This window comes from Xenopus tropicalis, chromosome 7, assembly GCF_000004195.4.
Source record: "Xenopus tropicalis strain Nigerian chromosome 7, UCB_Xtro_10.0, whole genome shotgun sequence".
Taxonomy (NCBI): Eukaryota; Metazoa; Chordata; class Amphibia; order Anura; family Pipidae; genus Xenopus; species Xenopus tropicalis.
In genome coordinates this window covers 123,399,946-123,472,034 of record NC_030683.2, presented here as the reverse complement: position 1 = coordinate 123,472,034, position 72,089 = coordinate 123,399,946, and the positions used below count along the sequence as shown (strand labels likewise).

The window sequence follows — 72,089 nt, the reverse complement described above, 5'->3', positions numbered from 1 at the left end:
ATTTCAGGTATGTGCAAAAATGTAATGGTGTAATTTCTCTTTCTCTCTATCTCTCTATCTATCTATCCATCTATCCATTTATCTATCTATACATCTATCTCTATCTATCTATCTATCTATATATCTATATATATAGCATAAAAAAGACCAGCAGCTCCGGGATTTCTTGTGAAAAATCAAAACATATATTCAAAGTAGCATAAACAGCCGTCGTAACGTTTCCTGAGAAAGGTCCCGATGGGGACCGAAATGTTACGTCGGCTGATTATGCTACTTTGAATATATGTTTTGATTTTTCACAAGAAATCCCGGAGTTGCTGGTCTTTTTTATGCTATTGGAACCCTTTACCGAGCACCCGAGGTATGTTATGTAGCAGTGTGCCATCCTTTGTGTGTGCGTATATATATATATATATATATATATATATATATATATATAATATATATATATATATATAATATTGTAAACTGGACAGCAGTAAGGTGTGTGCTGACAATGGAAGCCCAGTGACATTTCTCTCCTACAAACAGAAGGGCTTCCACTGAAAAATGTACATTATATATGAATACACTAAGGCTGATGCCACACGTGGCGTTTTTACGCGGCGTTTTTTCTCAGCCTAAAAACGCTGCACAAGCCACACATGGCGTTTTTCAGCCTAGAACTGGTGACGTAAGCAAATCCCGTTGCCGTGGTGCTAATAGTGCGAAATAGCAAAAAACGCCGCGTATTTCCGCTAGGTCTGGCAGCTGCCTTTGCGTATCCATAGGAATAGCTTGCTTTGCAAGTACTGGCGTATTTCAGCCAATGCTTGAAAAATCCGTGCTTAGGGGTTTTCTAGCGTATTTCCGCTTTGTGTGGTTTGCTGCGCGTCTTTTCAAGCTATTTCTATGGATGATGATATCAGGCGTTTTTCAGCCTCCGAGAGAATTAGAAAATACGCAGCGTAAAAACACCACGTGTGGCATCAGCCTAAAGCAGTCGGTGTCTACTTGGAGAACTTAAGGCTCCATAAATCCTCATTATTCTCCACCTGAGGTGCCCACATTAAGGTTTGCAGGGTTCAAATGATACCTGTGAATTGCTACTCTGAGACTTGTCACTAATCTCTACTGTCATTGTTAGTCACCCGTGACAAATCTCCCTGTTCGCAGGCGGCTAGTCTCCCCGAGTTGCCATCAGTTGCCATCCCACCGGCGAACATGTAAGTCGCCGGTGGGATGGCACACGCGGCGGCATGATTTCGGCAAATCGGCGAAAATGTCTCGCGAGGCAACTTTGGTGATTTGCCGAAATCACTTGCGCAGCGTGTGCCATCCCACCGGTGACTTACATTGTCGCCGGTGGGATGGCAATTTGGGGAGATTAGTCGCCCGCAAATAGGGAGATTTGTCGCGGGCGACTAATCTCCCCGTGTGCCAGAGCCCTTAGAGTGAAGACACACAGAGCTACTAGTAGCAGCTACTTGTCGTGGCTACTAAAATAGACAACGCTGATCATTTACTGATAATTGTCTCTACGTGTGTTTTAGCAGAGGCAATGCCCAATATTGTCTATGGCAGGGGGTTTTCTGGAATTTAGTAGCCATGAAAAAGTAGCTGCTACTAGTGTGTCTTCACCCTTACATGTTCCATCCACAATACCTACCTTTGGCTCGGTGTAAAGATCTTCTAACTCAATCTCACCCATCTGGGTCCCTGCTGTGCCGTTCCTGTGACACAGACAATGTAAGAGTGGTATTGAGGTAAGACAAGCAGATAGCATATTATAAAGCTTTATTTCCATCAGACTTCATATCCGATATATGTGGACAATTCTACAGACAATACTGTTCTAAGCAGGGATGGTTAAGCTGATTAAATATGTACTTTTACACTCGGGGGAGGAAACTAAGAGGCAGGTTTACTAAAGGTTGTGGTTTTTATCATATTTTTCATTTATTTTTGTATCAGGGCTACTTTGACGTCACATAACTGCATGACATGGGATTTATGCAACAGAAGAGTAATATCTATGAAATGCCGAGAATCAAAGCCTCTTTTACAACTTTATGCAGTAGATGACGTTTCCCATTCTATCTAACAAGTGATGCCACTTTCTCCTGGTTAAGGCACAGGGGTAGGCATCTTAAAGGGGCATTTCACCTTTAAATAAATTCACCTTAAGTATAAAAAATGTGTCTTGAACCATAATTGTACGTATATGAATTAAATATTTTCACCAATTTGCACTAAACTTAGTGATTCTGTCATACCAAGGTCCCAGCATCTGCTGCTCAGGTAGGTGGCCACTGACCCCTTCCAGGTAGGTGGCTCAGGTAGGTGGCCACTGACCCCTTCCAACCCCTTTTAGCGTGAACATTCAAAAGCTGGAGGCAGTGCAACACGAGGGCATTGAAAATAATTTATATATAAATGTATAATTTGATATTGCAAGATGTAGTTACGTCAATGTGCACCCATGTGACTGGTGTAAAACATGCTCCTCCCTCTGATGATTTTCTTGAGCGGCCTTGCTACAATTGGACTAAAATTATAATGAAAACTAACCATTTTCATATAAATATACTTGTTTAGTAGTATGTGCCATTGGGTAATCCTAAATAGGAAACTGCCATTTTAAGTACTAAGGGCCACCCCCTGGGATCATAGGAGTCACAGTGCACACAAACAAGCCAAGGCACACATACATGCTAGGCCCCATCAGCCAATCAGCGTTCTGCCTTTTGCTCCCACACTACTTCCTGTTACAGTTAGAGCTGCATCACTTCCTGTCAGCTGATCTCTGAGGGAGCACACAGCCCATCACTAAATGGCGGCTCAAGGGCAAGTTGCAAAAGGGCAATATTTACTGATATTCCAGGATGTTGAGAGTTCATTGTATCTGCCTGTGGGGGAGTGCAAGGGTCCCAAGCTATGGTCAGTACCTCTAATACAGTACTGCTGGAATGATTTGGACTAATTTGGTTAATATCAGAACTATAACATTACAGCTGCTTGACGTTACTTTTTAACTGTAACAAAGTGATATCTACAAAGTGTATTAAATAAACAGCAAATTGTGAATTTCTCCAGTACGCCCATAATTACCTTGAGGAACCAGCAATGGCTGAGATGTTGCAGTAATAGTTCTCTGGTTCTTCGTTTGATACGTGTCCCTGTTGGTTTGTTGGATACAAGAAATAATCAAAAATTTATTGAATTGGAAGGCCATCTCCCATAAACTCCATTATAATCATATAATACTCATTTTTAAAGATGCCTTCCTTTTCTCTGTAATAACTAAACAGTACCTGTACTTGATCCCAGCTAAGATATAATTACCCCTTATTGGGGGCAGAACAGCCCTATTGGGTTTATTTAATGGTTAAATGATTCCCTTTCCTCTGTAATAATAAAACAGTACCTGTACTTGATCCCAACTAAGATATAATTACCCCTTATTGGGGGCAGAACAGCCCTATTGGGTTTATTTAATGGTTAAATGATTCCCTTTTCTCTTTAATAATAAAACAGTACCTGTACTTGATCCCAACTAAGATATAATTACCCCTTATTGGGGCAGAACAGCCCTATTGGGTTTATTTAATGGTTAAATGATTCCCTTTTCTCTTTAATAATAAAACAGTACCTGTACTTGATCCCAACTAAGATATAATTACCCCTTATTGGGGGCAGAACAGCCCTATTGGGTTTATTTCATGGTTAAATGATTCCCTTTTCTCTGTAATAATAAAACAGTACCTGTACTTGATCCCAACTAAGATATAATTAATCCTTATTGGGGCAGAACAGCCCTATTGGGTTTATTTCATGGTTAAATGATTCCCTTTTCTCTGTAATAATAAAACAGTACCTGTACTTGATCCCAACTAAGATATAATTACCCCTTATTGGGGCAGAACAGCCCTATTGGGTTTATTTAATGGTTAAATGATTCCCTTTTCTCTGTAATAATAAAACAGTACCTGTACTTGATCCCAACTAAGATATAATTACCCCTTATTGGGGCAGAACAGCCCTATTGGGTTTATTTAATGGTTAAATGATTCCCCTTTTCTCTGTAATAATAAAACAGTACCTGTACTTGATCCCAACTAAGATATAATTACCCCTTATTGGGGGCAGAACAGCCCTATTGGGTTTATTTCATGGTTAAAAGATTCCCTTTTCTCTGTAATAAGAAAACAGTCCCTTGTATTTGATGGTAACAAAGCAGCATGAAAAGCAAATTTGAATTCACAAGCTTGAAAATTGATAAATAAACCCATTATTGTTTAAATGATTTTTTTTGACAAGGTATATGGATGCAAATTATGGAAAGACCCCTTATCCACAATACTGGAGTTTTCTGGATAACAGGTCCCATCTTAACAAGTTTTTATGAAATGCCAATATATTCTGCAGCTCTGTAAAGTAGATGTGCAGTAAAAGAACATCAAGTGTTAATATCAAATATTAGACTTGCACTGAAAATTGTATTGTATCCCCCAGTGATCCTGATACCTTTATACTGTCAGTTCTATTGCACTAAAATATTGCTTTATAGTGGTTATAAGGGAACCTGTCCCATTTAGCTGTGCCAAACAACATTTTGATTTAGGAGACTTTTTTTGTCTCAGCGTTTTTTTTTTCCGCTGTAAATTTTTGCGGCAGTTTTGTAAAAGAAATTTCCAATGGTAAAATGCAGAATTCTGATCAAATCCATGCCTGGGGAAAAATGAGACCACTCCTGTGTGTGGTCCCTGCTACATAACCCAACTTAGGCAGGTAAAACATACAACGGTGCCTTGGCTGGAATTGAACATAGGACCACAGCAGGGCCCTGTCTTTGTTTTTAAATCTGTGTTTAAAGGGTAACTAAACCCTGCTGCACAGCACTGCTCACTGTTTTGCTGTTTCTGCAAAATCTACAAATCTACTACAAATCCCAGAATGATAAAAAAAACATATAATGAAGGTTGAGGCAAGCTTTCCCCCAAATCCCCATTAAAATGCAAGAAATCCCCCAATGAGAATCCCAGCTGATGTGAGTAAATCCGGCTCCCTGTTCTCTGTTCCTGCAATTGGAGTTGGGAGCAATAAGCACAGTTTCCCAGCACTGAACAAGTCTGTCCCTTTATCCCCATGTCTGATTCCTGTGCCATATAATGACGGGAAAAATGCCATCATTATCTCTATATGTAAGGTACCAGCAAGGGGCCTGACACAGTGCTGGGAATCAGCATTCTCATTGGTCACTTCTCTTGCACTTACAGTCACATTGTTGCTCAGTAGAATTCTCATTGGGGAATTTCCTTGCATCTATAATTGTTGTTTGACAACTTCTATAGCAACACTAGGGGGCGCAGTGGGTCACGTTGCCACATCACGGAAGACTAATACTTATCACAGTACAAGTGGGGAGGTTATAGGCACATGTAACTGTTATGGACTTACCTGAATGTTGGTCTCCACTCTTCTGCTTCCTGAAGCCTCTAGTTTCTTTGACTTTCTAGATGTTTTTGGTGGAAAAATGTTAGTGTAACGTCAAGACAATGAACACCATAGTGAGTCTTAAAATAAACATACTGTAAACCACAGTTCATGTAAGTAAACATCACGGTATAATGAAGACATTAAAAAAAAAAAAACTAGAAAAAGTGTAAATATGATCTTCTGTTGGCCCACCCATGTTATCCAGAAATATATATATATGGGCATGCAGATAAGTGAAACTGATTTCCTATGCCCTACAGTATATCCTATAACCCCACACCAGTTACACATGCGCAACCCGCAAAGGAGAGCTATTATAATTACTACTGGGTGGCAACGTGGAGGTCTCTAAGTTTATTGGGGTTGGATTTGGACATATGGACTTTTGAAATAGCGACTATATGGGCGATAAGCCCAATGTTACTCACTAATAACTTACACTGGTACCCTGCTGAGTGACTAATTCATTTGCAGATGGGGCACTCAGTTTTGTTTGATGTTTATGGATTATATTCATACAGATCACACCATGATAAGACACAACTATCACTTATTTTTTACATCTTTTTTTTTTTTTCAATCATGCAAGAAAGAGACTATTCTCTTGAAGTCTGTCAATAGAGTGAATAGGAGTTATACCACTGAGGATTACATACACACTTATCCTTGGTGAAGGAGGTTCTATATAGGATATAGCTGAGGAGTTTTAATATCTAACATTGGAAATTCAGAGTGAGGGGCCCCTCCTACAGTATGTTGCTGCTGATGTTTTTATGGGCTAGGGTCTGTTTTTAACCAAATTAAAATGTATTTGTCATTTTAGATGTTGTGATTAATAGCAACATGTCAAACAGGCGGTTAGTTATATAAATCCAGCATTGTTTGTGTATACATTTCTGTATTATCTCTCACAAAAGTGTCTCTTCACGTACCTATGATATAAATACAGAGCCAGAACCAATAGTATGACCAATACACCAACTCCACCCCCGAGTATAATCCTCATGGGCAGTCCCTCCCCTGTCTGTGTGGCTGCAATAGAAGAAAAGAACAATTTATACAAGTGTGTGACTAATTCTAGAAATCTACAAATGTATGTACCAATTATGCATTCATTATTTTGTCCATTGGTAAGTGAAACCTGCATTAAAATGACAAATTATTTTCATTATTCCATCATTTCAGAAGCCAGAAATGAACTCAAGTGTACAAATCTTCATTGGCCCCGGCTATCCATGCCTATTAGCCATACTGATAGCCAAATCCCATTGTTGATAATGAGAGGAGACCATGGATAATCCTCTGTATTTTCATGCTGAGAGAAGCCAAGTCAATGCTGTGAGAAAATATTATTTTATGGTTTATCATGTGAAAACTCAAAGGTGAGACTCAATTTGAAGAGAACATTCTCCTAATTTAGTCTTTTCCCATAGGTTTTTCATGTGAGAAACAGTAAAGTAAGTTTTCCTCATTGAATTGCATCTGCCCCAATGGGATAGTCTGGAATTAAATTAGGAGATCAGCTTTTCACATCAAATTGCAGTGTGGGCAAGACATAACATTGCAGTATCCTTAATTCTAGGATTAAGACTATCCACAGCCTTAATGTATCACTTACATTATTTATTTCAGTTTCAGAGCTACTTTAAATTACAGAAGTGCTTAGAGAAGCACCCTGAACAATTTTTTGTTTTTTTGGGCTTACTTATCCTTTAATGTTCACACACACTGTAATACTTACACATGACTGTGACAGCAAAGCCTGGGGAAGAGGAAGGTCCCGCTCGGTTCTGCACATTGCAGCTGTAGTTGCCAGAATGGGACTCTGTAATGTTATTTATCTGTAATATTCTGCCAGTCTCCCCATTCACAGGATTCCCATTTAGATACCAGCTGTAGCTGTACTGAGTTGTTGGTGGGTTATAGTCTGAGAAATGGCATTCAAGCTCCAGGGCTGCTCCTTCCTTCACTTCATCTTTTCCTTCTATTGTGACATTTATGGCTTTATCTGAAGAAACATTGGTAAATACAGTTACATCAACTTTCTGTTATTGGTACGGTCCGACTTCTCAATATACATAGATTTGTAAGTCACTCTTGAAAACACTATATTAATATGGGTCTTATTTATAAAGGTGAAAATCACCAAGGTGCATTAGTATTAACACTATGGCACAAAGGGCCAGATTAAATCAAAGAGAATGTGAAAATTCATGGACAAAATTCAATTCAAGGAGAAAAAACTTTTCTCCAAATTCAGTTCCAGTTTTTTCCCATAGACTTTGATCAAGTTTCCATGTGATTAACTGTGAGATACAGTGGCTTGCAAAAGTATTCGGCCCCCTTGAACTTTTCCACATTTTGTCACATTAGAGCCACAAACATGAATCAATTTTATTGGAATTCCACATGAAAGACCAATACAAAGTGGGGTACACGTGAGAAGTGGAACAAAAATCATACATGATTCCAAACATTTTTTACAAATAAATAACTGCAAAGTGGGGTGTGCGTAATTATTCAGCCCCCTTTGGTCTGAGTGCAGTCAGTTGCCCATAGACATTGCCTGATGAGTGCTAATGACTAAATAGAGTGCCCCTGTGTGTAATCTAATGTCAGTACAAATACAGCTGCTCTGTGACGGCCTCAGAGGGTGTCTAAGAGAATATTTGGAGCAACAACACCATGAAGTCCAAAGAACATACCAGACAGGTCAGGGATAAAGTTATTGAGAAATTTAAAGCAGGCTTAGGCTACAAAAAGATTTCCAAAGCCTTGAACATCCCACGGAGCACTGTTCCACCGATCATTCAGAAATGGAAGGAGTATGGCACAACTGTAAATCTACCAAGGCACGGCCGTCCCCCTAAACTCACAGGCCGAACAAGGAGAGGGCTGATCAGAAATGCAGCCAAGAGGCCCATGGTGACTCTGGACGAGCTGCAGAGATCTACAGCTCAAGTGGGGGAATCTGTCCGACAACTATTAGTCGGGCACTGCACAAAGTTGGCCTTTATGGAAGAGTGACAAGAAGAAAGCCATTATTAACAGAAAACCATAAGAAGTCCCATTTGCAGTTTGCCACAAGCCATGTGGGGGACACAGCAAACATGTGGAAGAAGGGGCTCTGGTCAGATGAGACCAAAATGGAACTTTTTGGCCAAAATGCAAAACGCTATGTGTGGCGGAAAACTAACACTGCACATCACTCTGAACACACCATCCCCACTGTCACATATGGGGGGGCAGCATCATGCTCTGGGGGGGGCTTCTCTTCAGCAGGGACAGGGAAGCTGCTCAGAGTTGATGGGAAGATGGATGGAGCCAAATACAGGGCAATCTTGGAAGAAAACCTCTTGGAGTCTGCAAAAGACTTGAGACTGGGGCGGAGGTTCACCTTCCAGCAGGACAACGACCCTAAACATAAAGCCAGGGCAACAATGGAATGGTTTAAAACAAAACATATCCATGTGTTAGAATGGCCCAGTCACAGTCCAGATCTAAATCCAATGGAGAATCTGTGGCAAGATCTGAAAACTGCTGTTCCCAAACGCTGTCCATCTAATCTGACTGAGCTGGAGCTGTTTTGCAAAGAAGAATGGGCAAGGATTTCAGTCTGTAGATGTGCAAAGCTGGTAGAGACATACCCTAAAGACTGGCAGCTGGAATTGCAGCAAAAGGGGGTTCTACAAAGTATTGACTCAGGGGGCTGAATAATTACGCACACACCACTTTGCAGTTATTTATTTGTAAAAAATGTTTGGAATCATGTATGATTTTCCTTCCACTTCTCATGTGTACACCACTTTGTATTGGTCTTTCACGTGGAATTCCAATAAAATTGATTCATGTTTGTGGCTGTAATGTGACAAAATGTGGAAAAATTCAAGGGGGCCGAACACTTTTGCAAGCCACTGTAAGTGTAGGGGATCAGAGACCACTTTCCCTTGTTTTTTTGTCTGTGCCAGCCTGGTTACCAACTGGAGAGAAACCCGATTGGCTGGGAGCCCCAGTGCACTTCTGGGAGAAAGCAAGGGCCTGACTTTGGAGCCAAAAATCAGGGGAGGGACTAGCAGGTAATAAATGATCCCCTGTTGTTTTTGCCAGTCATTGATAGAGACCTGGTTGTGAGTGAGTAATAATCACTGTATTCTGCCTTGCATTGAGTTTCAGACTATAAAGAGTAGGGATGCACCAAATTCACTTTTTTGGATTTGGCCAAACCCCTGAACCCTTTGTAAAAGATTTGGCCGAATACTGAACCAAATCCTAAATGATAGGGTGTAGAAAATACGGTAGATAGTAGGTATTACAATTTCTTGTGCTTGGTAATAACTATGTATAAACAAGTATCTCCCCTTATATTAGGATGTAGGGAACTCCAACCTGAAAGCCCTCGTTATTAAAATTGTGAATCCAGATGAGTAGGTAGAAAAAGCAGCATGGTAATACCAGCCTACCCGCGGGTGCTTTACGGTCAAGGTTTTGCCAAGCTGGATATGTGCTAATTAAAATGATATTGGCCTACTTTTTAAAGTAGTCAAGGACTTGATTGTGTTTTAGGCTTTGTACTTTCCAACTAATAAGCGTGCACATTTGTGTTATGAAAATGATATAAACCCCGTTATGTAGAGGGGAAAAAGGAGGGATAATAAGCAAGTTATCTGGTAAATCATCTCAGTTCAGTGATCCCCAACCAGTGGCTCAGGGGTAACATGTTGCTCCCCAACCCCTTGGATGTTGCTCTCAGTGCCCCCAAACCAGGGAGTTATTTTGAATTCCTGACTTGGGGGCAAGTTTTGGTTGAATAAAAACAAGATTTCCTACCAAATAAAGCCCCCTGTAAGCTGATAGGGTGCATAGAGGCCCCTAATAGCCAATCGTAGTCCTTATTTGGCTCCTCCATGAACTTTTATGGTGCTTGTGTTGCTCTCCAAGTCTTTTTACTTTTGACTGTGTCTCATGAGTAAGAAAGGTTGGGGATCCCCTGGTTCAGTTCATCTGCAAAGTAGCAACGCTTTAGCCAAAACTTACACAAAACCTGCAGCTCAGAGAGAGTGGAATTTCCAGTTCCCAGTGGGTTCCTTGCAGTGCAGGAGAATGTCTCTCTGCCCCACCCCACAGTCACAGTTATGCTCCGCCCCTGCTCCTCCCTCAGCTCTACAGTTCCATCTCTCTTATTGTTGTACCAGGTAAAGGCATTGGCAGCAGGGTTGGCATCACTGGCACAGGTTAAACTCACAGCATCACCTTCTTTCCTTTCCTTCTTCCCATCAGATATAACAACTGTTACATTTTTAGGTGAATCTGGTAAAAGAGAAATGATATTTAGCAGCAGGCCTTCCATTGGGATGGGATCCATTATCCAGAAAACCATTATCCAGAAAGCTCTAAATTATTGGAAGCCCAACTACCATAGACTCTATTTTAATCAAATAATTACAATTGTGTAAAATGATTCCTTTTTCTCTGTAATAATAAAACAGTACCTGTACTTGATCCCAACTAAGATATAATTACCCCTTATTGGGGGCAGAACAGCCCTATTGGGTTTATTTAATGGTTAAATGATTCCCTTTTCTCTGTAATAATAAAACAGTACCTGTACTTGATCCCAACTAAGATATAATTACCCCTTATTGGGGGCAGAACAGCCCTATTGGGTTTATTTAATGGTTAAATGATTCCCTTTTCTCTGTAATAATAAAACAGTACCTGTACTTGATCCCAACTAAGATATAATTACCCCTTATTGGGGGCAGAACAGCCCTATTGGGTTTATTTCATGGTTAAATGATTCCCTTTTCTCTGTAATAATAAAACAGTATGACTATGAAGATTTTCATTCATCCAGGTCAGTGAATTATGCCAAGGCATTTGTGGGGATATTCTTGCTTAACAGAAGCTGCTGTCTCCTCCCAAAAGCCTAGGAAGACATTTACATATGTGGGAGCACATGCCTTGGTAATTCAGTGGGTTCGCAGGTAAAATTCATTATCAAATGTAAAATTATTATGGTATAGTACAAGTCTCAGAAGGTCATAAACAAATGAATTGTCCCCTTGTGTTTCTCAAGAAACTATTTTACAAATGATCTATGCCACACTTGGTCTACGTATAAGCACAGGGCAAGAAACAGCCCCTTCACTCACATCCACTCACCTTTGCTGTCTGCACCTGGAGGCACTGAGTAGGCCTGGGTGCCGACACATGGAGCAGATTTTTCCCATCAAAATTGGCTCCATGTGTCTGCGCCTAGGTTGATGCAGTGCCCAGAAACAGCCCAGTGTGTAATTACCCACAGCAGAGACTAGCGCTCTATTTGCTTTTACCAGGGGGTAATCTTAATCACTTTTAGCACTTCCCACATTCCAGAAAAAAAGAACATAAAGATAAGGCAGGAGAAGCCTGGTGTCAAAGTGGACCCCCTACTGTGCATGTTCACGTTACTTTCCAGGCACCACCTGCTGTCTGAAAACAGAATTACAGCCTAAGAAGGTTTTTTTTTCCCCTGACACAGCAGGGAGATGGCACGAGATAACCCAGGCTATCCTGTTTGTAACTAGTTACGTTTTGGGATAGCTGGTGCTTCAGCTGTAGTTAATGTGCCCATAATCTATTTTTGCAGTGATTGTACTGGCATGTCTAGGGTTAGTGATACTGGCATGTCTGGGGTTAACATGCTCATTATCAATTGCTGCACTGATCTTGCTGGCATGTCCCAGTTAAAGGAACAGTAACTCCAAAAAATGAAATAGCTTTAAAGTAATAAAAATATAATGCGCTGTTGCCCTGCACTGGTAAAACTGGTGTGTTTGCTACAGTAACACTACTATAATTTATATAATAAGCTGCTGTGTAGCCACGGGGGCAGCCATTCAAGCTGGAAAAAAGGAGAAAAGGCACAGGTTACATTGCAGATAACAGATATGTTCTATAGAGTACAATAGTGTTTTATCTGTTATCTGCTATGTGCCTGTGCCTTTTCTCCTTTGAATGGCTGCCCCCATGGCTACACAGCAGCTTATTTATATAAATTATAGTAGACTTTCTGAAGTAAACACACAACTTTTACCAGTGCAGGGCAGCAGCACATTACATTTTAGTTACTTTTATACACTTTCATTTTTTGGTGTTACTGTTCCTTTAATGTGCTTATAGTCCATTTTTTTGCAATGATCTTACTGGTATGTCTGATGTTAATGTGCTTGTTTTTTCTGGAGTTAATGTATTTATTGTCCATTTTCTGCAGTGATCTTACTGACATGTATGAGTGATTATGGTGCATTATTGTGCAGTAAGTGTGGGTCATGATCATTTGTGGCCGCTGCACCAAGAGAACCAAGCAAATCCCAGTCTGACTTCTCTGTCTCTTATGTTTGGGTGCAGTCTTCTAACTGGTTGGCAGCTCTGTTCCTGTTTGCCAGTCCTGCCTCTAAACTATCCCAATATGACTGTCAATATACACATTTATAAACAATAAACATTATATATATATACTGTATATTCTATGTTAACTCTCTCATATAACCCATATAATAGATTTTTTGACCTTTATCAGTCCCAGTTAGGATAGCAACATAAGTGTGTGTTTGCTTTTGGCCAAATGTTTTTCAAATAGATATTTACCTATTATTGTACAGTGCAACACATTCTAATGATTTATACTCTATACTTACACAGCGCCCCATAGATACACAATCATGTAAGTAGTGAGCGATGAATTGATATGCTACAAACGTGGCACCTACAGTAGTTATTATATGCAAGCTTAGTCTAGAAAAATAGGTTGTTTTAGATGACTTTGCTGCCCCAAGAAAATTTTCTGTGGATGCCCCTGGCTGCATTCATAGAAAAATAACTGGGGTAATTTACTTAACTTGGGGGGCACAAGTGCTAGAGCACTTAGGGGAGCATTTGGTAAGGACAGGGCCCTGATGTGGGCTGTCCCTCCAGATGCTCCCTAACTTGCATGTTTAAGCAAGTGGGTAAGCAGACACCTACTTGTCTAACCCTTCCCACCCTACTTGGATCAAGGGCTGCAGCTAGTTACATGATGCAGGATGCAATGTGCATTGTGGTCAAAAATGACCAACTGTGGGCTTGTTCACACTTTTCACTGTGTCCTACACTGTAAAGACCCCTAACCTGCGACAATGTGTTTTTTGAGCAATAAAATTGCTGGCCAAACATTCAGTCAGATGTCCTATTACACCCCGTTCTCTATAAATGATAATTCACCAACTGAATTTAATTTCTTATTATTGAGGAAACATTTATACACCTCAGTCTGCAGCTGGGCACCCTTCCAGCCATGATCTGGTTATCATTATAATTGCTTCTGCATCTTCCATTAAATATGGTATGATAATTATGAACTTCTTGTAATCAGTACTTACATGTTATGTATAAAGTGACCCGGCGTTGGGATTTGAGCCCATTTGGATACGTAGCTTCACATTCAAGTTCAGCCCCATGATCCCGGTAGGAGGGGAGATATTCCATTACAGACTCAGCTTTCCATACTCCATCCTTAAGGCTCTGCTGCCTGTCAGTGAGTTTATACCCAGCTGTGTTCCACTGTAGAGTAGGGGGCCTGGGGGGGCACGTGTGTTCTACAGAGCAGGAGATGGGGGTACGTTTCCCCTCAGTTAGAGCTGTGGGTATCTGTATTGCTGGCTCATTGGGAACATCTAAAAGAAATTATCCGATTAGTTACTCCTGACAGAGTTAATATGGGCTCCTGTACCTGACTATGGCATTGCCAGCCTTCCCTCATATCTGCCACCCAATCCCTTTGTCCCTCATCCATGGAACATCACTTGCTGCATCTAAACTTCAGATGTGTTTAATATCTTCAATAAATGGAGATTCCATTGATTTGTTCTGCATATTATTTCAATTCAAAATTTTTAAACTGCAGAAAAGTTTCATTTGCACGTAACTCCAAAGTATTGGCGCAATCGTAGCTGCAGAAGATAAACCAGTTATACCCCATGTGTCATGGAGTGCCCCTTCCCTTTTGTGCTTTATATAAGTTAGGGGGCATTAGGAATTATCAAAACCATCATCTATTTCCCTTTTGATCTAAAAACAAACAAAACAAATTGTTAATGTTTGTTAATGTAATGGCCAGTTGTTTTTAATCTATATGTAAATGTAATTGCTATTGAAAACTGTATGTTTTACCTTTCTATTCCTGGTTCTGACTAGTGATGGGCCAGGCATGGATTCGCGGCGAATTTCCGCGTTTCGCCATTGGCGGATTGTTTCGCGAAATGGATGAAAAATTTCGCCGCAGAAAAATTTGCCGCATGTCCAACGAAATAATAGCTGCGTGCGACGAAATAATCGCCGCGTATGACAAAACAATAGCCGCGGGCGACGAAACAATAGCCGCGGGCGACAATTTTTTTTTGTCGCATGACATTTTCGCTGTTTCGCAAATTTTTCGCCATTTCGCGGATCTTTTGAAAGATTTGCGAATTTTTCGGCGAAGCGAAACGGAACAGATTCGCTCATCACTAGTTCTGACTTTTGTAGAAATCAGTTCTATTCCAGAAACTGGTCTGCTAAACAATTACTATTACATTGTTTCAGAAGTCAGAACAAAGGATAAAAATGCGCAGACAGACACTGCTTTCATATACTGTAATTTTAAAACTGTACATAATGTGTAATGGATGTATATCAAGAAATTCATTAGAATTACATTTTCTTTCTTTTTCTGTTCAAAATGTACATTTTATGGGGGGAGTGACTGTCATGGGCTTGTCACCATTTATCTTGTACTTATAACTTGATTTAATGTGGGTGTTTCAGTGCAATGTGTTATAGCAGGGATCCCCAAACTTACTTACTCGTGAGCCACAGTCAAATGTAAAAAGACTTGGGGAGCAACACAAGCTCCATAAAAGTTCATGGAGGAGCCAAATAAGGGCTGTGATTGGCTATTAGGGGACTCTATGCACCCTATCAGCTTACAGGGGATTTATTTGGTAGGAAATCTTGTTTTTATTCAACCAAAACTTGCCCCCAAGTCAGTAGTTCAAAAATAACTCCCTGGTTTGGGGGCACTGAGAGCAACATCCAAGGGGTTGGGGAGCAACATGTTGCCCCTGAGCCACTGGTTGGGAATCACTGTGTTATAGGATATACAAGTTAATCTGTAAAGTGGATAGTAATCTTGTGCTAGCCCTAGAGGCACTGGTGCCATTGTGTCTGCTAGCTCTAGCACCTTTCAATATAGGAGCTCCGTCCCCTGTTGTGTTTCCTGCCCATACCTTGTCTGTTGCTTCCTCCATAGAGCCCAGAATGGGTCCTATTTCAGAGAAAAGGGCCTGAGAAATATATTGGATAAGTTAGGGAGTAAGTACTAAGAAGGGGTGGTTGGCAGAGATAACTGGGACGCAAGTAGAGCAATGGCTCCTGTTCCACATTATTGGAATGGTAAACCAACATAAAGAAAAGGAACAATCTTTGACTATGGGAGGCCTTAGGGAGGCCCGAAAACCAACATTCCTTCCAGCAATGCAATTTAGACTCTTACAGAAGCATCAGCCCCACTGGATCTGTTACAGTGACATCTCCAGATAATTGATGATTTGCCTACACAAAGTACATATTATACATTTACATTCTGAAATGCGCTCCATGTAGCACTTCATAGGCCAAATTATCAGGCAGAAAATGAGACTGGCCTGCCAAATAAGCTAATGCTATGGGTGGATTATTAAATTCCAATGCTAATTGCACTGGATTCAGAGCTGCCATGTACTAATAATCTACTGGGGCATCTTTGGGGGCACAGACCTTCCCTGCTAAAGGGCTGGGGGTGCCTTGGGCTGGTACAGAAGCACAAAACATTATGTACAACAGTTCTAGCCTACTTCTTTAGTTAGGCTTTAGTTCTCCTTTAAAGTATGGGGATCCAGATTACAAAAAAACCCTTATCCTGAAAAGTCCAGGTCCCAAGCATTCCACATAACAGGTCCCATATAGTACCTGTATTCATTCTTCAAATATATATGCCAGCTATGCTCTTACTTAAAATTATACATATCCCTCTACTACAACACATGTTCCATCTCACAGTTCATATACCATCTTCTTCAGTTTGTGCACCTCCTCTTCTTCTTGAGGTATCTATTAAACTATATAGATTGTAAGCTCTACGGGGCAGGGACCTCCATCCTTTTGTGTCTTTGACTCTTCACTTATTGTAACTGTATCTTGTATTTCTTTATATTTATTGTTATACTTTGTATTTATCTATTATTATTTTAATAACCCCCTGTTTGTATTAATCTATTCTACTGTACAGCGCTGCGTACATAAGTAGCACTTTATAAATAAAGATATACATACATACATACATACATATGTACACCCTTCTCCAAAATATATGTAGTTTGTGAAGATACCAGGCAGTTCATTCTGACATTTCTTTGAAACATGGATGCCTTACTGTATCTACCCTTGGTGTAAAAAAAAAAAAAAAAGCAATTTATTTGTTCCATGCCTGCTTCTCCAGCCCTGGAATCCTATTCCCACCATAAAGGGACAGACTTGTTCAGTGCTGGGAAACTGTGCTTATTGCTCCCAACTCCAATTGCAGGAACAGAGAACAGGGAGCCGGATTTACTCACATCAGCTGGGATTCTCATTGGGGGATTTCTTGCATTTTAATGGGGGAAAGTTTTATTGGGCAATATTGCTTTAAGAATACAGCCCTGATGTTGCTGGACTACAGCTCCCTGCATGCCTCACCCTTCATTATATGTTACATTATTCTGGGATTTGTAGTCCAGCAGCAGCTGAGTAACGTTTGGTTGAGCTGCGCTGTACAGCAGGGATTCGTAGCCCTTTAATTGCTCATGTCCCTTAGCTTTTTCTGCTTGTATTCTTTCTGGTATCATATACTGCAGTTACAGAGAGCCACTGTAAATATTTAAATGTGTATGCTGGAGATTTTAGTGGCTCAGACCTCCCAACAAAAATGTTTTCACATAATCAAGTCACTGTGCGCAGGGGCCCACTCACCCTAGGGTGCAGCCAGCCCTGGTTTTTTTTCCCATGGAGACATTTACCTGAGACTGTAACCTGCACTTTCTGACACTCTCTGATGACATCACAGTTCCCATGTATATAGGGATAATAAGTCTCACTTTCTCGCACATCATTAATCCTCAGGGAGCAGCTGTTTGGCTCATTGCCGACCAGGGAAGTGCGGCCTCTGTAACCCTCACTCACATCAGAGGGATTCCATTGGCTGAATATTATATTGTCAAAGAGAAGTTTTTCCTTGTACCAAACCAGATTGAAGCCCTTGTTGCCCCCGGGGAGGGTGAATGTGCAGGGAATCACCACACAGGATCCTCTCAATGCTCTGATGGATTCAGGGAGGGTAATGGCCCGATCCTTACTGTACGAACCTGGGAACCCCCCTGAGAAACAGACACATTAGTGCAACACAAACAGCACATAGAGACTGTAGCACAAGCCTATAACTAATGATGAGCGAATCTGTCCCATTTCACTTCTCCAAAAAATTTGCAAAACTGCTGACAAATTAACAAAATGTTAAAAACTTTTTTGGTGCACACAACTTTTTTGATGCAATGGTGACTTTTTTGTCACAACTGCGGCTGCAACTTTTTTGATGCAACCATAACTTTTTGTGCCAAGGACTGGAAATGACTCCATTCAAATTTAGATAGTGTTGCTGCATCACAATATAATTAGGGCTGCCATCAGAGGTGCCGGGGGGTCAGTTGAGTACAGCACAGCTGGGCCTCCCTTACAACTCAAAACCCACTTACTGGGACTTTGATAAGATAAAATGAAAGAGCAGTACTGAGAGCTGTGAAAAGAAATGGGCACACTCTGAACCCTTTTTTTTTTTTTTTTTGGAGTATTTCAAGAAAAAAAAAATCCGCAATATGTACATTTTATGCACTTTGCTCCACTTTCACAAAAGAGCCCTACATGGAATGAATCCACTAATGTATAGACTAATTCTTTCAAAAGTCCCTAGTTGATTTTGGCAATTAAATACATTTCTGGGTTTAGTACCTATAACATGCATATGGAACTCAGAAAAATTCCTTGACCATATTACATACAGGATACATAAGACACTCAACAGAAAAGCTTCCCCAGCTTAATTAAAGTGTCATAATTAAATAACTCTATTGCCAGGGACATTCACATATTTACTAATAGCCTGAGCAGTCTATATTTTAGTGTGCCAAGCTCAGGCTGCTCATACAAAAATGGATTGTCCCCAAACACTTGTGATGAAGCTGCCATATATAGCTGCTAAAGTGATAGTGTGCCAATTTTGATTTGCATGGTCCCCTCTCTACATAACCCTTTTATAGGACTGAGATTCATTCAAGTTATTGGAAAAAAGGATATAGGTTATGCGGATATATGCTATGCTTCATCAGGTTTGCAGCATTGTGTGACCTAATAGACATGGTTCAGTTATAACTCAGTTTATATTAATACAATATAACTGCTCCATTGAATAGAAAACTTGCTATTCAGTTCCTTTCTGGCAGATTCATAAACCACCATTTTTATCCTAGCAGCCTTGGCAAGCATTCTAGCGACATTTCACTTTAACTTAAATGCATATTGGGAATTAATTTTGTTAAAGGGACAAATATAAATAAAGTTGCAATTATGTTGCTCATTAGGGCTTATTCCAGCACTGCCGGGCCCCTTTTATGACCCAATAGAGTAGCAAAACAGGGGCAGAGACTGGGAGACTTTGGAGAGAATGATGTGGCACTGGGGACTAAGTGGTACAGGTGTAGGAAGGAGAGAGAAAACCAGTTTCCTGCCCCCCAAGTAGAAACGGGCAGTGTTACAGGAGTAGCAGTAAGAGAGAGACAGGCACTACTTGCCACCCATACAGCCAGCAACTACCCCACCAAAATGGCACAAATTGTGCTTTCAATTTGATAGGGGTCATTTATGACTGCAAGTGCCGTTCCATTTACGCAAATCAGTTGTGCATAAAACCCCCTTCATTACAAATAATTGCATAAAAATGCACTCCTTGCACTGCACTTGTGCCTAAAGGATCAGATGGCATATCACTTCCACGCCACATACCGGAAATGGCTCCAAGCAGATTTTCAGCAAAACTGTGCTCATTTTGAAGCATTGGCCATAATTGAGCCAACTCCCCCTGGTGAGTGTAATGACACTGGAATTCTGGGGGGGGGGGGGGAGAAATCCTGTGTTAAGGGAAAAAAATTGCCAATTGCACTTGAAATTCTACTTTATTCCATACACTTGTGCTTGTAAATGACCCTGATATGACTAGCTGGCATTGGCAGCACGAGTGTCACTTTGAAACCATCCGTTATGTCACTGATTGGTTCCTAGGATGTGAATTTGACAGGCCTGTGTGAATGTATATTAGGGTTCCCATGTGTGCTTTTATTACTATTAGAGCCCCTGCCCACCCTGCCAACTGTGGTGATTTGTGTCCAAAATTGAACAGTGTGCTTGTGTTCATAAATTATTGTTATGGTGTCCTCCATTAAAATAATGTACTTATATCTCAATATGTCAGTAAAGAAAATGGCCCTTGTGCCATCAGCTAGTGCCTCTGTTTTACTCAATAAGAAAAGATATGCAGTTCAAATCACATGCTTTCTAACCCTGGATTATGTGTAGGTTATGGGGAGGGTTGGATTTACCTTGCAGAACAACCATGAGAATGATCCTGTGTAAGTGCCTGTAGCGCTCCATCATGTAACAGTATTGGGCTTCTTCCTGCATTAGAAAAGAAACAAATTCATCTACTTATATACAAATAAAGAATTGTGCATGAATGTATAAAATCCCCCACCTCCCCTGTTTCAATAATTCCCCCCAGACCTGTTTCCCACCAGGGACTCCATATTTTGTGGAATTTAGTCAAAGCTCCTCAAGCCTTGTTGGTGGGGTGCAGAAGGTTTAAAAGTATATTGTGTGTCTGGTTGGCATTAGTTATATGAATTTTAGGCAGATGTGTTGCCTATCACTGGGCCCTTCGTCTCAGTGTTAAATATAAATATTGGGAACTGAATATAACGTAAAGCTTTACAGAGTATAACTAATTCGATCAGTCCCTGCCCCAACTGAACTCTAGTCTAATTGCCGCATCACACATACTATTTAATTATTAGTTATTAAACCTACCACTTTATACATCGTAGCTGGATTCTTTTTTTTTTTATTAAGTTATGGAAATAGGTAGCATATTTTTAACTGTAGACTGTAAAAGTAGGAAGGCTAAGAAATAAAACAGTTCATTTATAACTCCGGTTCAGTGTACAAAATGTAATTTTAAATGCAATTCACCATGTTTTTACCCACAATGCAGAGTTTTTCCATTGTTCCTACTTAATTGTGGTTGCGAGGGGGAGTTGTCTGATGTAATTGTGGATGTCAGAATGCACAGCAAATGGCAGCTTCTGCATCAAGGGCCTCATACTACTTTATTGGCAGGACTCGTCCTCCAATAATTTTCCCACTGGTTATCTGAGTCCCACGGGGGGTGGGCCCTGCTAATAAGTAAAATGCCCCACATATGCACAGTTACAGCCCCGATCTGCCCCAGCCACTTCTCATTTATACCAAACACCATTCTGCTCTTCCCCAACCACACCCCAGTTATACCATAATGATCCTTCCAAACCCCACTCACCATTGGCTCCCTCCCTTTTGCGACCTGTGAGCCAAGATCTCCATCTTAGGGCTCAACTCAACCATAGGGGCCCTGACTATAGCGCCCCCTGTGCCCCCCGATTGTGTGTAAGTCTATTGTGAGTACTGAGAGCTCATCCTGTATAGATAACAGATCTGGCACAAGTCACACTTTGGTCAAATTATCCTGCTGAGCAGAGTATAGATATTGTACTTGTATGTGTTCTTGCCCAAACCGGAGTTAGTGGGGGCTAAAAGTGACACAGCAGTGGGGGCTAACAGTCCCCTGCTCTGAATGTTTTAAACATGTGAAAAAAAAATAACCTGCAACTGGTTTGAGAACAAACACCAACTATACATAACAAAATGTACTGGATTAGAAGCCTCACAGACCTGGTGCTGAAAAATTAGTTCTACACTCTAAAATATTTAAAAATATATATATAAAATAAGATTGTTACCTGCACTAGAGGGATACATTGATTCAGAAGCTGCAGATATGTCAGCCCTCCCATATTTTTCATGAGTGACCCATACACAAGTTCAAAACCACATTGAAATAATAAAATATTTTGGCAAAAGTATCCAGGCACAGATTTGGCCAAATGTATCTAGATGTTCCGTCTCAAATGACATATGGATGAACGATTGCCCCAAAGCCTATAATCACCATTGCCGTGCCCCGGTGTAATTGTTACTGTCACTTTCCTCTGGGGCAGTGGTAACACGTTCTGTGGGGCAGTGAATGGCCCTCCTCCAGCTGGCAGTTTGTGTCTGGTTTGGGCAGATACCAGGAGAGCACTCCCTGCCTGTATAAATACTGGGGCAATGGTCCCTGGTTTAGAATAAGGAAATCTTAACTTACAGAATAGAATGGCATCGCCTGCCCCATTCCCAATCAGGGCTCAGTGATATATAATGAAATGTAATATTCTGTCCCTTTTTGAATGTGTTTCCCTAAACAGACCCCCCCCCCCCCCCCCCCCCCCCCCCCCGCTGCACAAGGGGAAGTTTCCTTTCCTGTTACTGCTAATGTTTCTTCAGTTTTGTCTTATTTGCATATTGTAACTAATAAACCCAAACTGTTTGTATGAAAACATCACTATGTCATGTAAACAGACTTTCCCCTAAGTTTGCTCATAGCCTGTACAGAGAGATACCATAAAACTATGGCACATAGGGATTCCCCTGTACTAAGCACAATTCAGCAGGAACAGCCCCCTAAGTTTGCTCATAGCCTGTACAGAGAGATACCATAAAACTATGGCACATAGGGATTCCCCTGTACTAAGCACAATTCAGCAGGAACAGCCCCCTAAGTTTGCTCATAGCCTGTACAGAGAGATACCATAAAACTATGGCACATAGGGATTCCCCTGTACTAAGCACAATTCAGCAGGAACAGCCCCCTAAGTTTGCTCATAGCCTGTACAGAGAGATACCATAAAACTATGGCACATAGGGATTCCCCTGTACTAAGCACAATTCAGCAGGAACAGCCCCCTAAGTTTGCTCATAGCCTGTACAGAGAGATACCATAAAACTATGGCACATAGGGATTCCCCTGTACTAAGCACAATTCAGCAGGAACAGCCCCCTAAGTTTGCTCATAGCCTGTACAGAGAGATACCATAAAACTATGGCAGCATAGGGATTCCCCTGTACTAAGCACAATTCAGCAGGAACAGCCCCCTAAGTTTGCTCATAGCCTGTACAGAGAGATACCATAAAACTATGGCACATAGGGATTCCCCTGTACTAAGCACAATTCAGCAGGAACAGCCCCATAAGTTTGCTCATAGCCTGTACAGAGAGATACCATAAAACTATGGCACATAGGGATTCCCCTGTACTAAGCACAATTCAGCAGGAAAATGTTAGGATATAATGGGTTTCAAGGACAAGCAAAGTTTTCATTCCACAATCATTTACACTAGAGAATACCAGAGTTTAATTATAAACCTGGGTAGTTAGTAGCCAATTTTCATTATTTTTGTTTGTGTCTAATCTTTCTGTTAGTATAATAACTATGGTACATACCAGTGTGCATCTCATGCCCAGCCTGGGTGAGTGACGGAGGGTATAAGAGCGCGGGCGCCTCGGTATCTCTCACATAAAGTTCATTATAGGGTAGTGGCTCATTACGTGACTTCCTTCTTCTCACATATTCAGATACTGCTGATAACATAGACAGCACTTTAACTCTTTGTAGCGTCACACAGAGCAGATCAAAGAGGGCTCATGAATGAAAAATACAAATATAAAGTAGACAGGTATATTTAAAGGAAAAAGAAAGCCAAAGTCACTTGGGGGTGCCAAAATGTTAGGCACCCCCAAGTGACTTTGACCACCTACCTTTTACCCCGGGCTGGTGCCCCTGTGAGGAGGGAACAGCACCAGCCCGGGGTAGCTGCCGGCGCTTCCTTCCTTCTGTTTCGCTGCGCGCGCATGCGCAGTAGAGTGAAAAGCCGAACTTAAACATTAAAGTCGGCTTTTCACTCTACTGCGCATGCGCCCACCGCTGGCATTCCGGAAAAGGAAGCCAGGAAGAAGGAAGCGATCCGCTCCAGGTGCCCCGGGCTGGTGCTGTTTTCTCCCAACAGGGGCACCAGCCCGGGGTACGAGGTAAGCGGTTAAAGTCACTTGGGGGTGCCTAACATTTTGGCACCCCCAAGTGACTTTACCTTTCGTTTCCCTTTAAAGATATAAGGACATTTTCTCACTCAAGAGTAGATAATGGACATGGCATGTATTGTTATTACTGCACAATGTAATACAGGTATAGGATCCATTATCCAGAATGCTCGGGACCAAGGGTATTCCGGATAAGGGGTCTTTCTGTAATTTGGATCTCCATACCTTAAGTCTACTAAAAAATGAATAAAACGTTAAATAAACCCAATAGGATTGTTTTGCATCCAATAAGGATTATTTATATCTTGGGATCAAGTACAGGTACTGTTTTATTATTACAGAGAAAAGGGAATCATTTAACCATTAAATAAACCCAATAGGGCTGTTCTGCCCCCAATAAGGGGTAATTATATCTTAGTTGGGATCAAGTACAGGTACTGTTTTATTATTACAGAGAAAAGGGAATCATTTAACCATGAAATAAACCCAATAGGGCTGTTCTGCCCCCAATAAGGGGTAATTATATCTTAGTTGGGATCAAGTACAGGTACTGTTTTATTATTACAGAGAAAAGGGAATCATTTAACCATTAAATAAACCCAATAGGGCTGTTCTGCCCCAATAAGGGGTAATTATATCTTAGTTGGGATCAAGTACAGGTACTGTTTTATTATTACAGAGAAAAGGGAATCATTTAACCATTAAATAAACCCAATAGGGCTGTTCTGCCCCAATAAGGGGTAATTATATCTTAGTTGGGATCAAGTACAGGTACTGTTTTATTATTACAGAGAAAAGGGAATCATTTAACCATTAAATAAACCCAATAGGGCTGTTCTGCCCCAATAAGGGGTAATTATATCTTAGTTGGAATCAATTACAAGGCACTGTTTTATTTCTACATAGAAAAAGGAAATCAGTTCTAAAATTCTGAATTATTTGATTAAAATGGAGTCTATGGGAGACGGGCTTTCCGTAATTCGGAGCTTTCTGGATAACGGGTTTCCGGATAAGGGGTCCGATACCTGTACAGGAATTTGGCCATTTTTGTGTAGAATAAACAAAGTTCCTTGCTCTTTAATTCCCCCCCCCCCACCCACTGTCCTAACTGAGAAAACACGCACCAAGCTCTTCCCAACTCCTTCAAGTTGAGTCTCTCCTCGTTCCCCCGATGCTGATATTCTTGTCACGGACTATCCCTACATGCTATTTACTGCTGATTCTCTCCACCCTTTCAGGCTCAGCATACAAATCTTTGATTCTTGTGGACATGGAGGAAATCCCATATGTGCCCCTATGGCCATGCCTCATCTCTGCACGGTCAAATAGCAAACAGACTACAGGACACTCATAAACAACAAATCCAACCTATGATGCCCCTCAGGACTTTACGGACTTCTTCACAAACATAGATTCCATCAACAGACTTTTACCTCTGCCAACACACTCTATTCTCCTTCCTAAGCCCCTTCTCACAATTGTCCCTACACCTTCTTGAGTTCACACCCTTATAATCAAATTATTTGGAATTTTCTCCTTTCTATTCAAACAGGCCTGTGCCAAACCTTTTCTTAACAAGTCCATTAATGACCCATTCTGTCTCTGTAACTGCCCCATCTCCCTTCTACCACTTGTTGTGTCTCTCCAACTTCTAAAGGTCCCCATACACGGGCTGCTTCTAGCTGCTGATATGGGTCCCTTAGACCGATTCAGCAGCTAATGGGTCCGTGTAGGGGCACTACCGATGGGCCTGCCCGACCGATATCTGGCCTGAAATCATCCAGATATCGATCGTGCAGGTTAAAAAATTCAGTCGGATCAGGGACCGCATCGGCTCGTTAATGCGGTCCCCGAACCAACTGTGCCCATTACAGTCGTTATATTTTGATATATATATATATTTTAGCCTAAATTCCCCCGATATCGCCCACCCATAGGTGCAATCTGGATTCTGACCTACTCAACACAGAGACCCATTATAGGAATTTCATACCCTTGACAACTCCATTCAAAAGCAATTTCCTTCCTTCCCTTTGTCACATTACCCACTGCCATATCCCACCTTAAACCTTTTTCTCTTGCTGCTCCTTATATGTGCAATCCCATCCCTGAATTCTTCTGTACCCCTGACCCTTATGCATCACCAATTGCAACCTGCTGTGCTTACTAGCCTCCTATTGGTTACCCCTCTTTGGATCTTGGCAGGGGCTGATTTATCATCATTCAGATTCAAGATTTTACTGTGATTTGGGTCTAATCTAATCTAATTACATATGGGGTAGCTTCAGTCCTCCCCTTTTCTTTGATTAGTCCCCTGGGAACTTGCTGTTTTTGGAAAAGTTTTCTACAATGGATCTACAGTAGCTTCCTTGGGCCACCGGGAGCAACGCATTTCTTCAAATGTGTATATATAGTTTTTCTTATCAACATCTTCAGGACCTCCTCAGCAACCACCTAGGTTCTACTTTGGCCTGAGATGGTATTTGCTAAGATTTACAGTCCTTCATCAGGATTTCTGGCCAGCTTTTTATTTTTTTGAGAAAACAGTAACTAGAGAAAAACCTGATCATATTAAATACACTCAAGTTTAAAAAATTAGTGATAAGGAACAAGATCCCTTTTTTATTTAAATGAAGGCCCCAGTCCCCTTCCCCGGTTTTAATAAATGAGCCCCAAAATGTACTGAAATAGAAAGTAGGCAAAAGCAGTGTCCGAGCACAATCCTGGCATGTAAATGGATCCAGAACTGTGAAAGAACTTGAAGAAACATGTATCATTGCCTGCCTGGTACTCTTCTATCATGTCCCGTGGCAGTTCCACTACCGTCAGTGAATGGTCCCACCTTGCATTTTACATTAGAGCCTGTATTGTTGCTGCTTTAATAAAATGTGAAAGAAAATAATGTCACTGTAGAAATGTCTTTTCTTTTATTTTCCTTTTCTATTTCTGTTTGCTTTTCCTTCCTTCTCTCCTTCTTCTTCCTCCTACACTTCCCATTGGTAGCTATGGATTATTTTCCAGTAACGGGCCAGATTCGTTTCAATTAAAAAAATGATCTCCTAAATTAGTTCCAGATTTCCCCATAGACTTGAGTGGTTTTCTCTCAGGATTATATATACGCTTCCAGGGAGTGCAAGCAGCAAGTCCAGCGCTCTAAATGGGCCAAGGCCGGGCAGGCTGTGCTGGCCTCTGCTGATCATAGGAATAATGTAGTCAATGGAGTGTGAAGGTTTTATTATTCAGAAATATTAAGTAACATATTTAAGCCTATTAAGTAGCATCAAGCTAATAGATTTAGAGCTCACAGCTTTGTGTTTGTGCCGAGCGCGATGGCTGCATCATTCGGATCTGTTCTGCCGATAGATTTAGAGCTGCAAAACAAAAGAGAGAGAGAAAATATATACAATAATGGGATCCTTCACTTGAATACAAACATTGAGGGGCAAAATCATACATTTCAGAAAGGAAAAGAATAATAATTGCTTTATAGATATGGGATCTATTACCCAGAATGCATGGGACCCAGGCTTTATTTAAATAAGGGTTACTAAGGCAACTGTAAGATTCCAGTGGGATTGTATTGCCCCCAATATGGATGAATGCAGATTAGTTCCCATCACGTTCCACTTTGCACTCCCTGTATAATATCAGTTTGTTCTACCTTGATGCTTTCATATACGGCTGTGTCTCTCTTGTGAAGTCCCATGTAAATATTTCCATTGCACTGGGGATTCTGCAAAATGACATTGACTAATAAAATAATAGTTTCTTTATTTTACAAAACTGGGCAACATTATTTTATATAATTTAATTCACAGTTTAATGTTACTATAGCCTTAACAAGTCAGAACATAATATATAGTAAAGACTGTTCACATGAATTTAATACTAAGACATAATGTTTAAGAAACAAGAATGTGCCAGTGCAATATACATGTAATATTTTAAATATAGAAGGAATGTGCTATAAAAAGTGGTGTTCATTTATTAAAAATTTCTCCAAAAAAACACTAGCCCCTCCCAACTGTCCCACTAGCCCCGCCCACCTGTCCCACTAGCCCTGCCCATATGTCCTACTTCCTGCTGCCTCCTTTCCCAGGCTGTGCAGGGGGGCCGGCGGCACTCGGCACACTGCTCTGTAGGATAGGAACCAATCAACAGCCAGGCTGACCTGATAGGGAACTGAAGTCTGTCTTTGCTTGTGTGACTGCAGGGCTGTGATTGGCTCCTCCCTTCCTACTGTGCTTCTGGCAGGGACTGTTAGGACACGCCCAACCCTCATTAAAAAATGGACAGGGACTGTAGAGGATCATTTAAAAAAATATGATAAATTTATGCCAAAGCTGCCCCATACATTATTTATTATTGCCTACAAGATTATGGGGTTTTTCACTTAACCTACAGTATATGTCTGTAACTTGAGATTAACACTTTATTAGCCTTTCCTTCTCCTTTAACATCTCTGTTATATCTCCAGTCAGGTGACCCATCAGGGAAACTGTGTGAAAGGCTCATTGGTCAGACCCAGTACATTAAATACATTCCAAATTCCTACCTGTGAATAAACAATATCACATTTTGCATTGATCACATCATACACGGCCGTGTCTCTCGCCTGAAGCTCAATGTAGGGACTCTCAGTGGGTTGGGAATTCTGCAGAAACACAATGGCAAAAACAGTGAAATGATAAACTGTTGGCAAAATGAGAATTTATTATTTATTCCTATTTACACTTACTGTAGATGTAACAGGTAAGTACATAAAGGGAATCATTTACTACAGGTATGTTGAAGGCAGGGTGCAAAGAGCAAACAAATGGGTGCAATCTGCTGCTACTTTGCACCCTGCCTTTCTCCCCAGATCAAAACCCTCTGTTTTGGAGCACAGAAGCACAGACCTGTGACTGCCTCCATGAATACAGCACTACTGATATGGGATCTGTTATCTGGAAATGCTTTATCCAGAAAGTTCTAAATTACGGAAAAGCCATTTTCAATAGACCCCATTTTAATCAGATCAGATTTAAAATATTTTTGTTTTTCTCTGTAATAATAAAACAGTACCTGTACTTGATCCCAACTAAGATATAATTACCCCTTATTGGGGCAGAACAGCCCTATTGGGTTTATTTAATGGTTAAATGATTCCCTTTTCTCTGTAATAATAAAACAGTACCTGTACTTGATCCCAACTAAGATATAATTACCCCTTATTGGGGCAGAACAGCCCTATTGGGTTTATTTAATGGTTAAATGATTCCCTTTTCTCTGTAATAATAAAACAGTACCTGTACTTGATCCCAACTAAGATATAATTACCCCTTATTTGGGGCAGGACAGTCCTATTGGGCTTACTTCATGTTTAAATTATTTTTTAATCTCTTGTCCCCTACTGGGCAAGTCTTTAGGGCACTACAAGGTAAACCACCCTTTAAGGAAAGTTACATCTTATATAAAAGCAGAACAACCTTTAGACCAGTGATCCCCAACCAGTGGCTCAGGGGTAACACGTTGCTCCCCAACCCCTTGGGTGTTGCTCTCAGTGCCCCCAAACCAGGGAGTTATTTTTGAATTCCTGACTTGGGGGCAAGTTTTGGTTGAATAAAAACAAGATTTCCTACCAAATAAAGCCCCCTGTAAGCTGATAGTGTGCATAGAGGCTGCCTAATAGCCAATCACAGCCCTTATTTGGCTCCTCCATGAACTTTTATGGTGCTTGTGTTGTTCTCCAAGTCTTTTTACATTTGACTGTGGCTCACGAGTAAGAAAGGTTGGGGACCCCTGGTTTATACTATAGAGGCCATTTACAAGGCCCAAACAGAAGTGCAAGCGAGTGCCCCTTATTGCTCATACAGAGGGGACTTCTGGGCAAGATGTGGCTGCGCTCTGCGCCTCTTACTGGATAAAAAAATCATAGAGATGTATTTTTGATAGTTAACCCTATAATAAATACACTTCTATAAATCCCATGAAAGAGAATAGAGGGTTCTATTTAACTTTTTGATAGATATGCCCCTAAGTATAAGACTGCATGTATCAACTTCTGTTAAAAACCATCCTTCTGGACGAATCATTATGGGTAATGGTCAATTAAATGTGTTACACTTTAAACAATTTCCTAAGGGAATTAAATCACTTTTTTATTTAGTACCTGAATGTCGGTCTCCATTCTCCTGCCCCCTAAAACTCCCCACTTCTGTGACTTTCTGGAAGGGAGGGAAAATATTAGCCTTTTTAAAACATTTAGTCAATCTCTTACAAAAAAAAGTCTAATCACATACCTAAGGAATAAATAAAGACCCAGAGCCAATAGTATGACCAATACAGCACCAGCTCCACCCCCGAGTATAATCCTCATGGGCAGTCCCTCTCCTGTCTGTGCAGCTGCAACAAAAGAAAAGAAGAATTTATATTGTGTAACACTGTACTATTGGATCCCATTGATATAGACTGGAACAGGCCATAGGTGCTATATACATGTGTGTGCTGCTTATCATACTGTAGTTTTACTCTTAGTAGGAAATGTAAGAATCACTTATACTAGAACTGCACCGACTCCAGGCTTTGATTCAGGATTCGGGCAAGATTTGGTCTTTTTCAGTAGGATTCAGCCAAATCCATGCCTCTGGCCAAAATGAATCCATAAAGTTATAAGTTAGTTTTTATGTCCAACTGAATAAGCTCATGTGAAAATATATAACATTTTATCTGAGGCTGGGGTTAAGGCCACGTGTAGCCAGGACTCATCACTTATTTCAAGATTCATTTTTCTGATAAGCTCTTTATTAAGCCCAGTTGCCATTAGTGTAACACACAGGCTGTAATACTTACACATCAGTGTAACAGCAAAGCCTGGGGAATAGGAAGGTCCCGCTCCGTTCTGCACATTGCAGCTGTAGGTGCCAGAATGGGACTCTGTAATGTTATTTATCTGTAATATTCTGCCAGTCTCCCCATTCACAGGATTCCCATTTAGATACCAGCTGTAGCTGTACTGAGTTGTTGGTGGGTTATAGTCTGAGAAATGGCATTCAAGCTCCAGGGTTGCTCCTTCCTTCACCTCATCTTTTCCTTCAATTGTGACGTCTTTGGCTTTATCTGAAGAAACGTTGGTAATTACAGAAGAAGAAGAATTCACCAATGAGAATGCTGATTCCCATTTCCCAGCATTATGCCAGGCATCTTCCTGTTATCTTACATTGCCTATTATCATTATTATTATCCCCTTGGATACTGCACTTTGGACTTTCTAATCCCAGCTACCTCCTTGGTCCAGACTACAATTCCAGTAAGGGCCATTTGGCCTTGACAGAGCAGCGTTATTAACTGATGCATTTTGAAAAAAAAACATGTTTTGATTCAATGTTTTTTTAATTATTTCCCTTCTTTCCCATTCTTTACTACTTTTTCTACTAAAACTCAGAGGTGAACAACCCCTTTAAAGCCGTATTCAATAAATCTTTTCTTCAGCAGCCCATTAATGTGTAAAAGAACCCACGGAGCCGGTAAGCAATATTCCCATCTGTACATTCTCTTGCATCTGTAATTGTGTTTTTGGCAACTTCTTTATAGGGGAACCAGTTCAGCCTAGATCATCATTAAATAATGAATTCACATAATACTTACATAAAACCTGCAGCTCAGAGAGAGTGGAATTCCCAGTTCCCAGTGGGTTCCTTGCAGTGCAGGAGAATGTCTCTCTGCCCCGCCCCACAGTCACAGTTATGCTCCGCCCCTGCTCCTCCCTCAGCTCTACAGTTCCATCTCTCTTATTGTTGTACCAGGTAAAGGCATTGGCAGCAGGGTTGGCATCACTGGCACAGGTTAACCCTTTAAGTGCCAGCCGAATTCGTCATTTCGGTTCCCCCCAGTGCCAGACGTTTTTTAAGCATTTTGTACTCATTCACTTTAACAATGTTTTTTGGTAGGAAAACCTCCACGAAACTAGGGAAATTATATATCGTTTTTTTCGTCACTAATTGGGCTTCGACATACATACCAAATTTTATAACTTTTCTGGAGATATGATGTGTATTTTGGGTGAAATATGTAAAAAAAAAATAAAATTATGAAAAATTTCTGTATATTTTGAGGTTTTTTTCCATAGAAAAGTTAATTTTACTCACTTTTTTTTATTGTTTGTAAAAGCCCTGATACTCCCAATTCCAACGATACCAAATATGTGGTGGTACCCCACAGTTCCTGTCCAGAAGTAACCCCCAAACTAAGGCAATACTTAGTACAATATCACACCAGAACAAAGCAGAAAAGCGCTTGTAACAGTTAATGCAGCATAACTTATATGTAAATCTAAAATATCCCCTCATGTTTGGTATCTTTAGAAACTACAGACCTTCAGGTTTCTAGGTGCAATGTAGTTTTCACTCAAAAGCCAAATACCTTTTGTCAGTGCATTGTGAAATTTGGAACTTTTTATGACATTTTTTTTTTTTTTCTAAAACGTAAACTTGGACGCATGATCAAATGTGGATTTGACAAAAAAAAATCTCATAAAAATTTTCTAACAAAGGCATATTTGAAAGACAAACTTCTCCTGAATAAAATGATGCCCCATATGTATGGGTGCACATAAAGACATGGGCACCAAACACTCCAAAGCAGGGGCAATGCACAGCTAAAAATGTGGGGGCTGCGCTCTATGTGCACTTCCTGCAGTTTTTCAGTGTTAACCCCCCCTACCTGTGAAATAACCCCCACAAACTATATATTTCTGAAAAGTGCACACCTTCAGCTATTCAGAGACACCACTCTTCTCTTTCTACATGGAAAATTGTGGCCGCAGTCCCTTGCAGAAGTCAGCGCTTTGGTCAGAAATCAAGGAAAAACCAGATACAACCCTAGATTTTGGTCAGAAATCAAGGAAAAACCAGATAAAAACCTAGATTTCTCCCCAAAATCTCCATGGCAACTACCAAAAACTTACTAAACCTCAATTTGCAAGTTCCCCTGAATAAAACGATACCCCATATGTATGGGTGCACATAAAGACGTGGCCACCAAATGCCCCCAAACAGGGGCAATGCATAAGGGGGGGCTGTGCTCTATCTGCAGTTATTTAGTCTAAACACACCCATAACCTGTGAAATAACCCCCGCAAACTATATATTTCTGAAAAGTGCACACCTTCAGCTATTCAGAGACGCCACTCTCCTCTTTCTACATGGAAAATTGTGGCCGCAGTCCCTTGCAGAAGTTAGCGCTTTGGTCAGAAATCAAGGAAAAACTAGATACAAACCTAGATTTCTCCCCAAAATCTCCATGGCAACTACCAAAAACTTACTAACCATCAATCTGCAAGTTCCCCTGAATAAAACGATACCCCATATGTATGGGTACACATAAAGACGTGGCCACCAAATGCCCCAAAACAGGGGCAATGCATAAGGGGAATTTCAGTTGAAATTTTGGGGGCTGCGCTCTATGTGCACTACCTGCAGTTTTTCAGTGATAACCCCCCCTACCTGTGAGATACCCCCACAATCTATATATTTCTGAAAAGTGCACACCTTCAGCTATTCAGAGACACCACTCTTCTCTTTCTACATGGAAAATTGTGGCCGCAGTCCCTTGCAGAAGTCAGCGCTTTGGTCAGAAATCAAGGAAAAACCAGATACAACCCTAGATTTTGGTCAGAAATCAAGGAAAAACCAGATAAAAACCTAGATTTCTCCCCAAAATCTCCATGGCAACTACCAAAAACTTACTAAACCTCAATTTGCAAGTTCCCCTGAATAAAACGATACCCCATATGTATGGGTGCACATAAAGACGTGGCCACCAAATGCCCCCAAACAGGGGCAATGCATAAGGGGGGGCTGTGCTCTATCTGCAGTTATTTAGTCTAAACACCCCCATACCTGTGAAATAACCCCCGCAAACTATATATTTCTGAAAAGTGCACACCTTCAGCTATTCAGAGACGCCACTCTCCTCTTTCTACATGGAAAATTGTGGCCGCAGTCCCTTGCAGAAGTTAGCGCTTTGGTCAGAAATCAAGGAAAAACCAGATACAAACCTAGATTTTGGTCAGAAATCAAGGAAAAACCAGATAAAAAACCTAGATTTCTCCCCAAAATCTCCATGGCAACTACCAAAAACTTACTAACCATCAATCTGCAAGTTCCCCTGAATAAAACGATACCTATGTCTGGTTGCACATAAGTACATGGCCGCCAAACCTGAAAATGCATAATATTGGGGCTGCACTCTATGCACCCCTTTTTTTTGCCTGCACCCGAATGAATGGGATACGCTCGGGTGCAGGCACATGTAGCCGATATACGCATGAAAACGCGTGAGAATGCAAAGTCTCGCGTTTTCATGCGTATATCGGCTACACGTGCCTGCACCCGAGCGTATCCCATTCATTCGGGTGCAGGAACAAGTAGCAGGCGTAGGGCTGAATTTTCGGCAAGCGTTTTTCCACTTGCTGAAAAAATCAGCCCTACGCCTCGTGTGGCATCAGCCTAACCCTTGGCAATAGAAACTACCAGAACAATCTTAGCACCTCTGGACCTTTCTAGAACAACTGAAATCAAATGGAATAAAACCACTAAAAGCAATCAAAGAACAATAGTTGCAATGAAATCGGTAAGAGCCCTGGATCCACCAATGTCACTGCAAAAGCAACCTTTTTGGGGGCACTAAACACACAATAAAGAACAATGCAAAGATAAAACACCGTAAAATCCAATAAAACCACCTAAACCAACAGAAGAACAATAATTGCAATGAAATCGGTGGTCAGAGCCCTGGATCCACCAACGTCACTGCAAATTCAGCACCAAATAGCAATAAAAAAAGTTACAGTGCAATAGAATAATTCAAAAACAGAAATCAATTATGAAAATGCCAAAAAAACACTAAAATGCAACCAAATAAATCAGATAATTATAGAGCAAGATCAGAAATAAAGTTTTAGTAAAAAAAAAGACTGCCAAAGAAAGCAAAGACAGAAAGAAAAGAAAAGAAAGAAAGAAAAAAAAAAAAAAAAAAAAAAAAAAAAAGTGTAAGTGTGTGTGTAAGTGTCTGTGTGTGCTTGGGAAAGTTGTAAATAAGTGTGTATGTGTACAAAAGTGTAATAATGACAAAGATAGAAGAAAAAATGCAAAAAAAAAAAAAAAAATTTTTTAGACAGTTGAGATGAGAAATAAGCAAAATAAACAGTGGTAGAGAGTTGTAGTTCAGCTTACCCAAGGCAGGCAGACGATCAGGGGCGATCAGGGGCGATCAATCCAGCAGGAAGGCAGCAGGGGAGCTCCATCTCGTCCGAAGTGCGCAGCAGGAGTGAGGGAGCCGACAGTAGGCGGCGCTATTTAAAGGGACAGCAGTGGACACGTCATCAACGTGTGTCCACTGCTGTCATTGGCTGGCGACGCGATCGGTGCGGCTGGGGGACCCGGATCGGTGAGTATGTTCTTCATTGCTCGTTGCCTAGGGGGATCTGAGGGGTTTACAAGCGCTGCGCTGCTTTAAAAGCGAGCGCAGCGCTTGTAAACCCGACAGTGCCATTGGACGTAGATTCTACGTCCCATGGCACTTTGGTCCCTTGGTACCTAGGACGTAGAATCTACGTCCCTTGGCACTTAAAGGGTTAAACTCACGGCATCACCTTCTTTCCTTTCCTTCTTCCCATCAGATATAACAACTGTTACATTTTTGGGAGAATCTGGTAAAAGAGAAATGAAGTTTAGCAGAGGGGGCGCCATTGGGGTGGGGGCAGTTGTACAATTACTGGATCCTGTTATCTCTCTGTTTAGCGCCTCTCACATTCAGCTTTCATCCTGGCAATTACATCACAGGTAGAGAGGCATTTAATTAGAGTTGTTTTAATTAACCTGCCTCCATATTAGAGTGTTTATAATAGATTGTTTCCACTCTGTAGCTGGACACCATTAACCCCAGCCAGAATATAGTTATAATTATTATTATTATTATTGATACTGCAGCTTTAATAAAATACAGTATGAAAAACAACATTTTATTCAGTCAGTACTTACATCTTATGATTAAAGTGACCCGGCGTTGGGATCTGAGCCCATTTGGATACGTAGCTTCACATTCAAGTTCAGCCCCATGATCCCGGTAGGAGGAGAGATATTCCATTACAGTCTCAGCTTTCCATACTCCATCCTTAAGGCTCTGCTGCCTGTCAGTGAGTTTATACCCAGCTCTGTTCCACTGTAGAGTAGGGGGCCTGGGGGGGCACGTGTGTTCTACAGAGCAGGAGATGGGGGTACGTTTCCCCTCAGTTAGATCTGTGGGTATCTGTATTGCTGGCTCATTGGGAACATCTAAAAGAATAATTTAGTTACTACTGTTAGTAAGAGTTAATATGGGTTAGTGTGATCTGACTATGGCATTGCCAGCCTTCCCTCATATCTGCCACCCAATCCCTTTGCCCCCCTATCCCTGGAACATCATGTGACTGAATGCATGTAAAGCACAGATGATGAACTTGAGCTCAGTGTTGGTGTGTCAAGATGAATGTTTGTTCTGCAAGTTATTTAACTGTAAAGAAAATAGAAAAATCAATGCATTTAATCTTATCCCTCTGGTTTTTAATGAGCAATTCTGGCAGGAGGTGATGATATTTATTGAGACTGAACAATGAAAAATGAGGCAGTTTACTATGAAAGTGCACAATTCTAAGCCAAACCAGTATTTATATATAATCATAATGGTGTGAGCAGCACTTTTGGTTATCTAGTATAAATAACTCTAACCTGGATGAATGAAAATCTTCAAAGTCATAGTACTTTTGGTTGTTACAGGTATTGGGAGCTTCCCTGGTTAACCAGCACCCCCAGTGGGGGAAATTATAACTGCATTCAATTTGTCAATTTTGCACTAGGGTAGGTTAGAAGAAGAGTTTTATCAAAGTGGAGGGATGGAGGCAGATACTATACAAGTGAATGGAATTTTCCTTAGGCATATTGTATTCCCCAATGTGAATAGGAGGCAGTAGGAAAATGTGTTACAAAAGGACTGTGTACAGCAGCCCCATGCAATTGTATAAATACACATGTAATAGTTGGATTTGATATTTCACAGGTGCTTTGTTGGGTTTAGCTGATATTTCCCATGGAGATTTACCTGAGACTTGAACCCTCACACGCTGACACGTAGTGAAAGGGAAGGCATAACAATACCCATTTATATAGGGATAATAAGTCTCACTCTCTCGCACATCATTAATCCTCAGGGAGCAGCTGTTTGGCTCATTGCCGACCAGGGAAGTGCGGCCTCTGTAACCCTCACTCACATCAGAGGGATCCTGTTGGCTGAATATTATTTCGTCAGGAGTAGAGTCTATATTGTACCAAACCAGACTGAAGTCCTTGTTGCCCCTGGGGAGGGTGAATGCGCAGGGAATCTCCACACAGGATCCTCTCAATGCTCTGATGGATTCAGGGAGGGTAATGGCCCAATCCTGACTGTACGAACCTGGGAACCCCCCTGAGAAACAGACACATTAGTGCAACACAAACAGCACATAGAGACTGAAGCACAAAGCTCTACAGTCTGGGCAATTAAAGTCTGCAATGTAATAATTGTCTAATAAACTATATTAAAATGCATATTTTTGTACATATTTATGGACATTTTTTCCCTATATGGCCTTGTTTCTGGGGCCTTATTGTGGCAGCTAAAATGTAATATGCCAGTATGTAAATGCCCCACTCCAAGGCGAGGCAGCGATATTATGTTTTGTAACACTGGATTATGTGTAGGTTATAGGGAGGGTTGGATTTACCTTGCAGAACAACCATGAGAATGATCCTGTGTAAGTGCCTGTAGCGCTCCATCATGTCTCCCCCACAACTCTCCTTCTTCCTGCATTAAACAGCACACAGAAATAATTGCTTTAACAAACAAAAAAAGCTAATATATATATTGAATAAATGTCACAGGTGCAACCCCCTTTCCCCAACTTATTTTTACTGGAGAGTAAAACATATATGGGGTTATGTAATAAAAGGCAGTAAGTTTGCCCAGGAGCAGTAACCCATAGCAACCAATCAGCAGGTAGGAATTACTGGTCACCTGTTTAAAAGCAAACATCTTATTAGTTGCTATGGGTTACTGCTCCTGGGCAAACTTAGTGCCTTTTATCACATCTGGGGGGCAGAGCATGGGGGGGTTAGTGAATGCTACTTACTGAGAGCATTAGGGGAGGATATGAGGTTTCTCTGGGCTACAGAGTACTGAGAGCTCATCCTGTACAGATAACAGATCTAGCACAAGTCACAGCTATGAGATATGTGTCAGATCATTGCGGTGAGCAGAGTATGGGAGTTATACTATATACAGAGTTGGCCTCTCTCTAACTGCAGCCTCCACCTAAACCAACACTGAGACTCAGGCGCTGGTTGTTCTGAAAAAAATGAGCTAAAAGTTCCAATAAAGTGGGCAGCCCGGTGCTTTCATGTGTTTAAATCAGAAAAAAATACCCTACAATGGCTGTAAACTTTGTATCATATTGATTTGAGAACTAACAGCAGATATACATAACAAACAGTGCTGGATAAAGGGCCTCACAGACCTGGTGCTGAAAAGTATCACCCTATAGTCTGTACTCCAAAGGGCTTTAACAAATAAAATGATATATTTATATATATTATTATACATTTATATATCAATAGTACAAATGGAGACCGTGACCTGCACTGAAGTGATACATTTATATAGAAACTGCAGTCATGTCAGTCCCTCTATATTTGTTGGAAGTCCCTCATATACAGGGTCAGATTGGGGGGTGCAGGACCCATCAGGCAGGAACAGCCCCTTAAGTTTGCTCATAGCCTGTACAGAGAGATACCATAAAACTATGGCAGCATAGGGATTCCCCTGTACTAAGCACAATTCAGCAGGAACAGCCCCCTAAGTTTGCTCATAGCCTGTACATAGAGATACCATAAAACTATGGCACATAGGGATTCCCCTGTACTAAGCACAATTCAGCAGGAACAGCCCCCTAAGTTTGCTCATAGCCTGTACAGAGAGATACCATAAAACTATGGCACATAGGGATTCCCCTGTACTAAGCACAGTTCAGCAGGAACAGCCCCCTAAGTTTGCTCATAGCCTGTACAGAGAGATACCATAAAACTATGGCAGCATAGGGATTCCCCTGTACTAAGCACAATTCAGCAAGAACAGCCCCCTAAGTTTGCTCATAGCCTGTACAGAGAGATACCATAAAACTATGGCACATAGGGATTCCCCTGTACTAAGCACAATTCAGCAGGAACAGCCCCCTAAGTTTGCTCATAGCCGGTATAGAGATACCATAAAACTATGGCACATAGGGATTCCTCTGTACTAAGCACAATTCAGCAGGAACAGCCCCCTAAGTTTGCTCATAGCCTGTACAGAGAGATACCATAAAACTATGGCACATAGGGATTCCCCTGTACTAAGCACAATTCAGCAGGAACAGCCCCCTAAGTTTGCTCATAGCCTGTACAGAGAGATACCATAAAACTATGGCAGCATAGGGATTCCCCTGTACTAAGCACAATTCAGCAGGAACAGCCCCCTAAGTTTGCTCATAGCCGGTATAGAGATACCATAAAACTATGGCACATAGGGATTCCCCTGTACTAAGCACAATTCAGCAGGAACAGCCCCCTAAGTTTGCTCATAGCCTGTACAGAGAGATACCATAAAACTATGGCAGCATAGTAGAATATCCCCCGTAATATATATATAAGGATATAATGAGTTTCAAGGAAAAGCAATGTTTTCATTTCACACTCTCATTCACACTAGAGAATACCAGAGCTTAAATATAAACCTGCATAACGAGTTGTAAATTCTTTTTTGTTTATGTGTGTAATTATTCTATATGAGTATAACAGCCACAGTACATACCAGTGTTCATCTCATGTCCAGCCTGGGTCTGTGAGAGGATATAACAGCGCGGGGGCCTGGGTACTGTATATAGCACATACTGTGTATTTTATTACTTGCTACTTCCCTTCCAGGCACAGGCGGCTGCAGAATATTTTCCGAGGGGGTGGGGGTCAAATTTATCACAGGACCAGACTATGGGCACATAAGCAGCACAGAGGCAGGTAACGGTACAACAAAGCTTTATTAACAAGCAATCCCTTTGGTTCAAAACAAGGTATAACTGCTCAACAGGAGCACAACTGTAAGAAGTACAGGTATGGGATCCCTTATCCGGAAACCCGTTATCCTGAAAGCTCCAAATTATGGAAAGCCCATCTCCCATAGACTCCATTTTAATCAAATAATTCAGAATTTTAAAACTGATTTCCTTTTTCTCTCTAGTAATAAAACAGTACCTTGTAACTGATCCCAATTAAGATATAATTACCCCTTATTGGAGGCAGAACAGCCCTATTGGGTTTATTTAATGGTTAAATGATTCCCATTTCTCTGTAATAATAAAACAGTACCTGTACTTGATCCCAACTAAGATATAATTACCCCTTATTGGGGCAGAACAGCCCTATTGGGTTTATTTCATGGTTAGATGATTCCCTTTTCTCTGTAATAATAAAACAGTACCTGTACTTGATCCCAACTAAGATATAATTACCCCTTATTGGGGCAGAACAGCCCTATTGGGTTTATTTCATGGTTAAATGATTCCCTTTTCTCTGTAATAATAAAACAGTACCTGTACTTGATCCCAACTAAGATATAATTACCCCTTATTGGGGGCAGAACAGTCCTATTGGGTTTATTTAATGGTTAAATGATTCCCTTTTCTCTGTAATAATAAAACAGTACCTGTACTTGATCCCAACTAAGATATAATTACCCCTTATTGGGGGCAGAACAGCCCTATTGGGTTTATTTAATGGTTAAATGATTCCCTTTTCTCTGTAATAATAAAACAGTACATGTACTTGATCCCAACTAAGATATAATTACCCTTATTGGGGGCAGAACAGCCCTATTGGGTTTATTTAATGGTTAAATGATTCCCTTTTCTCTGTAATAATAAAACAGTACCTGTACTTGATCCCAACTAAGATATAATTACCCCTTATTGGGGCAGAACAACCCTATTGGGTTTATTTCATGGTTAAATGATTCCCTTTTCTCTGTAATAATAAAACAGTACCTGTACTTGATCCCAACTAAGATATAATTACCCCTTATTGGGGCAAAACAATCCTATTGGGGTTAATTAATGTTTTATTGATTTTTTTTTAACAGACTTAAGGTATGGAGATCCAAACTACGAAAATACCCCTTATCCGGAATACCCTTGGTCCCGAGCATTCTGGATAACTGGTCCTATACCTGTATTTGTGGGCTAGTCCCTTTGGCAGTGCCCGGCTTCAGGCAGCACGCTCACATGTATGTGACAGTTATTTAGTAGATCTGGGCCACCAGTTTGGTTTGAGTCACAGCCCAGTAATGAGAGTAGCTCCCCCTGCTGTAAGTGCTGTATGGTCTCTGCACATAAAGTCCTATATAACCTGCAGCTCCCAGACAGCCCAGTAACAGTTCACCTCACAGTGAGTCTCCCAGTTGCATTTCTGTGGGCCCCTCCCTCCTGAGCCAGCAGCTTCCAGAGCTATTGGTAGTCTTTTCACACCCAGCTTGTAGGAAATCAATTGATTGGCAAAGCCCATAAAGCTGCTCACAACTTCCATAACTGTATTACTATGGGGGCTGCACTGTATATAACACAATAATATGAAAAAATCTATATAAAAAAAAAACCAAAACATTTGACCAGAAGTAAACAGTCACTTTTGCTGCTATACTTGGTGAGATTAATAAATTCATGGATTTATATGTACAGGTATAGGACCCATTATCCAGAATGCTCGGGACCAAGGGTATTCTGGATAAGAGGTCTTGCTGTAATTTGGATCGCCATACCTTAAATCTACTAAAAAAACAATTAAACATTAATTAAACCTAATATGATTGTGTTGTATCCAATAAGGATTATTTATATCTTAGTTGGGATCAAGTACAGGTACTGTTTTATTATTACAGAGAAAAGGGAATCATTTAACCATTAAATAAACCCAATAGGGCTGTTCTGCCCCCAATAAGGGGTAATTATATCTTAGTTGGGATCAAGTACAGGTACTGTTTTATTATTACAGGGAAAAGGGAATCATTTAACCATTAAATAAACCCAATAGGGCTGTTCTGCCCCAATAAGGGGTAAATATAGCTTAGTTGGGATCAAGTACAGGTACTGTTTTATTATTACAGAGAAAAGGGAATCATTTAACCATTAAATAAACCCAATAGGGTTGTTCTGCCCCCAATAAGGGGTAATTATATCATAGTTGGGATCAAGTTCAGGTACTGTTTTATTATTACAGAGAAAAGGGAATCATTTAACCATTAAATAAACCCAATAGGGCTGTTCTGCCCCCAATAAGGGGTAATTATATCTTAGTTGGGATCAAGTACAGGTACTGTTTTATTATTACAGAGAAAAGGGAATCATTTAACCATGAAATAAACCCAATAGGACTGTTCTGCCCCCAATAAGGGGTAATTATATCTTAGTTGGGATCAAGTACAGGTACTGTTTTATTTTTTACAGAGGAATGGGAATCATTTAACCATTAAATAAACCCAATAGGGCTGTTCTGCCCCAATAAGGGGTAATTATATCTTAGTTGGGATCAAGTACAGGTACTGTTTTATTATTACAGAGAAAAGGGAATCATTTAACCATTAAATAAACCCAATAGGGCTGTTCTGCCCCAATAAGGGGTAATTATATCTTAGTTGGGATCAAGTACAGGTACTGTTTTATTATTACAGAGAAAAGGGAATCATTTAACCATTAAATAAACCCAATAGGATTGTTCTGCCCCCAATAAGGGGTAATTATATCATAGTTGGGATCAAGTACAAGGTTCTGTATTATTATTACAGAGAAAAAGGAAATCAGTTTTAAAATTCTGAATTATTTGATTAAAATGGAGTCTATGGGAGACAGGCTTTCCAAATAAGGGGTCCCATACCTGTACTATATTATCATTACTTATTTCCTGTCAGCTGATCTCTGAGGAAGCACACAGCCCATCACAAAATGGTGGCTCAAGGGAAAGGATGTAAAAGGGCAATATTTACTGATCAGCAATGCAAGAATCACAGTCCGGAAGTAATCATGGTACTCAGCTTCAAATTCAGCAGCATCCAACCAGAACCTTAATTGATTTCAGGTAAATTGATTCAGTGAAATGAGTTTGAATGTCCATTGAAGGTAGAGATCTCATCATGTCTCAAGTAACTTTCCTGCGCTCTAGCTTGGCTCAAGGCTCATGTGTAGCCTTTCTATGTCTTTAATAAGGAACCAGGATCTCCAGTGACCAGCAAGCAGCAGCTTTATTAGTTATATTCAGCATATTATTATTAATACCATGTGTATAATATAAAGCACTGTAAAGTAGGACAATGTATGAGGCAAACTTACTGATTAAATACAAATACTGACCTATGAATGAAGAAAAGAGACCCTGCTCATTACAGTTTACGAAATATACAGTACAGCTATGGGACCTGTTATCCAGAATGCTCGGGAAATGGGGTTTTCAGTATAAGGGGTCTTTCCATAATTTCAACATGAATTAAATCCAATAGGATTGTTTTGCTCCCAATAAGGATTAATGACATCTTTGTTGGTGACAAGGAAGATTTACACATTCTGTGTGTGCACAATTACCCACAGGCCCCTCTGACTTGGATGGATTCTGTTCTCAAGTTAGCCTTGATTACCGTTGCCTTCAGGGAAGAGCCACCTGTTTGGCTTTAAGAGCAGTTCTTTGTTTTTCTGTGCTGTAAAGAGATATCTCTATGCTCTGTCACTGGTAATGCCTATACTCATCCATTTTTTATGTCGTATGCATGTAACAAAGTCTATAAAATCCCTATACTATCTTTGTTCTGTTGTTCTGATCCTTAACCTTGCTCAGAACTTACATACATGTCAAATAAATTTCACCTTTTTTATCTTAAATGACCTTCAGTATGTAAATTTTCACAACAAATGGTGGAGAATGCGGACAGGGTCAAAATTGTAGATGTCACCCATCCAGGTGACAAGATAAAATTCCTTGACTGTCTTTATCCTCCCTTGGTTCTATCAAGGATAGGATGCACTGTGCAGCAGCCTGACCCCAGAAGGTCACATCAGGTATCTGTGTTTTGTTTTAACCATGTGCCTGGTATAAATGTATGTATGTATGGGAATGGTTATCTTCCTAAACGGAGTCAGGGCACAGGACTGGCAGATTGTTTAGGCAAATAGCTGGTCTGATTATAGGGCAGATGGGCCCAAGAGTGCTGCTACATCATCCAACTATACTCCAAGAAAGTCTGGAGCTTGAGGGTAGAGGGACCTAAACTTAGTAAGGCAGATAGCCTATTCGGGAGTAAGACTCTAGTTGGACTAGGTACTTTTATTTTTTCAAAGGAAGAGGAAATATTTTTTTTTATTTGAATTATTTGATTAAAATGAATTCTTTGGGAGATAGCTTTTCTGTAATTTGAAGCTTTCTGGATAATGGATTTCCAGATAAGGGATCCCATACCTGTATCAAATAACCCCGCTTGATGTGTCTTACATTTCCATTAATTTTGCACATTCCAACAACAAATACAATAATGGATCAGAGCAGTGAGAAAGAACCTGATCAAAGATGAGCAGAGAGACGGCTGCTCTAAATTCTCCAAGGCCGTAGTAGGCAGCAGATGGTCTCTGCTCATCACCCGAATAAGGCAATCAATGGAAGTGACGGTTTCATTATATAGAAATATAACCTAACGTGTTTTTAGCCTAATAATCGTCAGGAAAGCTCAGCGCTTTGGGTTGTGTGTATGATGAGCTCAATGGTAGCCGCACCTTGCTGCAGTCATTTGGATCAACGTTGCTGATAGATTTAGGGCTGCAAAACAAAGGAAATATAATAAGTTGTACAATTATGGGATCCTTGACTTGAACACAAACACTAAGGTTCAAAACTCGGTATACCTACTGACTTTTGAAGCATGGACCGACCCGATACCCTTAGGGTAACCCACGGGTTGGGGCCAACCTCGGCACATCAGTTGCTGGTTGTGGGTGGGTTCAAGTTGAGCTCTTCTGCTCGCGCTCCCCACCCGCAACCTTACACTGCCGGTTTCCTCTTCCGGCTCCTCTATTTATAGGCATGCCCCCCTTTTGTGACATCATTGCGGGGTGGGCTCGGGTCTATAAATAGAGGGAAGAAGCTGGGTTGGTTAGGGGTTGAGTTGGGAGCGGGCGGGTTAGGGTCGGGTGCAGGTCGAGGTTTTCTTGACCCGCACATCACTACTACTAACATAGACTAATTGCAGTACAGGTATAGAATATATTATATGTAAGGCTTGGGACTTTTCTAGATAATTTTATTTATTTCCAAGATCATGCCATTCCTTTGTCACTTACCTTTTATATTTTACAACAGGAGGTACAGATTTCTTTATAGAATGCAAATATATCATCATTATATCTGCACTTTTAGCCCATCGTCAGATAGATCTGGACAATTTGCAATAAATCTTCCCTATTGTGTTTTACCTTGATTACTTCATACACATCTGTGTCTCTTGTCTGTAGGGCAGTGTAGGGACTCTCGGTGGCCTGGGGATTCTGCAAAATGTCATTGACTAAATTATAGGTTTTTTTTCACAAATTTGTTGGCACAACATGATTATTTTTATATATATATATATATATATATATATATATATATATATATATATATATATCAGTCCTGATGGTGTCTGCACTCCAAGGCTTTTAGTATTCTGTGGGGTGCACAGCCAAAATCTGAGTATTTAGCATGAAATAATCCATGGCCGGCACACCCTTAAAATTCAAAAAAATTTTTTATTGAAAACTCATTGTTTAAAAACCAACGTTTCGGTCCTCATTAGGACCTTTATCAAGGATACTTGATAAAGGTCCTAATGAGGACCGAAACGTTGGTTTTTAAACAATGAGTTTTCAATAAAAATTTTTTTTGAATTTTAAGGGTGTGCCGGCCATGGATTATTTCATGCTATATATATATATATATATATATATATATATATATATATATAAATATATATGATTATTCATGTTTACACTTACAATAGCCCAAATAATATGTAAGAAAGTTGTTCATATAAATTTAATACTGAATTAACGTTGATCCCTAATAATTTAGAAGTTAACAGTTAAACAATACAGATCAGATTTAGGATATTCCTAATACTTAACACCCTCTATCCTGTAGCCCATTAATTCCACACTGTAGAATCTCATCTATTTATTATAAAATGTTGTGTACCGTATATACTCGAGTATAAGCCGATCCGAATATAAGCCGAGGTACCTAATTTTACCTAAGAAAACTGGAAAAACTTATTGACTCGAGTATAAGCCTAGGGTGGGAAATGCAGCAGCTACTGCTAAGTTTCGATAATCAAATTATTTAATAAAAGGACACTCACAAAAAGTGTGTAAGTAACAGGAATGATACTGAGAGTTCTACAGTGTATTAAAGCTCTCAAAGCAAAACTGATACCATAAGAAATTCCAATTATCAAAACTTCTGCTTACCTCATATCTTACTACATGCCCTCTCAATCCTATATCCCGGATAACAGGATAAGCCAATGCATTTATTACATTCCTTCAGGTCAACAGCCCAAATCTGACGGGGAGTAAAAAAGAGCTCCTACCCCCCTGACTGATGGACCATGACCCATGCGCAGACATGATCTGATCCCGGGAGCTCACACACATTCCCAGATGGTTGAAGAGCATGGTCATGCCATATGTAGGCAAAGTTCGTCTTCAATGGGGCCCTTCACTTAGTATATGCTGTGCTACTGTATTGGATGTTGTGATGCCAAGTGCACAAACCAGCCAGCCCCTGGCAATGCAATGTGTTTATAAGCATTTCTGCATAAGCTCCAGTTTCATCCTACTGGCCCTAACAGATACCTGTGCCATTGGGCCCAAAACACAATAGGCACACCATAAGTAGAATGCAAAAGTGGGCTGTCAGTCCTACGTCTCGCCTCCGGCTAACACCCCCCCGTGTGTCACCTGAGCAGTGTCAGTCTAAGTCTCGCCGCCGGCTAACACCACTCGCACCCGCCCCCCCCGTGTGACACCCGAGCGCTGTCAGGCTAAGTTGCGCCGCCCGAGTACTCACAGTCCTACGTCGCGCCGTCGGCATTCACCGGTCCATGTCGCGCCGCCGGACGCTGCCCCGTGCTCTCACATTCATACCATACCGTCAGTCATACGGACTTAGTACAGGAACATCAGGCACGTCGCTCGCAAGTACCTAACCCCTCCCCTTTACGTATGCGTGCCGTGCCTGCATGCAGCTGTTGGATTGGAGCGCTTGGGCGATGCAGGGCGGGGGTTCTGGGGTGTTGATCGGCGGCTCAATGTGACTGCAGCATCACACAACAGATGCGCCGGTACATCTTGACTCGAGTATAAGCCGAGGATTCCTTTTTTAGCACATTTTGAGTGCTGGAAAACTCGGCTTATACTCGAGTATATACGGTAAGTATTATGGTCAAAGTACCACTCACCAAGGTGATAACAAAATATCTTTATTGTGTGGAGTTACAAATTATATGCAAAGTACAAACAGCCAGGTCCCAGCTACAGGCAAATGCATGATAAAGAGGCTACAACAGATGAAGTTGGGAAATAATAACTCAGTAACCAAGTAATTTTCAAGGCAATAAATTGATAAGGAACCAGTGATGTGTGGGTGGACAAAAAAGTGACCCACAACGGACCCTAACTTTCCCACTCCCAGCCCATAAATAACGATTTCTGAAGTGGGCCATAATGACACCATGGGTGGGGTGAGGGCACCCAACCTGTACAATCTGTACAAGTACATTAGAGGGGATTATAGGCAGATGGGGGATGTTCTTTTTTCCCATAAAAACAATCAACGCACCAGAGGTCACCCCTTTAGATTAGAGGAACGAAGCTTCCATTTGAAGCAGCGTAGGTGGTTTTTCACGGTGAGGGGGTTGGGCAATGCCCTGCCGGGGGATGTTGGGTAGGGGGTTCCTCACGGTGAGGGCAGTGAGGTTGGGGAATGCCCTGCCGGGGGATGTTGGGTAGGGGGTTCCTCACGGTGAGGGCAATGAGGTTGGGGAATGCCCTGCCGGGGGATGTTGGGTAGGGGGTTCCTCACGGTGAGGGCAGTGAGTGGGTTGGGGAATGCCCTGCCGGGGGATGTTGGGTAGGGGGTTCCTCACGGTGAGGGCAGTGAGGTTGGGGAATGCCCTGCCGGGGGGTGTTGGGTAGGGGGTTCCTCACGGTGAGGGCAGTGAGGGGGTTGGGGAATGCCCTGCCTGGGGATGTTGGGTAGGGGGTTCCTCACGGTGAGGGCAGTGAGGGGGTTGGGGAATGCCCTGCCGGGGGATGTTGGGTAGGGGGTTCCTCACGGTGAGGGCAGTGAGGTTGTGGAATGCCCTTCCTAGTGATGTGGTAATGGCAGATTCTGTTAATGCCTTTAAGAGGGGCCTGGATGAGTTCTTGAACAATCAAAATATCCAAGGCTATTGTGATACTAATATCTACAGTTAGTACTAGTGGTTGTATTTATAGTTTATGTATGTGAGTGTATAGATTGGTAGGTGTGGGTTAGGTGTGCTGGGTTTACTTGGATAGGTTGAACTTGATGGACACTGGACACTTTTTTCAACCCTATGTAACTATGTAACTATGTAACCTGCAGGGGATGTGTTTTCTGGCCCGGACCCACCTGCCCCTTATCATCAGGAAAATCTGGATTCCACTCATCTAATGTATGTTCTGTATATTTACTGTATGTGTCAGTAACTAGCTACAATCGCATCCTTCTCTTTAACATCCCTGTTATTAGCAATGGGTGAAATTTCCATGTTTCACCATTGCCAGATTCTTTCGCAAAACAGGCACAAAAATTTGCCATGCAAAATATTTGCTGCATGGCAAAAAAAAAATCTTGTTTTCCTAATTTTCCGCCATTTTGCAATTTTTTTTGGCAAAGCAAAATGGGACATGAGAATCCATTGGAAAGACTCCTTGATCTGTCCCAGTGCATCCCGCATGTTACATATTTATACTTTGGGTGAAAACGGGTAAAATTTCCCCTATTTGTTTTACCTTTGTTACATCAGACATGTCTCTCATCTGCAGGGCTGTGTAGCGGCTTTCAGTGGGGTGAACATCCTGCAAAAATATTGAAAAGTATTAACAAAAAGAACTGTATTATAATTTCCTCTTTTTTCTTCACAAAGAATTGTTTGTATATTATTCACATTTACACATACTGTAGATCGGTACTTAGTTTAGGATGTGGAAAGCAGGGTAGAAAATGCAAAACAATGGTTGCAACCAGCTGTTTTTGTAATCCGCCCTGTGTGTCCTCCATGAATACAGCACTGCCTGCATTTAACAGCAATGTCGAAAAATTCACGAAACAGCAAAAATGTTGCTCACCAAAAAAGAATTGTCAAAAAAAGACGAGCGCGGCTATTTTTTTTATGCATGCAACCATTTTTTTTTGTCACGTGGTAATTTTTCCCACATCAAATTTTGTTGTGAAATGAGTACATTTACTGTGAATCCATGCCTGCCCCAGCTTTCAGTATCTCCTCCCAAGTGGAACCCAGGTGAATTCCTCTAGTCCCTTAATCTGTACACTTGGTCCCTATTCTGGGCAGTAGTGCACCCAGGATTCTAATCCTTACTAATCTCCTCAGTGGAGCTCAGGATGCTCATCTAGCTAGCCCTGATCCTATCTATCACACTTAGGGGCTGATTTACTTACCCACGAACGGGTCGAATGGAGTCCGATTGCGTTTTTTTCGTAATGATCGGTACTTTGCGATTTTTTTCGTATGTTTTGCGATTTTTTCGGATCCAATACGATTTTTGCGTAAAAACGCGAGTTTTCCTATCCATTACGAAAGTTGCGTAAAAAGTTGCGCATTTTGCGTAGCGTTAAAACTTAACGCTACGAAAAATGCGCAACTTTTCGCGTAAGTTTTAACGCTACGCAAAATGCGCAACTTTTTACGCAACTTTCGTAATGGATACGAAAAACTCGCGTTTTTACGCAAAAATCGTATTGGTAACGAAAAATTCGTACAGAATCCGAAAAAATATACGAAAAAGTCGCAAAATGTTCGTTTTCAAGTCGGAACTTTTCCAATTCGGGTCGGATTCGTGGGTTAGTAAATCAGCCCCTTAGTGTGACCTATAACAAGGGATAGCCTGTCTCTAACTAGTATTATAGAGAGAGAAGAGAATAGCTGCACCCTCCACAATTAAGTATCAAACTAAACCAGATTCTATAAAGGAGATAGATATGGAGAAAAAATCTCCAAAAAACGTGCAAATGAAGTGTTAATATGTACAAAAAAACAACTTAAGAAACTCCCTAACGGGTGTTCCACAACAGACTTCAATTAACTGCACCGTTATTTAGTTGCCTAATTGGACTCACTTAATTAACACAGAGTTTTAGTAGATCGTGAAATTAAAATTTAACCTTTATTAATTTATAATAAAACTTACATAAGTAATAAATAGAAAAGAAAAAAGAAAATCCCATTAAAAATAGCAGGGGGTATATCAGAGATCTTATCAGTTCTCCAGGGAGCATCAATTGTTAGTTGCTATTTCACTGAGGCTAACATGAGCCTCAAAACAATGTTACCAGTTTCAAAAGCAAACAGAGTTGTATCAATTTCTCTCCACTTCAAATTGCAACTGGAAAGTAGTAGGGAAAGTCCCTCACCAAATTAGTTACAAATGTAACTACCTTCACAGCAGACAGAGAAAGAAAATCTATTAATGCTTGCTAGAAAAAACGGGAGTTTTGGAGTGCTTTTACTACAACACTCCTGTAATATTTGTAACGCTCCCTTTAACAAAGTAATAATATCTAAACAAGTATTGTAGCATATATCAATTGTCCCATCATCCTATAAAGTATGGGATACGTGGGAGTTCCAGGGTGCTTTTACTACAGCACTTCCATAATGTTCCCAGCGCTCCCCTCTATAAAAAAGGGATATCTGTCACAACGCCGTAGCCTGTATAATTCACCCCACCATAGAGCATATTGTCACCTCCCCGTCCCTGGAGTAAACCACCCTGCACCTAAAATTATACGACCATAATGCACCTTATCAGTTATACCCCATTACGCGATTACTACCCCGCATCAACAGCCACCTCCCCCCTTTCCTTGAGAAAGCTCCATGAAAGGGAGCGAAACGCGCGTCGGGCGGGCACAGTGGTTTCTGGGGGGAGGTGGCTGTTGATGCGGGGTAGTAATCGCGTAATGGGGTATAACTGATAAGGTGCATTATGGTCGTATAATTTTAGGTGCAGGGTGGTTTACTCCAGGGACGGGGAGGTGACAATATGCTCTATGGTGGGGTGAATTATACAGGCTACGGCGTTGTGACAGATATCCCTTTTTTATAGAGGGGAGCGCTGGGAACATTATGGAAGTGCTGTAGAAAAAGCACCCTGGAACTCCCACGTATCCCATACTTTATAGGATGATGGGACAATTGATATATGCTACAATACTTGTTTAGATATTATTACTTTGTTAAAGGGAGCGTTACAAATATTACAGGAGTGTTGTAGTAAAAGCACTCCAAAACTCCCGTTTTTTCTAGCAAGCATTAATAGATTTTCTTTCTCTGTCTGCTGTGAAGGTAGTTACATTTGTAACTAATTTGGTGAGGGACTTTCCCTACTACTTTCCAGTTGCAATTTGAAGTGGAGAGAAATTGATACAACTCTGTTTGCTTTTGAAACTGGTAACATTGTTTTGAGGCTCATGTTAGCCTCAGTGAAATAGCAACTAACAATTGATGCTCCCTGGAGAACTGATAAGATCTCTGATATACCCCCTGCTATTTTTAATTGGATTTTCTTTTTTCTTTTCTATTTATTACTTATGTAAGTTTTATTATAAATTAATAAAGGTTAAATTTTAATTTCACGATCTACTAAAACTCTGTGTTAATTAAGTGAGTCCAATTAGGCAACTAAATAACGGTGCAGTTAATTGAAGTCTGTTGTGGAACACCCGTTAGGGAGTTTCTTAAGTTGGTTTTCTGTCTCTAACTAGGCCTAAACTGGACCTAGGTTCCAATCTGGTTCCACCCACCTGCTCAGGCAGAATCTCTCAGCAAAGGACCCAGAGCACATGGGTGCTTCCCTTATATGCTTTAGAAAAGTGACCCTTCCTGGCTAGTGTCTGAACTGCCAGTGGCATACGTATAACAAAGGAACAGCCCTTCTACACCAAGGACCCCCCTTAGCTGTAAAATTTCCTTTTCGGTAAACTCTGGTGAGCTCGGTTTTCTAGTATGCCCCATAAAGTGCTTTTAAAGGAGAAGGAAAGGTTGAAACTAAGTCAGCTTTATCAGAAAGGTCTATGTAAATACAGCCATAAGCACTCACAGTAATGCTGCTCCTTTGTGAGTCCTTTGTGAAGAGAAACAGGGAATTTCTTTCATTTTATTCTGTACACGTTTCTTCAGTATCAGACTTTCTTCTCTCAGATCAAACCACCACGGCTCGAGCTTAAGCATGCTTAGCTTGCTCCTCCCACTGCCTTTTCCCTCCTCCCCCTCCCCTCTCTGCTGTAATCTGAGCCCAGAGCACAGAGATGCAGACAGAAAGTGAAGTCAGACCAAGCTAAAATGGCAGCTGCTTTCTTAAATAAAGAGTGCAGTTACTCAGGTATGGTAAAGAATTCTACAGAATAAATATATCATTCTAGCTTGCCCTATTGTGGCTAATCTTTTGAGACAAAACTGCATCAGTAGCTTTCCATCTCCTCTAACTAAACAATATCTAGTTTTTCCCTTTTCCTCTGTGTTGTAGTTTTGTTTTGAAGGTTACGATTTGTAGGATAAACCCTGACACCATAAGAAGGAAACATTTATGACCTGAGCGCTGGGTGCTTGTAGTGGTAAACAGACATTTGTAACCTCACCTCATAATCGGACTCAGCTCTTCTTCCTCCTCGATCTTCCCCTTTCTGTAACTTTCTAGATGTGTTTGGGGGAAAAAAAGATACACATTTGCTGCTTATTGGTTGCCATAATTATTACTGTTTTTATGAAGTCCTACAAAAATAAATCTAATCACATACCTAAGAACTAAACATAGACCAAGAACCAATAGTATGACAAATACAGCACCAGCTCCACCCCCGAGTATAAACCTCATGGGAAGTCCAGTCTGTGTGGCTGCAATAGAAGAAAATAACAATTTATAGGTGTAACACTATTAGTATAGACTAGGTCAGGCCATAGGTGCCATGCACATGCGCAGCTTATCATAGTTTTTGCCCTTGGTATTAAATGTATCTATCAATACTGAATATAATGATAACATTAATTATTATTATTATTATTATGCACTGAGCAGTGGGATCAATGGTAGGTGGAGCCTTCATTAAAATTAAAAACGGTATTCATCATAGCAGTAAATTATCATTCCATTATTCCTTCATAGCAAGATGCAGAAATGAACTTTAACTGATATCCCCATGAGCTATAGTGATGGAATCGGGGAATGTCTGTGTAACCCTTTCTTGGCACACTCACTTTTTTGGGCTGTATACTTGCTTAAAACAGGAGATTTTGTGTTGTCTTAGCAATGTGAAAGATATTGGGAACTGGGATTTTTGCACAGTGCCGCCACCTAGTGGACATTGAGGAGCACACCTCAATTGGATTTCCACTAGGAAAAATAATTAGCACACACTTTGCAGCAAGGATAACTTTACTGTACATAACCATTGAAATAGAATGTAAAACAACTTTATGGGTAAATTATTATAATGCCCTAAGGAACCCTTGCAGTCTATCCACTCCTGGCACAGCCTCTTTAGGTGCCTAGTCCCAACTTGGATCTGGATAGACCCCAACCCTTTTATTCAGTTCAGTCCCTTCCCCAAGAGCTCTTAAGTCTTCCCCTTTGGAAAGGTGGCTGCACCCACGTAGCAGGCAAGCAATACCTTTCCTCGCCACCAGGAGACACACACAGAGATTCCACAGAGGGCTCTGTAATCAGCAGCAGCCCAGCAGGCTTCTCTCTTTGCAGTCTGAACTCACAACAACTGGCATTGACATACTTACTCTGGATCTCTCTTCCAAAAGCTGTCAAAACAGCTGGTCCCGCCCTGATTTTTGGCTCCAAACCTAGGCACACCTTCTCCCAACAGTGCACTGGGGCAGCCAGCCAATCAGGTTTTTCCAAAGTCTGATCCCCTACCTTCTCCCCTTGGACAAACCGGCAACATCCTCGCTTGCCAGCACCCCCTTATACTCATGTAGCCCACTTTAATGGATTCAGTGCTGCTACTGCTATTATTTGGTGCAACAGGAGCCCTGAGCCCCACTTACTATTGGGGGACAGGTATTCTTCCAGTAATGGTGTGCCTCCATCCAGGGATACTGTGGGATTGTATTCCCCACCCTGGGACTTAATACTATAATTCAGCCCCTCAGGGGATCCACTCTACTCCCGGCAGTTTTGCCCCTCCCTGGGGTAACTTCTTACTGGCTTGGTTGGTGATCCTGGGTATGAATAAGCTGAAAACTGAGGGTTATGATGAAACAGGTGAATCTTTATTTGGGCAGACCTCTCCAGGAGTGTAACAAAGACATCAGGGCACTTCCTCCTTTACTCCTCTCATAGAGAACCTCTCTCAAAGGTCTACCCACGGTACTCCCACCAGGTGATCTTATCTAGGAGTTCCCCCCAGTACTCTCACCAAGAGACCCTCTCTAAGGGCTCTCCCTGGTACTCACGCTAGGCGGACCCTCCACAAAGACTCACCCCGGTACTCACGCCCAGGGACCCTTGATTAGGAATTTCCCATCTAGTAGGGGCTTGATCCACCTGTCTAGACACTGTGTGCCCTGATCTTCCAGCTGATGTAATGCTGGGGATCTTAACCGCTCTACCACTCCTGGAGGGGCAATGTCGGCCCATTCTTACTAAGATGTCCTACATGGCACTCCTCGAGTGTAGTATAACATGAAACTGCTTGCTCAAGTCTGGCTATATGGAGTACCTCTGTCTAGAGGCAGTCCCCACACTAAGAACTAACAGAACATGGCTACATGCCCTTTTATATCCCAGCACCCCATCTAGTGGTTGCTGGTGAGAAATGCAGGGGAAACTCCCTTTTAGCAGAAAAACATCTAGGACCACCTTTAGGTGTCCAAATCCCACGAGGCCACCCTCTAGTGCCTGTCTAAATGGGAACCTAAGGGGCCCAAATCTGGGGATCCCTACACTCATAAGCAGTACAATACTCAATAGGGGCATTACCCAGAGACCTGCGCTTACCCAGACCCAGTCCCTTACATCTAGCAAGGGTTCTGTCTGCCTTCATGCCAACAGGGTTCTCCACAGTAATCTTCCTTTGACTCAACCCCTCATCTTCTTCAGGGGAGTCACTTTCAGATAGTGAAGTATAGTATAGCATAGTATCTTCACCTCCTGTATCGGTTATTGATTGCTTTATATGTTACTCTGTATGTCCAATGTATGGAACCCACTTATTGTACAGCGCTGCGGGATATGTTGGCGCTTTATAAATAAATGTTAATAATAATAATAATAATGTAGAGTGTAAGCTCTTTTGGGCAGGGCTCTCTTCACCTCTTGTATCGGTTATTGATTGCTTTATATGTTACTCTGTATGTCCAATGTATGTAACCCACTTATTGTACAGCGCTGCAGGATATGTTGGCGCTTTATAAATAAATGTTAATGTAATGTTAATGTAATAGTAGGACTTCTGTACTGTTAAGCCTTAAATTGCCTGATAATTCTCTTTAATTAACCCAGTTGCCATTAGTGTAACCTACACACTGTAATACTTACACATCAGTGTGACAGCAAAGCCTGGGGAATAGGAAGGTCCCGCTCCGTTCTGCACATTGCAGCTGTAGGTGCCAGAATGGGACTCTGTAATGTTATTTATCTGTAATATTCTGCCAGTCTCCCCATTCACAGGATTCCCATTTAGATACCAGCTGTAGCTGTACTGAGTTGTTGGTGGGTTATAGTCTGAGAAATGGCATTCAAGCTCCAGGGCTGCTCCTTCCTTCACTTCATCTTTTCTTTTTATTGTGACATTTTTGGCTTTATCTGAAGAAACATTGGTAAATAGAGTTAAAAGATATCATCAGTTATGGGAATTGTAGTTCAGCAACACCAGGGTTGCATTCTTAAAATATTATTGTTCAATAAAACTTTTCACCAGAGCCTTCAGCTCATTAAAATACAAATGAACCAATGGGGCAATTAGGCAGCATTCTTTTTACTTTTCTTTTGCCTCTGTAATTAATGTTTTGGCTAATTTTTTGATGAGTTGGCTAGTTCAGACTACAGAGAGAAATTCACATAATACTTACATAAAACCTGCAGCTCCAAAATCTTGGACTTTCCAGGTCCCCGTGGGTTCCTTGCAATGCAGGAGAATCTATCTCTGTCCCACCCCACAGTCACAGTTATATTCTGCCTTTGCTCAGGTCTCCGTTTTTTAGGCTCATTTCTCACGTGTTTGTACCAAATAAAGTTGTCTGCAGCAGGGTTGGCATCACTGAGACAGGATAAACGCACCTTATCATCTTCTTTCCTTTCCTTCTTCCCATCAGATATAACAACTGTTACATTTTTAGGAGAATCTGGTAAAAGAGAAATGATATTTAGCAGCAGGGGAGCCATTGGGGTGGGGGTTGGTACAGGGGGTCATAATTAGTTATTATTATTAGATTCCCATATTCAACTTTCATCCTGGCAAATAAAACACTGGTATGGGGCGCTGATTATAGAATGCAAAACGTAATTAACTGAAAGACAAATATTAAAGGGGTTGTAAACCCAACCAAGCCACTGTCCTACTGCACCCTCTAGTTTTCTATAGAAGTTGCTGAAAAATATAATTATAGATGCAAGAGAATCCACCAATGAGAATTTTACTGATCATCTTCCTGTTATCTTACATATAGAGATAATTATGTAATTTTTCCCGTCATTATATGGCACATGAATCAGACATGGGGATAAAGGGACAGACTTGTTCAGTGCTGGGAAACTGTGCTTATTGCTCCCAACTCCAATTGCAGGAACAGAGAACAGGGAGCCGGATTTACTCACATCAGCTGGGATTCTCATTGGGGGATTTCTTGCATTTTAATGCAGCCGCTGGCCCTGAAGATTTGGAGGGAAGTTTTGGAAAAGTTTTATTGTGCAATATTGCTTTAAGAAAACAACACTAACTAAAGCTCCCAGCATGCCTCACCCTTCATTATATGTTACATTGTAGTCCAGCAACAACTGAGTAAAGTTTGGTTGCACAGTGCAGTACAGCAGGGTTTAGTTCCCCTTTAATGTAACACACACACTGTAATACTTACACATGACTGTGACAGCAAAGCCTGTGGAATTGGAACGTCCCGCTCGGTTCTGCACATTGCAGCTGTAGGTGCCAGAATGGGACTCTGTAATGTTATTTATCTGTAATATTCTGCCAGTCTCCCCATTCACAGGATTCCCATTTAGATACCAGCTGTAGCTGTACTGAGTTGTTGGTGGGTTATAGTCTGAGAAATGGCATTCAAGCTCCAGGGCTGCTCTTTCCTTCACTTCTTTTTTTCCTTTTATTGTGACATTTTTGGCTTTATCTGAAGAAACATTGATAAACAGAGTTAAAAGATATCATCAGATATGGGAATGTTAGTTCAGCAACACCAGGGTTACATTCTTAAAATATTATTATTTAATAAAACTTTTCACCAGAGCCTTCAGCTGATTACAATACAAATGAGCCAATGGGCAATTAAGCAGCATTCTTTTTACTTATTTGTTTTTGCCTCTGTACTTAATGTTTTGGCTATTATTTTTATGGATTGTCTAGTTCAGACTACAGAGAAAAATTCACATAATACTTACATAAAACCTGCAGCTCCAGAATCTTGGACTTTCCAGTTCCCAGTGGGTTCCTTGCTTTGCAGGAGAATCTATCTCTGTCCCACCCCACAGTCACAGTTATTCTCTTTCTTTGCACAATTCTCCACCTTACAGTCTCATTTCTCAAGTGTCTGTACAAGGTAAAGTTGTTTGCAGCAGGGTTGGCATCACTGGCACAGGTTAAACTCACTTCATCACCTTCTTTCATTTCCTTCTTCCCATCAGATATAATAACTGTTGCATTTTTAGGAGAATCTGGTAAAAGAGAAATGATATTTAGCAGCAGGGGGAGCCTTTGGGGTGGGGGTTGGTACAGGGGGTCATAATTAGATATTATTATTAGATTCTCGTATTCAACTTTCATCCTGGCAAATAAAAAACTGGTATGGGGCGCCGATTATAGAATGCAAAATAACTGAAGGACAAATATTAAAGGGGTTGTAAACCCAACCAAGCCACTGTCCTACTGCACCCTCTAGTTTTCTATAGAAGTTGCTGAAAAATGTAATTATAGATGCAAGAGAATCCACCAATGAGAATTTTACTGATCATCTCCCTGTTATCTTACATATAGAGATAATGATGGCATTTTTCCCGTCATTATATGGCACAGGAATCAGACATGGGGATAAAGGGACAGACTTGTTCAGTGCTGGGAAACTGTGCTTATTGCTCCCAACTCCAATTGCAGGAACAGAGAACAGGGAGCCGGATTTACTCACATCAGCTGGGATTCTCATTGGGGGATTTCTTGCATTTTAATGCAGCCGCTGGCCCTGGAGATTTGGGGGAAAGTTTTGTTTACAGCTCCCAGCATGCCTAAATTGTCATGTTAAATTATGCTGACATTTGAAGTCCAACAACAGCTGAATGAGGTTTGGTTGAGTTACATCCCCTTTAATCAAAGCAGTGTGCCATCCCATTGGGCTGAGGAGGTGGTGCAAGGACCCAAAAGAATACTGTATATCCAGGAAATAGGCTAGATAAACGGCTACAAATGTCAACTGCAGTAAGGAGTTACCTTGATGCTGTGCAACATCTTGTCAGTTTTATAACCATAAAATTGTAACTAAAACATGTTTTTGAAACTGTCTGCACTGGCACAGATAAATTACTAATGTAAGGGGAATGATAAATTATGCCCCTTTCTCACTGGCAGTCCCCCAGTATTTAGACAGCTATAGGGGGTCTTCATATAGATGGGAAGTAAGTCTCTCTTCCTGGGTCATAGCATGACCTTTTGCAGTTCACAGTTTGGCCATAAGGTGGCACTGTGTTATAGTATAAAAGGTTAAGCAGCCATGTGGCAGGAAGCCATTTTGTGAAAGCTCTCCACCTGAGCAGGCAGGTGGAGAGGTTAAGAGGAACCTGGGTGAAAGTCCTGTTATAGGTCACACTAAGGGGCTGATTCATCAAAGTACGAGTTTGAATCCTGAAACGGGTAAAATTTGGATTAGATATGATAATTTCTGATGAAAGGAAATGCCATGAAAATGCTTACGGAAAAAAACGTATAAGTCACAATAATATCATATTGGCGATCCGAAAGTCACCAAACTTTCATATCCGAACGATTGTAAACGGCGGGAAAACTTTTCTGACTTTGAACCTTCAGTGCATGATATTGGAAGCCTCCCATAGGGCTCAATGGCACTCTGCAGCTCCAACCCGGCCCAAGGAAAGCCTCCCATAGGGCTCAATGGCACTCTGCAGCTCCAACCCGGCCCAAGGAAAGTCTCCCATAGGGCTCAATGGCACTCTGCAGCTCCAACCCGGCCCAAGGAAAGTCTCCCATAGGGCTCAATGGCACTCTGCAGCTCCAACCCGGCCCAAGGAAAGTCTCCCATAGGGCTCAATGGCACTCTGCAGCTCCAACCCGGCCCAAGGAAAGTCTCCCATAGGGCTCAATGGCACTCTGCAGCTCCAACCTGGCCCAAGGAAAGTCTCCCATAGGGCTCAATGGCACTCTGCAGCTCCAACCTGGCCCAAGGAAAGTCTCCCATAGGGCTCAATGGCACTCTGCAGCTCCAACCCGGCCCAAGGAAAGTCTCCCATAGGGCTCAATGGCACTCTGCAGCTCCAACCCGGCCCAAGGGAAACCTCCCATAGGGCTTAATGGCACTCTGCAGCTCCAACCCGGCCCAAGGAAAGTCTCCCATAGGGCTCAATGGCACTCTGCAGCTCCAACCCGGCCCAAGGAAAGTCTCCCATAGAGCTCAATGGCACTCTGCAGCTCCAACCCGGCCCAAGGAAAGTCTCCCATAGGGCTCAATGGCACTCTGCAGCTCCAACCTGGCTCGAGGAAAGTCTCCCATAGGGCTCAATGGCACTCTGCAGCTCCAACCCGGCCCAAGGAAAGCCTCCCATAGGGCTCAATGGCACTCTGCAGCTCCAACCCGGCCCAAGGAAAGTCTCCCATAGGGCTCAATGGCACTCTGCAGCTCCAACCCGGCCCAAGGAAAGCCTCCCATAGGGCTCAATGGCACTCTGCAGCTCCAACCCGGCCCAAGGAAAGTCTCCCATAGGGCTCAATGGCACTCTGCAGCTCCAACCCGGCCCAAGGAAAGTCTCCCATAGGGCTCAATGGCACTCTGCAGCTCCAACCCGGCCCAAGGAAAGCCTCCCATAGGGCTCAATGGCACTCTGCAGCTCCAACCTGACCCAAGGAAAGTCACAATACCGATGCTTGAATGAATCCAAAACTTTCATACTCGTTGTGACAAATACGATTTTGTTGCATAAATTTTGCTGCATGGTACGAAAATTAGGGGGGAAAAACGGCGAAAATACGCACAGTACGAAAACTTGGAAAAAATACATTTTTTTGTATTCAGAAGCAAACGTACTTTGATAAATGGGCCCATAGGTGTGATAGATATCCCGGGTGTACTGCGGCCCAGAGTACTGCGGCCCAGAGTATATAGACCTACAGTAGGGCTAGATAGTGAATCGCCTAGGTTTCACTGGGAGGAGCATAACCTGAAAACTTGGACTAACTCATTGTGCCCTGCGGGGAGAGAGTCATTGTGACTAATTATTGTGAGTATTGCCTGACCTGTGATATGCTAAATACCTGCACTGCTGTACCTGTCATTACTCCTGTGTGGCTCTGTAAACAAACAAGTTCCTATTCAAGTTCAAGATTTTGTGACTTATAGTCGCACAACACCCTGGCCTCCAAAATTAGCAAGGGCTCACGCCTAAGAGAAACAATCCCACACTCAGTAAACTTGGTGTGGTTTATGATAGCCCAAGTGCCTAATTTACCATACTATTACACTAATAAAACATTTTTCACTTCACTTACATGTTATATTCAAAGTGACCCGGCGTTGGGATCTGAGCCCATTTGGATACGTAGCTTCACATTCAAGTTCAGCCCCATGATCCCGGTAGGAGGGGAGATATTCTATTACAGACTCAGCTTTCCATACTCCATCCTTAAGGCTCTGCTGCCTGTCAGTGAGTTTATACCCAGCTCTGTTCCACTGTAGAGTAGGGGGGCTGGGGGGGCACATGTGTTCTACAGAGCAGGAGATGGGGGCACGTTTCCCCTCAGTTAGATCTGTGGGTATCTGTATTGCTGGCTTATTGGGAACATCTAAAGGAATAATTAATTACTACTGTTAGTAAGAGTTAATATGGGCTCCTGACTATGACATTGCCAGCCTTCCCTCATATCTTCTACTCAACCACTTTGCCCCTCATCTTGGGTTGCCACCTGTCTGATTTTGAAATGAACCTATTTTTTTAAGAGGTTGTTTTATTTAAAACCTCCTTTCTGGATTTCAGAAAAGGAACAGTAACACCATAAAAATGAAAGTGTGTTAATTAAAATATAATGTACTGTTGCCCTGCTGTTCTGTTTGCTACAGAAACCCTACTATAGTTTATATACAGTGTCTTGCAAAAGTATTCGGCCCCCTTGAACTTTTCCACATTTTGTCACATTACAGCCACAAACATGAATCAATTTTATTGGAATTCCACGTGAAAGACCAATACAAAGTGGTGTACACGTGAGAAGTGGAACGAAAATCATACATGATTCCAAACATTTTTTACAAATAAATAACTGCAAAGTGGGGTGTGTGTAATTATTCAGCCCCCTGAGTCAATACTTTGTAGAACCCCCTTTTGCTGCAATTCCAGCTGCCAGGCTTTAGGGTATGTCTCTACCAGCTTTGCCCATCTACAGACTGAAATCCTTGCCCATTCTTCTTTGCAAAACAGCTCCAGCTCAGTCAGATTAGATGGACAGCATTTGGGAACAGCAGTTTTCAGATCTTGCCACAGATTCTCGATTGGATTTAGATCTGGACTGTGACTGGGCCATTCTAACACATGGATATGTTTTGTTTTAAACCATTCCATTGTTGCCCTGGCTTTATGTTTAGGGTCGTTGTCCTGCTGGAAGGTGAACCTCCGCCCCAGTCTCAAGTCTTTTGCAGACTCCAAGAGGTTTTCTTCCAAGATTGCCCTGTATTTGGCTCCATCCATCTTCCCATCAACTCTGACCAGCTTCCCTGTCCCTGCTGAAGAGAAGCCCCCCCAGAGCATGATGCTGCCACCACCATATTTGACAGTGGGGATGGTGTGTTCAGAGTGATGTGCAGTGTTAGTTTTCCGCCACACATAGCGTTTTGCATTTTGGCCAAAAAGTTCCATTTTGGTCTCATCTGACCAGAGCACCTTCTTCCACATGTTTGCTGTGTCCCCCACATGGCTTGTGGCAAACTGCAAACGGGACTTCTTATGGTTTTCTGTTAATAATGGCTTTCTTCTTGCCACTCTTCCATAAAGGCCAACTTTGTGCAGTGCACAACTAATAGTTGTCCTATGGTCAGATTCCCCCACCTGAGCTGTAGATCTCTGCAGCTCCCCCAGAGTCACCATGGGCCTCTTGGCTGCATTTCTGATCAGCCCTCTCCTTGTTCGGCCTGTGAGTTTAGGTGGACGGCCTTGTCTTGGTAGGGTTACAGTTGTGCCATACTCCTTCTATTTCTGAATGATCGCTTGAACAGTGCTCCGTGGGATGTTCAAGGCTTTGGAAATCTGTTTGTAGCCTAAGCCTGCTTTAAATTTCTCAATAACTTTATCCCTGACCTGTCTGGTGTGTTCTTTGGACTTCATGGTGTTGCTGCTCCCAATATTCCCTTAGCAACCTCTGAGGCCGTCACAGAGCAGCTGTATTTGTACTGACATTAGATTACACACAGGGGCACTCTATTTAGTCATTAGCACTAATCAGGCAATGTCTATGGGCAACTGACTGCACTCAGACCAAAGGGGGCTGAATAATTACGCACACCCCACTTTGCAGTTATTTATTTGTAAAAAATGTTTGGAATCATGTATGATTTTCGTTCCACTTCTCACGTGTACCCCACTTTGTATTGGTCTTTCACGTGGAATTCCAATAAAATTGATTCATGTTTGTGGCTGTAATGTGACAAAATGTGGAAAAGTTCAAGGGGGCCGAATACTTTTGCAAGCCACTGTAAATACCCTGCTGTGTAGCCCCGGGGGCAGCCATTCCTGCACTGGTACAGCTGGGGTGTTTGCTACAGAAACCCAACTATAGTTTATATAAATACCCCACTGTGTAGCCCCGGGGGCAGCCGTTCCTGCACTGGTACAGCTGGGGTGTTTGCTACAGAAACCCTACTATAGTTTATATAAATACCCCGCTGTGTAGCCCCGGGGGCAGCCATTCCTGCACCGGTACAGCTGGGGTGTTTGCTACAGAAACCCTACTATAGTTTATATAAATACCCCGCTGTGTAGCCCTGGGGGCAGCCATTCCTGCACTGGTACAGCTGGGGTGTTTGCTACAGAAACCCTGCTATAGTTTATATAAATACCCCGCTGTGTAGCCCCGGGGGCAGCCATTCCTGCACCGGTACAGCTGGGGTGTTTGCTACAGAAACCCTACTATAGTTGATATAAATACCCCGCTGTGTAGCCCCGGGGGCAGCCGTTCCTGCACTGGTACAGCTGGGGTGTTTGCTACAGAAACCCTACTATAGTTTATATAAATACCCCGCTGTGTAGCCCCGGGGGCAGCCATTCCTGCACTGGTACAGCTGGGGTGTTTGCTACAGAAACCCTACTATAGTTTATATAAATACCCCACTGTGTAGCCCCGGGGGCAGCCATTCCTGCACTGGTACAGTTAGGGTGTTTGCTACAGAAACCCTACTATAGTTTATATAAATACCCCGCTGTGTAGCCCCGGGGGCAGCCATTCCTGCACTGGTACAGCTGGGGTGTTTGCTACAGAAACCCTACTATAGTTTATATAAATACCCCGCTGTGTAGCCCCGGGGGCAGCCATTCCTGCACTGGTGCAGCTGGGGTGTTTGCTACAGAAACCCTACTATAGTTTATATAAATACCCCGCTGTGTAGCCCCGGGGGCAGCCATTCCTGCACTGGTACAGCTGGGGTGTTTGCTACAGAAACCCTACTATAGTTTATATAAATACCCTGCTGTGTAGCCCCGGGGGCAGCCATTTAAAGGAGAAGTGCAGTAGAATATAATGGGGTACTACAGAGGTTATCTGTTGTCTGCAATTTAACCTGTACCATTTAATACCATTTTTCATTTGGTAAATATGCACTAAAGTGAGAGCACATAGGAGGCAGTGGGATGATTCGTTTAGTAAAACCACTGATCATTCTTGGCTTTGATATTTCACAGGTACTTTGTTGGGTTTGGGCTGATACCTGCCCCCTTGCAGAATCTCTTTGAGGCTTTTTAATATGAGTGTGTGGGTGCCGTTATATTTCTATTACCTGAGACTTGAACTCTCACTCGCTGACACTCACTGATGACATCACAGTTCCCATGTATATAGGGATAATAAGTGCCACTTTCTTGCACATCATTAATCCTCAGGGAGCAGCTGTTTGGCTCATTGCCGACCCGGGAAGTGCGGCCTCTGTAACCCTCACTCACATCAGAGGGATCCTGTTGGCTAAATATTATATTGCTCGAATGCTTTGTTTCTCTGTACCAAATCAGATTGAAGCCCTTGTTGCCCCTGGGGAGGGTGAATGTGCAGGGAATCTCCACACAGGATCCTCTCAATGCTCTGATGGATTCAGGGAGGGTAATGGCCCAATCCTGACTGTACGAACCTGGGAACCCCCCTGAGAAACAGACACATTAGTGCAACACAAACAGCACATAGAGCCCCAAAGGGTCATTTATGACCACAAGTGAAGTGTGCAAAGTGCAGTTTTGGATACAATTAGCTGTTTTGTTTTAACCCAAAATGCAGTGTTTTCTCCACTATGCTAACATTCCAGTTGCCGAGCCAGAGATCACTATTATTTGTGTAGCCCACTTTTGGTATTTTCTGTGCTGCTACCTGCTGATTACTTATTCTTGGCGCTACAGGAGTCCTGAGCCCCCGCTTACTATGGGGGTTAATAAGGATTTCTCCCTTAAAGGCGTGCCTCCACCCAGGGATAGTCTTGGGGAACTGTAATCCACCCCCTGGGAACTTAACAGTCTCTAGTACCTCTGCTATGGGATCCACACACAGCCCCCAGTACCTTGCCCCTCCCTGGGGTAGTAGCTTACCGGCAGGTAGGTGATCCTTGTGCAGGAAACAGTCAAATACACACTTAGTAGAATGAATCAGTTGAGCCAGTTTATTAGGGCAGGACCTCTCCAGGAGTGGAACATGTTATTGATACACAGCAATGCAGGGCTTTACCTCCTTACTACTCATTGAGAGCTTTCTCCTGTTGGGCAACTCACGGTACTCACGCCAAATGTCTCCTTCTAGGTGATCTCCCCGGTACTCACGCCAGAAGGCACCCCCTCTTGGGGCCCTTCCCGGTACTCGCGCTAGGCAGCATCACCACAGGCAGCCCACCCCGGTACTCACGCCTAAGCCCCCTCAGATACAGCCTCCTGGGCTAGCGGTGACCTTGTCCACCTACCTAACCACTTATGGCCCTGCACTCCGGCTGATGTAATGCCGGGAGGTCTTAACCTCGCTTACACTCCTGGAGGGGCAATGTCCGCCCATGCTAAACTCCTGTTGTCCTACATGTCACTCCTAGAGCGACCTATTATAGAACTTCTATCTAAACTGTGCCAGGGGAGCACACTACCTGAGCAGCCCCTGGGCTAAAATGTCTGGCTCTCAGCACATGGCTGCATCCCCTTATATGGGCCTATGCACCACCCTGTGGCCAAATCCCGAACTGCAGGTATACACCCCATTAACTGTTTAACTACCCAGTCATCCCAGTGTCCCTGTTTCCCAGCACCACCCTGTGGTCTGTCCTAGGGGTTCCTGTCCTAAGGGCCCATTTTTGGTAAACCCCTACATTCTCCCCCTACAAGAAAATTGTCACCTCCTGGCTGACACACATTCTACCAAATACATTACATTTACCATGTTGTTAACATCACGCTTCACAGCTCCTCCAGGAGACTGCCAGGGTACAATGGATGAACTGGAAAGGAAAAGTGAGAGAAAACAAAATCCCCACAAGAGTCTCTGTCCCTTAGACATTTCACACTCAAAAGGAAAGAAAGGACAATTTATATGCCCAAAAATCAAAACACATTTCTTTATTTTACATCAAAGAAAATAAAGGCAAACTTTTTCTTTTCCTGGCCCACCCCTCCTCCTTGAGGGAGTCCAGGTCCCAAGGTGCTCCCACCTTGGGCTCTCCTCCACCAGCCGGTGGCACTTTTAGCACAAAGAGCCCTCCTGGGCTAACTTAAAACTTTCCCACTCTGGGATAAACTGCAGACTCCTCACTCCCAACCAGCCGGTTGGCTGCGGTCTTGGCTCTCTCTCTTTAGCCACCAACAGTCTCTCCTTGAGAAAGTGAGTCTCTCCTTGAGAAGGGTACCCAACATTGGTACTGCCTCCTGAACTGAAGAATCCCCTCCTGGGGCTAACTTTTTTTTCTCCGGGGCCTTGCTCACACCATCTGACTGAACCGGATTTTTATGTCCTCATAGGGAGCATAATAATTGGGATGAGGTTTCCTTACCGACTTCCCATTTGGCAGAGTCACTTCCAAATAAAACTGTTTTGGCTCCGGACTTTTCCTGCCACAACTGTGGACTGTGTGACGCAGCACTGTGCGGCCCCACCACCACTCTTTTTCTATGGCCCGGACAAACCTCCACGCAGCCATCTTTTTGCTCTGGTTAGGATGGGTTAAGGCATGACCAACCCTCTTTTCCTTGGTGGATATCTCATTCACTACCCACTCATCCAGCATCTCTTCCATCTTTTCATACACCCATATTGGTGCGTAAGGCATAAAATACCCCCACAGTCTAAAGATCTTGTAATTTATCACTCTCTGTATGCGTGACACTCTACAGAAAATGTCTGGATCTGCTTTCCCTGGCAGCACCCAGAACTCTTTCTCTTCCTCCTTGGGAATCTTTCTAGGTGCATAGAAGAGATCAGGTAGTTTGAACAAGGCAGGACTGTACTCATCCTCCTCAGCTTCCCTCAAGTCTTCCTCCCCAGCAGGAGTACTACTTGTGGCAGACCCAGGGGCTCTTGCCTCAGCAAGGCTTCCCTCCCTCAGGACCTGGCTGTATGAAGGGGGCGCTGATATCTCTTCAGCCCTCACCTCTATGTATGGGAGCATGGCAGCCTCGGCCACCTCTTTAGCACAGTCACTCTCCCCTTGGGGATTGCATTGTAGTGGGACCCCCTCTATGGGCAGCGCGGGTTTCTCTAGGGAAGATGCGGGAGATATAGGTGCTGAAACCTCCCCTGGGCTCTCTCCCTGGACCGTCACCCCCTGGGGCTCCCCACTCACGGTTTCATAATTGGCGCAGCATTCGCCAACCTGTGGCGCAGGTGCTGCCGCCTCCTCAGGCTGCTCCTCTAGTGCTGGGATAGCCGCCTCTTGGGCACTGACACACTCCGCCGCCACTCTCTGTTGCGCGGCCGCCAGTTTACCCGCGTTCAGCTTTGCCATCAGGGCCATGATGACTCCATGCCCTGTGCTCATTACTTCATCCCTCAGTGGGCCACGCCAGCATTGGTAGCCGCACTGCGCGCATCGCCCCTTGGGCCGGTGGAGGGCTAGGTATGCCTCTGCTCCGCATTCCCCACACAGCGGTACCATGGTTGGGTCACCCTGTGGAGTGATCTTTTCAGCAAACAGGCCCAGCCACACGTACCGGAAACCCTCATCATAGGCAAACTGCGGTTCAGGTAGGGACTCTAGGCCCGCGCTACCACTTGCACTCTTAGCAGACATAGCTGGGAAGTAGTGTAGCAGCCAGTCCCACACGCGTCTCTCACTAGATGCTGTCTGGGAATTTCCCAAGATGGCTGCCATGACGTCGACGCTCATGGTCACGCCCCTGCTCAGCTCTTGGCGCACTTTCAATTGTCTCTTATTGGCCGCAGACCCTCACGGGGCGGTCACTGGACACGTCAACTACACGCCACCCCCTGGCCCGCCTCTTTCTTGCGAGTCTTCCTAGGCTCTCTTGGCGCCAACTCTCTGCAATCCTATTGGCCAGGAGTCTTCCCTGCTCCTCTTTCGCGCCAACTCCCCTCTTGGGATGCGGATCAGGGGTTGCCCAAATCTAGCCTGGTCGGAATTAGGGTACTGTAGTTACGCTAGGCCTCAATTCCTTTAGGGCCCTTTCTTCTAAACGGTTCCCAAACCGATCTCAGCAGTGCCTCCAAATGTAGCCCACTTTTGGTATTTTCTGTGCTGCTACCTGCTGATTACTTATTCTTGGCGCTACAGGAGTCCTGAGCCCCCGCTTACTATGGGGGTTAATAAGGATTTCTCCCTTAAAGGCGTGCCTCCACCCAGGGATAGTCTTGGGGAACTGTAATCCACCCCCTGGGAACTTAACAGTCTCTAGTACCTCTGCTATGGGATCCACACACAGCCCCCAGTACCTTGCCCCTCCCTGGGGTAGTAGCTTACCGGCAGGTAGGTGATCCTTGTGCAGGAAACAGTCAAATACACACTTAGTAGAATGAATCAGTTGAGCCAGTTTATTAGGGCAGGACCTCTCCAGGAGTGGAACATGTTATTGATACACAGCAATGCAGGGCTTTACCTCCTTACTACTCATTGAGAGCTTTCTCCTGTTGGGCAACTCACGGTACTCACGCCAAATGTCTCCTTCTAGGTGATCTCCCCGGTACTCACGCCAGAAGGCACCCCCTCTTGGGGCCCTTCCCGGTACTCGCGCTAGGCAGCATCACCACAGGCAGCCCACCCCGGTACTCACGCCTAAGCCCCCTCAGATACAGCCTCCTGGGCTAGCGGTGACCTTGTCCACCTACCTAACCACTTATGGCCCTGCACTCCGGCTGATGTAATGCCGGGAGGTCTTAACCTCGCTTACACTCCTGGAGGGGCAATGTCCGCCCATGCTAAACTCCTGTTGTCCTACATGTCACTCCTAGAGCGACCTATTATAGAACTTCTATCTAAACTGTGCCAGGGGAGCACACTACCTGAGCAGCCCCTGGGCTAAAATGTCTGGCTCTCAGCACATGGCTGCATCCCCTTATATGGGCCTATGCACCACCCTGTGGCCAAATCCCGAACTGCAGGTATACACCCCATTAACTGTTTAACTACCCAGTCATCCCAGTGTCCCTGTTTCCCAGCACCACCCTGTGGTCTGTCCTAGGGGTTCCTGTCCTAAGGGCCCATTTTTGGTAAACCCCTACATTTGGCACAGGCATTGGTGATAGAAATGGCAGCCGGGGGAATCCGGAGACACAATCTGATTGCCCCCCCACTTGCCCTGGATGTTAAAGGAAAAGGCAAAAATTTTGCCCTCTATTAATCCTGAGATTCACTCATCACTGCTTATAGCAACTCATCAGCCTTAGCTATAAATGTATATTGTATAGAGCTATGCGAATGATGGAAAAAATGGTATTTAATTTTTAGATTTGTAAAATTGAAGTAAACTTCATCCCATGTTAATACATGTCACCTAAACTATAGTAGGGTTTCTGTAGCAAACACCCCAGCTGTACCAGTGCAGGAATGGCTGCCCCCGGGGCTACACAGCGGGGTATTTATATAAACTATAGTAGGGTTTCTGTAGCAAACACCCCAGCTGTACCAGTGCAGGAATGGCTGCCCCCGGGGCTACACAGCGGGGTATTTATATAAACTATAGTAGGGTTTCTGTAGCAAACACCCCAGCTGTACCAGTGCAGGAATGGCTGCCCCCGGGGCTACACAGCGGGGTATTTATATAAACTATAGTAGGGTTTCTGTAGCAAACAACCCAGCTGTACCAGTGCAGGAATGGCTGTCCCCGGGGCTACACAGCGGGGTATTTATATAAACTATAGTAGGGTTTCTGTAGCAAACACCCCAGCTGTACCGGTGCAGGAATGGCTGCCCCCGGGGCTACACAGCGGGGTATTTATATAAACTATAGTAGGGTTTCTGTAGTAAACAACCCAGCTGTACCAGTGCAGGAATGGCTGCCCCCGGGGCTACACAGCGGGGTATTTATATAAACTATAGTAGGGTTTCTGTAGCAAACACCCCAGCTGTACCAGTGCAGGAATGGCTGCCCCCGGGGCTACACAGCGGGGTATTTATATAAACTATAGTAGGGTTTCTGTAGCAAACACCCCAGCTGTACCGGTGCAGGAATGGCTGCCCCCGGGGCTACACAGTGGGGTATTTATATAAACTATAGTAGGGTTTCTGTAGCAAACAACCCAGCTGTACCAGTGCAGGAATGGCTGCCCCCGGGGCTACACAGCAGGGTATTTATATAAACTATAGTAGGGTTTCTGTAGCAAACAACCCAGCTGTACCAGTGCAGGAATGGCTGTCCCCGGGGCTACCCAGCAGCTCCAGGATTCCCCCATCATCCTCTGTTATTTTGGACAGCTAATTGGGCGCATGTGTCACTCAGACCCCAAGCCAACTAGACTCTGGCGCTAACTTTGATGCATCAGGCGCAGTACTCCCTGACACATGCACTGACACTGGAATTCTGTGAAGAAACATGCATAATCAGTAAAAAAAAAAAAACATGGTGCCAGAAAGAAAATGCCCCGAGTAGCCTCAGCCTAAGACTCTGACAGAAATTGTCAGTAGCTTTGTGTTACTTAGCAAGATGAGACATACAAATCACATAATGTGTACTAACCCTGGATTATGTGTAGGTTATGGGGAGGGTTGGATTTACCTTGCAGAACAACCATGAGAATGATCCTGTGTAAGTGCCTGTAGCGCTCCATCATGTCTCCCCCACAACTCTCCTTCTTCCTGCATTAAACAGCACACAGAAATAATTGGTTCAATAAACACACACACAAAAAAAAATAAGGGCTGTGACACAAGGGGAGATTAGTCGCCGCGCCACAAATCTCCTTTGTCGCGGGCGACTAATCTCCCCGAAATGCCATCCCACCGGCTAGAAAGGGGCCCCGTAACAGAGCGAGGGAGGAGTTTAGGGCACGGGGCCATGATAAGGTAAGGAAGAGGAGCCCGGGAAGGAAGTGTCTGGTGTGAGGGATTATGGGTAATGTAGTCCCGAAAGGGATTGGCCACAAGGGAAAAGCAGCAGAAGTAAAGGGGAGGAGCACGGAGGAGAGGGGCCATCTTGTTTTCAGCAGCTCCCACCCACCCTCCCTTAGTTGGAAAAGTGGGGGGGGGGGGGGGGGAGAGAGAGAAGGTGAATGAATGGAACATAGTCGCAGCCAGGGGATTAATTAGAAAAAGGGGACTATGGCGGAAGGTTAGGCCTGAGGCTAGGGACTACAGCCATAGGGCGGTGGTAAATGGGGGTTTCTAACCTCAGGGAACTGTTTGCGGTGGGGGCAGTTACAGCTCCCACAAAGCAGCCTTCAGCGGCTTACTGTTATTAGGTTCTCAAAGAATAAGTTATGGTATTTAATTACATTAATATGTTATGGTTAAAATGGGGTTGTTTGAAATAATGGCAAATTTGATATTGTTGTAAATAAACGGGCTGCGGCCTTTTCTACCCAAGAAGGTGGCGTGTGTGTGCTTTCTTTGCCGGGTGGGGGCAGAAGAGGTAAGCATAAGGGGGTGGGTTGCCTGGGAGGGCCCCCGGAAATTGACGCTGCCCTTATCATGTAAATCGCCATTGGGATGGCATACGTGGCACTTCAATTTGCCAAATTCGCAGAAGATTCCTCTTGGGGAGATTAGTCGCCCGCGACAAGGGAGATTTGTTGCGCGGTGAC

The 72,089-nt window shown here is 42.6% G+C and overlaps 1 protein-coding gene and 1 long non-coding RNA gene across 2 annotated transcripts; both read right to left on the bottom strand.

The window, feature by feature from the left end:
- Nucleotides 1–36,973: 36,973 nt before the first annotated feature.
- Nucleotides 36,974–39,761, bottom strand: LOC116412110. Its single transcript, XR_004223559.1, has 3 exons — nt 39,718–39,761; nt 37,598–37,677; nt 36,974–37,299 (listed from the first exon to the last, which is right to left on the bottom strand). It is a non-coding gene; the product is annotated as an uncharacterized LOC116412110 (long non-coding RNA).
- A 4,877-nt stretch (nt 39,762–44,638) lies between these two features.
- Nucleotides 44,639–71,158, bottom strand: LOC108645196 (B-cell receptor CD22). The gene is made up of 12 exons (XM_031906571.1): nt 71,066–71,158; nt 64,663–65,019; nt 58,064–58,120; nt 57,313–57,579; nt 56,308–56,580; nt 55,775–56,041; nt 53,025–53,121; nt 52,866–52,920; nt 49,001–49,066; nt 45,401–45,472; nt 45,269–45,300; nt 44,639–44,747 (listed from the first exon to the last, which is right to left on the bottom strand). Exons 1-12 carry the CDS (start codon nt 71,118–71,120, stop codon nt 44,639–44,641), a joined length of 1,707 nt encoding a protein of 568 aa, XP_031762431.1. The 5' UTR covers nt 71,121–71,158.
- Nucleotides 71,159–72,089: the final 931 nt, after the last annotated feature.

What these genes read in the sequence shown, in the direction of transcription:
- LOC108645196 (XM_031906571.1), bottom strand. Translation starts at nt 71,120, where the DNA reads ATGATGGAGCGCTACAGGCACTTACACAGGATCATTCTCATGGTTGTT. An exon ending in TTTGGAGCTGCAGGTTTTAT is followed by an intron (nt 56,042 to 56,307) that starts GTAAGTATTATG and finishes ATGTTTCTTCAG; the next exon opens with ATAAAGCCAAAAATGTCACA. An exon ending in ACATGTCTGATGTAACAAAG is followed by an intron (nt 45,473 to 49,000) that starts GTAAAACAAATA and finishes GACATTTTGCAG; the next exon opens with AATCCCCAGGCCACCGAGAG.